Raw genomic sequence first — 72,089 nt, 5'->3', positions numbered from 1 at the left:
TAATGAGTGAAAATTCGCATTTTAAAGAGAAATTTGGGAGATTGATATCAGCACTCAAAAATGATAAGCGCGCGGTTTTTTGATGAGCGCGCGACAATTTGATGATCGTGCGGTTTCGTTTGTCGTTTTCGGATTCAGATAGACACCGTTCAGGATAAATGCACCCCCCTTCTCGCGAACTTGCACTACGACTTTGCTCGACCCGTTTGCTAGGCAAACGCGCTCGGATTTCGATGAAATTTTGCGAGGAGCTAGATGGGACCCTAACTCGGAAGGATTAGGGCACGGTCAAAATGGGGTGTCTACACTTGATTGCGGGCCTGGGCATGTACCGAATGTCAAATTCGCTCAGCTCCACGGCCCATTTAACGAGTCGTCCTGAGGTGTCCGGCTTATGGAGAACTTGCCTGAGCGGCTGGTCAGTTAGGACCTTTATCGTGTGGGCTTGGAAATACGGTCTCAACTTTCTGGCTGCTATTACCAGCGTGTAAGCCAATTTCTCGACCCTCTGGTACCTTATTTCAGCGTCGTGCAGGACTTTGCTAACGTAGTAGATTGGTTTTTGTTGGCTGAGCTCTTCGCGAACTAGGACTGCGGCCAGAGCCAGGGGGCTTATAGATAGGTACAGGAGCAGCTCCTCTCTGGGCTCCGGCTTCGTCAATAACAGTGGAGAGGACAAATATTGCCTTAGTTCCTCGAAGGCTAGTTGGCATTCCTCTGTCCAGGGCGCGGTCTCGAGTCCTTTGACCGCGCTGAAAAAAGGTAGACACTTCTCTGCGGATTTTGAGATAAAGCGCCCCAGTGCAGCTATCATCCCTGTCAGGCGCTGCACTTCTCTGATGGTTTTTGGCGGAGTGAGCTCCACCACCGCTTTGATTTTCTCCAGATTGGCTTCTATCCCTCTCTGGCTAACCATAAACCCTAGGAATTTTCCCGAGCTGACGCCAAAGGTGCATTTGGTGGGATTGAGCTTCATCTTGTGCTCTCGCAGGACCTGGAATATCTCTTCCAGATCGGAGACATGATCTTGCGCACTTCGGCTTTTGACCAGCATGTCATCGACGTACACTTCCATGTTGCGGCCGATCTGATTCCGGAAGAGCTTGTTTATGAGCCTCTGATATGTGGCCCCGACATTTTTTAGACTGAAAGGCATGACGCGATAGCAGTAGGTTCCCTGGTTTGTTACAAAGGAGGTCTTCGGGATATCTTACTCGTACATTCTGATCTGATTATATCCGGAGAAGGCGTCCATGAAGCTCAGTAATTCGTGACCTGCAGTGGCGTCGATGAACTGATCGATCTTTGGGAGAGGGTAGCTGTCCTTGGGACAGGCTTTGTTCAGATCGGTGAAGTCGACGCAGGTCCTCTATTTCCCATTCGCCTTTTTTACCAGGACTACGTTTGCCAACCAGTCCGGGTATTGGATTTCTCGAACGAAGTCAGCTCTCAGGAGCCTCTCTACTTCTTCTTTGATCGCCTGCCGCCTCTCGAGGGCGAAGTGCCTTCTTTTCTGCTTTACTGGCCTGCTGGTCGGATCGACACCGAGCTTGTGCGTGCTGATCTCTGGGTTTATGCCGGGCATGTCCGCAGGGGCCCATGCAAAGACATCTGCGTTGCCCTGAAGGAATTGGGTGAGGCTGTGCCGGGTGTCGTCATCTAGAGAGGAGCCAATCTGGACGACCATTTCGCTATCACTCCCGCACAAGGGGATGGAGATGAGGTCTTCGACGGGCTGAGTTCCCTGAGCTTCGTCCCTGAGGTCTAGCAGCTCGATCGGCAACGACTCCGTCGCATTTTTGCCCTTGAGTGCCATTGCATAGCACTCCCTAGATTGTGGCTGATCTCCCCTGATCTTTCCAACGCCGTTTGGTGTAATGAACTTCATCTTCTGATGATAAGCAGACGCGACGGCGCGGATCAGGTTCTGGCCAGGTCGCCCTAAAATAGCGTTATAGACCGAAGTGGCCCTCACTACTAGGAAGTTGACCATGGCGAAAGCTTGGCAGGGAGACTCTCCGATGAGGACATGAAGTTCAATCTGTCCCTCTACTTTGACGACCTCTCCAGAGAAGCCGAACAGGTCTGAATTCGCCGGTCTTAAGCGGTCGTCACCTATCATCATTCTTTCGAAGGCGTGATAGTACAGAATGTCGGCCGAGCTCCCATTATCAACCAGGATCTTCTTTAACTCCTAGTTTGCGACGAGCATGGTTAGGACCAGGGCGTCGTCATGGGGTAATATCAGGCCGTCGAGGTCCGCATCCGAGAAAGAGATCTCATTCTCCGTCTTCATCTTCTTGCTGCATGCATGTACGACATTGACTCGTCGGGCGTACGCTTTTCGAGCGGCGGACGAGGTGCCTCCTGCTGCCGGACCACCCATGATTGTGCCAATGACCCCCCTTGGCTGGGAGTGGTGTGCCTCTGGCTGTGGACTAGGCGGCGGAGGAGATTGTCCTCGGGCTGGGGGCGGTTGAGACAGCCGAGGGCTCCGGCCCTGTTGACCTTTCTCCTTGGGCTCACTTCTCTGGGTGTCACTTCGGACATATTTTTTCAAATAGCCCCGGCTGATCAACTGCTCGATCTCCTCCTTCAGCTGTCAGCAGTCGTCCGTGTCGTGGCCGTGATCCCTGTGGAACCGGCAGTACTTCGACTTGTCTCTCCTGTTTCCCTTGGAGATCATAGGGGTTGGCCATTTTATGAACTCTTCTCCGCTGATAGCTGCCAGTATATGTCTTCGGGAGGTGTTGAGAGGGGTGAAGTTTTCCTCCCTCTTCTGGGGGGATTTCTCTCTCTTGACGGCCTTGTCATCCCTGCGCTGCTTAGGAGCGTTCCTGTCCTGGTTCTTGTCGTCGGAGGTTCTCCTCCGATTCGAGTCCAGGGCAGCTAAGGTCTCTTCTACTGATATGTATTCCTCCGCCCCAGCCATTAGATCGGCTAGGGAGTGCGGATTCCGGCGGGCTACTGCCCGGCGGAACTCATTAGATCTACCACCTGCAAGGAGCGCGTTCGTGGCGACCGAGGGGTCTAAATTTGGCACTTGGAGTGCCTCCCTGTTGAAGCGGCTGACGAAGGCTTTGAGAGGTTCATTATCCTCCTGCCGCAAGGCCATCAAGGATGCTATTGTTTTCCTTGGCCTGCGGCTGCTCATGAAGTGGTGGACCAGGTCTTCCCCGAAATCATCGAAGTTGCTGATGGAGTTCAGCCTGATCCTTGAGTACCAGTCCCTTGCTGCACCGGTCAGGGTCGTCGGGAATGCCCTGCAAAGGAAACCATCTGACGCCCCGTGGAGGAGCATCATTGTCCGGAACGTCTCCAGGTGGTCCACGGGGTCAGTGGTCCCATCGTACTGCGGGATAGTTGGCATTTTAAACCCCCTGGGTGCTGAGGTACCCATGACGTCGTCGGTGAACGGTGTTCTGCTTGAGAATGTCCTGTGAACGGGTTGGCTCTGATCCCTAGCCAGCTCTTCAATTCTGTGGCCCATCTCTTCTATTCTTTGCAGCATCGGATCAGCTCTACGGTTTGGGGACCTGTTTCTTTTCACAGATTGGCTCGCCACCGAGCCGGAGTGGCTTTCCGGACTCCTACGACGGGACCGGAATTTTGCCTGTGGTGCGCGCTCTTCATGGGCACGGTGCCTTTGCGCAGAGCGAGACCGCGACCTCCGACGATGGTGCGGCTCTGTATGTGCGTGCCTGGCTGGTGGGCGACGGACTTGCCTGGTGGAGTGGTGAGTTCGGTCCTCACCATGGCGCGATGACTCTCCCCTGTGGATATCTGGCCTCTCTTGGACAGGTTGTGGAGCTTCTGGAGGGGGTTGAGGTGGCACCTGGAGTAGTTGCTGGTACTGTCCGACGAGAGCCGTCATTTGCTGAAAGAGAGCTTGAACTTGCTCTGGAGTGGGCGTGGGGTTCAGGTGCTCCGAGTGAGCAAGGCTCTGCTCGGCCGTAGCGGAGGCTGCCACCACCAGCGAGGCAATTCGTCCGCTCCGGGTCCTGCGGGGCAGCACGTCTTGGGTACTCCGTGCAGTAGGGATGCGCGCGCTCTTGCGCCCTGCCATTTTCGTTTGCGAGGGATCTGAACAGCCTTTAGTTCTGGGGTCCCACGGATGGCGCCAATCTATTAGGTTCGAAATCGGTTAACAGATATGACAGTGACGTAAGAGCCGAGCTGGAAGGTCCGAGGAGCTGAAGTGAAGGAAATAGAGTCCGGATGAACTGTGTTCTGCACAGAAGCAAACAAGGTCAGAATGACCGACCTGGAGTGTACTCCGGACAGGCCCTTCGACACTCAAGTCAGTATGAGCCGGAGTGAAGAGGGAGTTTTTAGAGTGGTGGGTGAGAATTCATTACCCCGATTTATGAGTTTTGAAGGCCTTTTTATAGGGAAGAGTTGGGGTGGTTGGGGAGTTAATGCTCACCGACAGGTGTCGGCCAGCTATTGGCTCAGGCTCACCTACTTTGTGGTAATTACCAAATTACCCCTGCTGGCGTGGGGTCTGCGGTGGGCCCCGTCGAGACACGTGTCGGCAGCTAATAGGCTGGTCTGCGGTGGGCCCTCCTCTAGCCACGTGTCGGCAGCTAACAGGCTGCTGTGTTTTTACACCCCATCACAACCCTAACCCAACCTGCCTCTAAATCCCTCAACCCTAACCCAACTCTTCTAACTTGAAATTTGGTTGGGTTCAGGTTCGCATGGGGCCAAACAGAAAAATACAATAACCCAAAGAAAATCATGATAAAATTAGAGGATAGAGGTCAGGATCGGGCCGGGTCGGGTTGCCCAGGCCTCAACCCTAACCCTACCAGAAATTAAATCAGGTTGGCTTTTTCCAACCTAACCAGAGATATGCCAACCCAAACAGGGCCAAAATTGGGTTGTATTCGTCAGGTTCAGGTTTAGCCCGACCCAAGTTGCACCCTTACTAATAGCCCCCTCCTTATTACGTACAGTAGGTAGAAGAATGCTTGAGTACGGCTCCACCTCATTGAAATAGAACGTGGCACCTCACTTTGTGTCCTGCTCATATTTTCAAAATAAAAGAGATTTTGAAAATGTTTTTTGAAAATAAAAAGTTAATTTAGAAAAACATGTGTTTCCAAAGAGAAGAGAAAAAAAAGGCTTGTGGGAATACTAAAAGTTTATTCCCATATTGTAAAGTGAGAAAAGTGAGGATGGCTTAATTAGTATCCTTCCACTTTTCTTTCTTATTTAAAAAAAATTCAAATGGTGGGACCATGGGACGGAGTAATGTACCATCTGCGAACGCGTGACATGTGTTGTAGGAAACTTTTTGGCACACTTCGCACTTTGTATGCTTTTTGGCACACTTCAAATTGGATTTGAGCTGCTGATCATGATCTTGATTGATCAATGTGATCGGGTGGTGATCGATTCCGGTGTTATCTGTACCACATGATCGCACTCAAGTGTGCTCCAAACGGCTCTTGCATGATTAGGTGTGATATGGAGCATAGGATCATGTGGTAACTATCGGTTCTAGATAGGGTGCGGGCTAGACCACCGTATGGTGACCAGTCACGTACCAACAATCAAATGCTGATTGAGTTCAATCCGAGCCATAGATTGGCAATTGGTCATGATCTAACGGTCAAATAGCCCTTATGGGAGAGGACACAGGTTTTACTAAAGCCAATAGTCACTCTAGAGCTGATCATGAACCTTAGAATCGTGATCTGGGGTGATCTAATAGTTAGATGAGCCACCCATATTGAGCAGGTGTATGGAAAGAGTGTTTTTCAAGGATAAAAGACACCTATCAGAAACACCCCATTTATGAAAGAATGCAAGATTCCATTGTGTATACCATTCTCTTAGGCTCTTTTTGGATGCAAAGTAAAAGGGATCCTCAAGGATTCACTAAGTAAAAAAATGCGCACTTTTTGGATTACTTGGTGTATCTGTTTGCCAAAGTAACACCCAAATCATTCGAGATCACCAAACAACAAAAAGGTAGTGTAATAATTACATGTCTGGCGATGTGGCGTTACTTCCCTTTCCATATGAAATATCTCAAAAAAGACAATTTTTAATAGGTAATTCTCCTCTCTCTCTCTCTCTCTCATAGCTAACTTCCATCCAAACATAATAAAGCTTATGGTTTTCCCAAGGTTTACATGACATCCAAAATCTTGATCCCTTCCATAGAATTTACTTTCCTAAAGAATGCTCAAGCATCCAAACAGAGCCAGAGATTTTCATAGCCTTCTTCTCCCTCACATTTTTCTAAACTCTCTCTTTATTCCATTTTTTGTTGTTGTTTTCTCTCGGGTAATCAATTTTCTATGGAAACAGAACGTGTATAACATAGACTTGCTGTTAACCCAATGTTTTCCATGGGTTCAACTAATCATCATTACCCTGTTGTTTTGATGCTAGCAAACTCAAATTGATTAGTCTTTATGGACTAATGTGTTGCTTTGTAGCCTTAGACAGGAAGCTCAAATGTCAAACCAAAGTTAGCACATCTAGCACAATACAACTCAACACATGGCTTGCGGATCAACATGCACAATGAACCAAACGAGCTTGTACATACATTGGCGACATCATCCTTGGAAGATGTTCAAGTCAAGTGCTCATGTTAAAGATCCCACAAGCATGCCTTGCGAAGTGCCAAAAGAAGCTTGGAGATGAACTGTCATTGGTGACCTTCTCTTGCAACATTGACGATGTTCAAAGAATGGAGGAAGTCACAAGACCCAAAGCAAATTGAAGAGTTCACTCACAAGTTGAAGATGTCCAAGAATGTGCTAAGGAGCCAAGACAATCCAAGAAGACTCAAGGTTCTACATTTTATAGATTGTATTGGAGTCCTCTTGTCAAAATGTATTTGCACTTTCAAATGGTTTTTAAATGGTTTTCCAAACAAACTTGACATCTTTGGAAAACCACTAACAACCCAAAAATGTGTTTAAAATCTTGGACAAAAGCCCAAAGACCATAGCCCAAAGCTTAAAGTTAAAATATGTAAAAACAAGTTTTTCAAGACAGGGCCGGTCGACTGGGGTCTCCCTGGCGACCGCCGGATGGAAGCTGGAAGTCCAGCATCTACCCGATAAAAGTGGGCCGGTCGACTGAGGCGGATCGGCTCTTGGAAAATTCGGATCCATCCAGAAAGGTCTCGGCGGTCGACTGCCATAGGTTCGGCCGACCGCGGATAGGATTTGGACAAAAAATAAAAATATCCAGAAAGCCTTCAGCGGGTGACCACGACACTTCGGTCGACCACGATGGTTTCAAAATTCAAAATAAAAAAGGAGCCCCCGATAAGGGCGGGCGACCGCGACACCTCGGTCGACCGCCCCCGTCTGGCAAAGTAGCCGTTAGGGTTTGCGCGAATTGCTTTTTCTTGGGCCATTATTTACGGTTTTACCCCCAAACGGTAATGTCTTTGCTTGGGCTATATATACCCTATCATTGACCTTCTAAATAACCTTTTGCAAGACCATTTCACATCCTTGAGAGCTTAAACTTTGAAATCTAACGTTGTTTTAAAAATCCTCTTCAATGCTTTGATTTGTGCATTTACATTCAATAAGAAGATCTCCATAGGGCTTTATTAGCATAATCTTTTGGAGAGTTTGTGAGCTACCATCTTTGTATTAAGCCTAATCAAGAGGCTAAAAGAGTTCTTCTTTTATTGTTCTTCATTGTAATCGTGGGTCTACGACTCGGGCCGTTAACAAAGGTGAATCCGGTGCAAAGAGGGTTTGTCCCCTCAGAGGCGGTGTGCGAAGAGGGTTTGTTCCCTCAAAAGCAAAGAAGGTAATCATAAGGCTTGTGACTCTGCATTTGTTGAGGTCCAACATATTGAAGGAAAATTTCAAGAAAAGACCAAGTACTTGGGTAGTGGAGTAGGTCCGTTTGTGACTGAACCAATATAAACCTTTGTGTGATCTCCTTGCTATTCTTCTTACCTCATTTGAGTGATTGGTAATATCTAAACTCTATTTCTATTGTCTTGCTTAATTAACAAGGGTTAGATCTAAATTGCTTAAATTGGTAAATTGATTTTAATATTCCATTTAATTAAGAAAAATTTTAATTACCCAATTCACCCTATCTTGGTTTGCCTATTGGGATTTCATTTGGTATCAGAGCGAAGGCTCTTAAAGAGATTTTTGATTCAAAAACCTACAAGAGAAAGATCCATTGGCAACCTAATGGCATCTAGGCTTCCAAGATTTTATGGAACCGACTTTGGATCTTGGTCGATCCAAATGAGGGCTTATCTAAAGGGTCTAGATAATGACTTGTTAAAAGTAACTGAAAATGGATTCACACTATGTAAATCTAAGAGAGTAAATGAATATTTAAAAAAATTATTTTTCTTAAACTCTAAAGCTATGAGTGCCATATGTTGAGCTTTACCGTCATATTTGTTTGATAGTATTTCTACTTGCCAAAATGCTAATGAAATATGGTCTCAAGTTGAAAATAATTTTGATTCAACATGTCTTACTGCTTTGGAGAATATAAATGATAGTATATCTTATGAAACTCCAAATATTAATGAACTTGTTGATAAATGTGAAAAATTAAATGATGCCTTAAATGTTGAACTTTCAAAAAATGAAAAACTCAAACACAACCTCTATCTCTAATGAACTATTAGAATCGAAAAAAGATTATCAAGATTTATTAGATGAAGAAAAGGAGTTAATTGAAAATAATAAAAAATTGAAAAAGGAAATAAAGGAATTGAAATTAAAGAAGAAGAACTTAAGATAAACTCATCTCATGAATTAAATATTCTAAAAGAAGAAATCAATGAGATGAAGATTAAAAATGAAGAACTTGTCCCTCATAACTCCATATTGCCAAACTAGGCGATAATTATGGGCAATCAGTCAAATTGGGGAAATTCACTCGACCTCATGGTGAATTCCCAAAAGGATATGTGCAATCCAATTACACTCCTAGAGTCATCCAAGAGGAAAACACCAAAGACGGCCAATTTATTTTTTGAACTTCCAAAGGCGGCGAATTTTCAACTTTACGCCCTGACATGGCAAAAGGACATGTGTCAGACGAAATATAGACCATTTTCCCCTTAGTTGCAGGTTCCTAGTGGCACACATCACATCTAACTTTTCCTGCCGATTGCGTCTCTTTTTCAACTTGCATTAAATATACCTTGACACGGCCAAAGAATATAAATCGTTTCATGTGAAACATACACTCAGCGTCGACTATAACGTCAACGTTGTGAATGTAAGTGTAAAGACAGCAATAATCTTTGCCGTTGAGGCGGGAATCGACGGGTACAAAGTAAGGTGTGTCTGGAACAATGATGGGTGCGATCAGAATGTATATCGGTGCGAGTGCACGCCATTAATATTTTTTGATCCCGAGGCCCACGCCTTTGAACTTGAGAAATGAAAGACTTAATCTACGACGTTGAACGATTAATCTACGGGTAGGAACTAGGGTTCAAGTGGGGTTCAGATATTTTTCCGAAAGGTTCATTTCTCAACGTCCCCATAGCCAGTATCTTCTCCCTTCTGGTCTTTTAAGATTTTTGTTGTTTTTATAGGGAATTGCTAGCCACCTTCGCCAAAGACTACTTCACGCCCATCCTTTACAATTGCATGTGATCATGTGATGATAGCCATTTATGTTGACTTTTTGGCAGATTTGTCTTATTCATAGACGTGGTGCAAACTACGAAGGATGGGGAAGTACATTTCTGCAAAGGTGGCTAGCAATAATATTCATGCGGGTAAGGTACTAATTTTTGAAGAAAAAATATGGGTAAAAGGTTTCAAATTAGAAAAACTACGGGAAAAAAAACAAAAGAAGGCACCTATATAGAAAAATTACGGAAAAAACTATGAAAAAATGAATGAAAATATGAAAACTACGGGAAAAAGGCCCAAAATAAAATGTTGTTTCACTCTTCTACGGGCATTTTCGTCTTCTGCATCTTCAGCCACCGCCTGGTTTACAATCTTCGTACAACTGTTAACTTCGACATTAACGTCGATGTTAACTTAGCCATTAATGTCGAAGTTAACAGTTGTTCGACATTAAATGGTAAGGCTTATTCCTCGTACAACTGTTAATGTCGAAGTTAGCGTCGAAGTTAATGTCGAAGTTAATAGTTGTACGAGGATTGTAAACCGGGCTGTGGCTGAAGATGTAGAAGACGAAGAAAAAGCAAGAGAGAAGATGCAGAAGAAGAAAGAACAACAAGGGAGAGGCAGAAAAAAGAGGTTTCTCAAGAAGATGGAGGGAGAAGCTAGTGGCTACGGCGGCGTTGAGAAATGAACATTTCGAAACTATATCAAACCACAGTTATTTCGAAACGAACCCTATCGTTCAATGGCGTAGATTAAAACTTTCCTTTCCCAACTTCGAAGGTGTGGGCCTCGATAGGGGTGTCAATGGATCCAGACGGTCCGATGGATAGTCCGAATCCGAACGTTAATGAACGGGATCTAAACATATGAATAGGATCCATGAGCATATTTCGGATCATCAAATCTGGGATCCGAAAAAATTTTGATTGTGCATGGGCACGCCACAGATGCGCATTGGATAGTCACGATCCGAAATGGTTTACAAAAATACCCACCAAATGTTGTTAATGCTAACTGTTCTATGAAGGGTAGTTTGGTCAAAACCTCTCTTATCACTTAATGAATCGGATGGGAATGTGATTTCACTCGTTTCATTCGTTTCATTTCATATTTTCACGAAGGAAAAGAGAGAGGGGTTTTGTTGTTTATGCATCATATTCTTTGATAATAGTTAAACATTATATTTGTGTATGTAATTTTGATTAGTGTTATTGTTTACAAGCATTATTATACACATAGATTAAAAATAGATAAAATTTTAATTTAGTTGAAGAAAATGCATAGAGACACACTAATAGTGGACTGCCATTCTATCACTTTTTTTAAAAATTAATTGTTTACTTAGCTTAGGGGGACATAATAGAACACTCCGATGGACGGTCCGAATTAAAATGGATCGTGATCATGTCGTGGAAAGTAGGATCCGAAGAACAACCCGACTCTGACCCGACCGATAAGGAATTTGAATGGATTGTGACTGTGACATAGGTGGATCCGACCCAAAGTGGATCCGTTGACACCCCTAGGCTTCGAGAACACAAAATATTAATCGAATTTCTTTAATGCACTCGCACCCATGTATTTTTCGATCGCATCCAGCTGCATTCCAGTCGCACCTTACCTTGGAGCCGTCGACCTCTGCCTCTACGGCAAAGATTATTCCTGATTTTAAGTAGGTTTTTTCAAATCACATGAAATGATTTCTATTTTGCGGATTTCGAGGTATATTTAATGCAGGTAAAAAAGGAGACGTAATCAGTAGGAAAAAGGTTGATTGTGGTGTGTACCACTTGCAGAACAATGAGGGCAAAATGGTCTATATTTTGTCTGACACATGTCCTTTTGCCGTGTCAGGGCGTAAAGTTGAAAACTCGCCGCCTTTGGAAGTTCATAAAATAAATTGGCCGTCTTTGGTGTTTTCCTCGTCATCCAATGAAGCAATAAAATCTGATCAACATGTACTTTCAAATGTCTTGAATCTCCAATCTCCAATATCCCATCGCGGTGCATCCTATGCTCTAGGCCGATTCCCACCATTGATCTTTTGCTGGTTTGGGTTCCGCATAACCAAGCAATGGAAAAGGATATTTTCAAAAAAAAAAAAAACAAATTCTTTCCAAAGTTTTTCTGAAATTCCTGCAATCCAAACAGGGCCGAAAATTATCTTAAAATAATCTAATTTGCTAATAAGTAGACATTTTGGTGGTATCTAGGCTCCTAGGAACCATTGGATAATAGATCCATGATATCACCAAGCTAACCTATAGTTGAAGAGAGTATGATCCTGTGTATAACTCTAAACTATACACCTTTACTCCAACTTTCCCATCCAAGATGGCATTACAAAATAAAACTGCAATTAAAATGAATGAAGTGAAGATACCAACCCAAGTGCCAAAGAACACCAACAGTGTCGCCTTCCTCATGGCATGAAGTTTCTATTACGAACTCCGGATATTCTCGCATGGATCCAACAAGGAGCTAAGGAAATCAATATTATCCTACAAATTTCATACCACATCTTACAAGTAAAACCTCAAATCTCTTCACGAAACAAAAAATTAACGAAAATATAGAACAACAGTTGCCTGAATACTTCCTGCCCTAGAAACACATTACAGAAGAAGGTGAAATTGTAAGAACATTTAACAAATTAGAAACACCAGCCATTAGGTGGGCGAATCCTCCTAGATTTTGGCTTCTCATCGCCGAGAAAAGCTCGAGAACTGTGTTGATTATTGCTCTTTCGTCTTCTTCCACTAGCACAGTAAGATGAGAGGTACCGGTGCCATAGAGAACAAGAGATTGGCAATGTCTAATAGGGAGATTGCATTTTGTGGAGTGTAAATTTGGAAGATATTTAGAGATACGAATGAATAAGATAATTGCTTGAGGGTCCTAGAATCCGATATGGGTATTAATTGTTGGAATCTTTAGATTAAGAAAAGACTTCTATCCATTCCAAAGTATTTGAAATCTGAATTAAGTATGGCTTGTGGAGATAACACACTTCTAAACCTTCCCTAAACAGAATAAATGCTGAGTTAAAAATGTAGACAAACATGGAAGAAAATAAGCAAGGCATCTCTTGCTCTATTCACAAGGGAAGCATCTTCAACTGACATTTTAACTATACTATTACAAACTAGATCTGTTCTTCTTCAATTATCCTCACTATCTTGGCCTTTGATACTATACAAACACAAATGAAAATCAAAGATACCTCCCTTGGGAATGATGCATGGGAGTTTGCTTTCCTTCGTTTAGACATATTCTGTATTAGTATTTCCCTCTTTCCTCTCCAACTTGAAGTTTTTAAGCACTTGAATGCCTTTCCAAACCCATTCATGTCTTACAAACAAACTTCATGATGGAATTGGCCAACATTCCGTCCATCAGAGTTTGCCAAAAGACATCACAATGTAGCAATCAAGCCATCTTTGAAGAAAAAGATAGTCTCCATTCTCTAAAGCTCAAACTAAAGCCCATTTGCAAAAAATCTCTTCGAAAAGCTTATGCACCGTTTGATTTCCAATTACCTTTAACTCAGAATGGCTTATGCTCTTCTAGGAATAGACCCTTTTCAACAGTTACATATGCTAGCAAAAACTCCGAATCGGGCGAGGAAGATCACAAGGCGCTCGAAACGGTCCTCAAACTTTACACTGCAATTAAGGATAGGAATCTACAAGAAGTATCTGATCTTATAGGAGAAGAATGTAGAATTGTTTGTAATTTCTTCCCCTTTTTACTCCCTTTGGAGGGAAAGAAGGTATATCTAATTTTAACCATAGTCACAAATATTTGTCTCTGGAATTTTGTGACTATGATTTCAAGGAAGAATTGAGTTTATCGTGCATACACCAGATCAGTAGTGTATAAAACATGTCCCAATTGAACTCCCTTTAGCTAAAAGATGTTGTTTTCTTGTAGCAAGTATTGGCATTCTTCGCTTCTCTGATGGGAATCATGGGCAAGCGTGTAGAGTTTGTAATTCAACCCACGCCAGACGGTGGCATGAACGTTGGTGTTCATTGGCGCTTCGGTTTGTCTTCTTTGATTTTATTATATTATCTTATATTCATTTGTATTATATTCATTGAAAATGGAATATTTCCATTTTATTTTAATATTGAATTAATCTTTTTCATTCATTTTTTTATGAATATTAATAATATTCATTATCAATCAGTTGTTTCGTTTGTAGAGTAGTAGTATTTACTTTGTCTTAACATTGTGTTGTAGAAATCGATAATACCGCCGTGCCCTTCGGGAAGGGCTACAGCATCTATACATGTCATATCTATGATGGGAGAATGATTATTCGGTGAGAAACATTCAATTCCTCCTTAGATTTTGATAATAGTTATGATCATATTTTTAAACTTTCCCAACCGTCAATCCAACGATGCACTGATCAGATGATCATAACCGTTTGATCCCTTGATTCCCCTATGTCTAAAGTTAGCACTGAAATCTGTCCAATGGCTTGAAAAATCTGTTCTATGCAATCTAAAAATAAAAATTAAAAAATAAAAATAAAAAAATATATATATATATATATATGAGAATAGAGTTCCTGAGGGTGCCCTCATATAGCTTATATGAGGTAGTTCTCACAAAACATAAGGGGCCCACATTGTTAGGATGATCCGAAGCATTCATTTGAAAGGTCCCACATAGATAGGGTGTGTACAAAAAATCAGCTCCATTGGATCATCCTAACCCCTCCAAAAGTGGGGGCAAAAATGGATAGACACGTTTTGTCCACAAATCTGCCCATTTTTCCCCCCACTTTTGGAGGGGTTAGGATGATCCAATGGAACTGATTTTTTGTACACAACCTATCTATGATGGGGCCTTTCAAATGAATGCTTCGGATCATCCTAATAATGTGGGCCCCTTATGTTTTGTGAGAGCCACCTCATATAAGCTTATATGAGGGCACCCTCAGGAACTCTACTCTCTCTCTCTCTCTCTCTCTCTCTCTCTCTCTCTCTCTCTCTCTCTATATATATATATATATATATATATATATATATATATATATATATATATATATATATATATATATATATATATTTATGCAATGTTGAAAAACTCGGACTCGGACAAGGCAAAGCCTAGTTAACTCAGGTGAGTCACTGATCAACATTGCCAACGTTTTATTACTTAGGTAAGCCAAAAATAAACCACCAATTCTTGAATTTCAAAAAGAGAAGGATGAAATGGTTCAATCCTCTTATCTCTCGAACCAAAAGACACATGAATCGATTCGCAAGAGAACTCGGTCAATATAAAACCTAGTCAACTCGGGCAAGTTAATGATTGACTCAGGAAGTTTAAAACGCCAGTTGAATGGACAATTCGGAGCATCTAATGCGTGTGATGTTTAGGCTATTGGCCATCGGTTGCGTAGTGCAATTGATGGGCTCTTAACGTAAGCTAGAGATGGTACGTACACTGAAATTTGGCATATAATACTTCAATAATACCATTACTACTTTTAGGGGAATGATAAATGGGCCCTTTTTCATCACTTGGACACCCAGCTGGAGTGTACGTGGCAATCATGTCACTTCATTCCTTCAAATGTTGATTGCCATGTACAATGTACAATGCAACTGGGTGTCCTAAGTGATGAAAAGGGGCGCATTTATCATTTCCCTACTTTAATTGAATGAGATTGGCTGTATATCCGCACTACCATGTTTTAATAATTGCACAAACTCTGCTTGTCAATAAATTTTTAATTGGCTTCTGATAGCTTTGTGGGATTTTGAGGATCCATTGGTGTTGAAAACTGATTATTGGACACAAAATTAAGGGAAGTGATATTTACGCCCCTTTTGATTACTAGGGACACCCAGCGCCGGTGTATCAATTACTAAAGGGGGGCTAATGTACTTGATGTCAGAAGAATCTAGGGGGTTTGATTGCAACGTACACTGGCGCTTAGTGTCCCTAGTGATCAAAAGGGGCATAAATATCACTTCCTAAAATTAAATGCTCTATGTATTTAGAGTCTAAAAATAAAAGTTTGGACACAAAATTGAAAAGGAATAGGGCCTTAATTTTGAGCAATCAGTTTGGACTCAAAATCCAAAATGAACAAGCCAGGCAATAAGAGAATCACAAATTTTACGAAAAAATCACCATTAGGTGAATCCAATTTAGAATTCTCATTAGGATTTTAATGAATTCTCAGTAGGACTTTAATGAATTCTCAGTAGGACTTTTAATGAACATTTACATGAAAAAACAGGGACGTGCATACCATCATAGAACCACTCGTCCACATGAAGCACATCCCACCGGTAATCTCTCTCTCTCTCTCTCTCTCTCAATGGTGTTCTTATTTTGCAGATATTGATAGGGGTTGTGACGCCAATCTTACTAGCAATTTCTTCCCTCAATATTTTCAAAAGCGGGTGGATGAGATCATTCAAGTACTGTTTCCTTACTGTATTCTTTATCATTACCTTATTCAGCTCATGGAGGCAATATCGAAAGCACATGAAATCTAATGTACATATATGAAAAAAAATCTATAAACCATGTGAATTTTTTATTTTTAAATCAATGTATCGAATAGTAAATTCTTAGTAGCCTTGTACTTGATAATCTAGGTCTCCACATTGCTTCCCGGGTATCTTTCTTTAATATTAAGAAAAATGCATTGAAGTCGGCCATCATTAGTGACTTTGAACTGCTTAAGAATTGAGTTAAGAGACTAGCTACTTTCAAGTGCTTAAGAATTGAGTTGAGAGACTAGCTACGGGTGCAAATCAGGCCCAGTAGGGGGTTTGAGTCTCAACCCTAACCAAACTCGTGATAGCATTACCTCAACCCTAAACCAACCCAACCCAACCCAACCCGAGCCTCGGGTGGAGCAGGGGTGAACCCTAACCCAACCTACCTCTAAATCCATCAACCCGAGCCTCGTCATAGCTTAAGCTGTTGGAGAAGGCGTTATTTAATCTTTTATACTATAACTCTCCTCCTCACATGTGGCCCCTATTTTGGGTTTGGCCATTGCATGTGGAGTATCGCTATCCAGTAGGTTTGAACTTAGGACCTGGTTCAGATACCATGTCAAATTACCAGTTACTTCATAAGCTTAAGTTGTTGGAGAAGGCGTTATTTAATCTTTTATACTTTAACAAAGTGGGCTCATGGCAAAACTATAGAAACATATAAAAATGGATATTTGGTACGGTGCCGAGTCCCTTTAGGTCTTTAGGTTTGGGTTGCAATAAAATTACGATAAAATTAATGGGACAAAGTTGGATTCGGGTCAAGTTGGGTTGCCAAGGCCTCAACCCCAACCCAACCCTAAATTAAACTAGGTTGGCTTTTTTTCCTGATATCAAAAGACCAACCCAACCCAACCTGAGCCAAAATTGGGTTGAACCCAACCCAAATTGGACCTTTAACTATAAGAGACTGGTTTTGTGGTGACCACAGCGAGCTTTGGTGGAAATCATCACCTAATTCCATGCACTCATCTTTGTGGATCGAACGTCTCAGAAAAATTCGATCCGTCGTCCAATTGTTCCTCTATGAATACATGCGAGTATGAGTGCATGGAATTAGTTGTTGATTATTTTATGGGAATTACTAGCATCCATCGCAGAAGGCATTTCGCGGATTGTTTGTTGCATCTGACAGCAGCCACCTCGTGAATGAAGACAAGATCTGCTGAAAAGTGAGCCTCCATGGCTTGCATCTGTGAAATGCCTTCTGCGATGGATGCTAGCAAATCCCTTTTAATTTATAAAAAATGGTGCATAGAAAACAAAATCATTCGCAAGAGAGATTTAGTAATTTAATTATATGATTTATGATAAAACGACCACATAATTTCCGATATTTAGGGTACAAAATTGAGGCGAAACAGTCCTCTACATCTCTATATAGAAAGCTTAAGATGGGTAGAAATGGAAGCATGCACCTCAAGGCTCTGCAAACACAAAAAATACAAAAAAAAAAAATTAAAATATTATCAACATCTCCGAAATAATTAAACAGGAAAGAGAAGATATTGGCACTACAATGTTTTAATAATTGCAAAACTCAGCTTACTTTTCATCTTTAATTAGCTTCGGCTATAGCTCTTTGGGAACTGTAATAACCTATGACAGTTTTTAAACAATAAAAGACAAAAATGAGTTTATGCAAATATCAAAATATGGGCTACTTATGTTGGCAGTACCATGTTTTGATATTTGCACAAACTCAGGATGTCTTTTCTTTTTTAATCGGTTTGTGAGAGCTTTTTGGGCAAATGTAATAACCATTGACATCTCTTTAAATCGTTAAAAGACAAGATGAGTTAGTGCAATTATCAAAAAATGGTTGTGCTGTATCATTGCCCTATTTGCACAATTTTATTTTATTTTGAGAAGTAAAGTGGAGCTTAGCTTGTTCGATGATCCAGACCATTTATTAATAGGTTGCACTGCAAAAATAATCTTTAAAAATGATGAAGATCTTACCCATACTTTGCAAAACTCCGTTTTAAACTCCAATTTTTATTTTTTTTGAAAAAACATATTTTATTGGGTTGCGGTTTAATACTTTCTTTGAAACTTTTACAGTAAGAAAATTTTTTTTAAGAAAAATCATTTTAAACATATTAAACAAGTTTTTTGCAAACTTTCCAACTTTATCTTACTATATTTTGTAAATTACAAAATTTTAAACACATTATTTTGTGTTTCCGATTTGTTGACTATGTTTTTTTAAACCAATGCCGTATTAAACTTGAATTTTTCGCGTCCTATTTTTTGTCGAATCACGTTTGCTAACTATGATCTTACCCTGGCATTCGGGCGGCGAAGCTAGAAGACATTTCTTAGGCAATGCCATGGCGAGCTTGGGATCGATCCCGAAAGAGGGGAGTAGGAAGGAGTTTCTGTAGCTACAGAGACAATGCAAGTCGGCCGTACGCATGGCGTTACAACAACCGTTGGATGGGGGTGAGGGAGATGGGCCCCGGATTGCTGGAAGGCATTCGGCAAGCTGGGTGGAGTCCATGTTACATATGGTCATGGCCTCAGCCCCATGCATGGCAATGAGGACCACCATGACTAGAACAAGTTCAATTGTAGTCTTTGCCATTTTTCTCTCGATAGTTACCTTTGCATGGAATTTGATTCAACTTATAGGAGAATTTGGGTATTTTATTTTATTTTTGGGCTTTTTTTTCACGTGAACGCTGAAAAGGTCACTGTGCTCTTTAAAGGTCACGAGATAGTTTTTAGAGAATGACAAAACTGCACTCGCTTCGAGTCTTGGAAAACGGGTTCATAAGACATCATCCGTGACTGCTCGTAGTTTGATCTGTCGTTATGACGAAAATACCCTTTCTCATGTTTTAGGTTCTTATTGGGCGGCTGTATATTCTAACAAGTATTTGAGATCAGAAGGTAGGGGTGTTACTGTAATTTCGCTCAATGGTGGTGGTCTTGCATGTTGAGAATCGAAAATCATTGGAAATGAAAGAAACAAAAGTGGGCTCTTGGGAATCTCCATCCAGAGTGAACTTTTGTTTCTTCTGCAACTTCAAGAAGCACCTTTAGATAGGACAAGCAATTGAAGGTGGGCCCTACCAGGGTGGGCCCATGATACAAATATCAAACCCATCCAGAATTCGATGAACAATTATCCATTTGAATCTCTGGCATGCCCGCTGGATATAGGGTCAATCAGATGAACAGTTTGGACCAAAATTAACTTAACGTTCCCAAACATTGTTAACATGCTCTTAATGTTTACAATGGATCAACCTTAAAGCCTAAAATTAAATACATTAGATACTGGATTTGTGGAGGAATGCATCAATAGTCGAGACAACCTTGGTGTTTTGATAGATTGGGTAGTAGAGGATGATCCTTCTATTTTTCAGTACAGTGGATTTAGGTTGTGATAGGGTTGTGTTCTGTATGCTGATTGTAATATCTTTTCTCAGTCAATAAACCGGTAGGGGTCCCCGCCAAACCCCAGCTTACCTATCAAAAAAATAGATTTAGGTTGCCAATAAGTAAATGAACCTACCAGTATTGCTAGTGCGGACGACAAAGATGAGGATGTCGATCCTGATGATGTCCGCAGAGTGCCATAGTTATTTGTATTAATGATGTGGAGCTGGTATTATTCGGCTTATCGGCTTATGATAGCCCTAGGATATGACTCGTATATGTTTGAGATATGAGATGTGATCTGTCAGAAATTTCAATAATTTGAATTTTATTTGTAATATTTACAGTTAGCCTTTAGCATTTTATATGATTATTCTTCTTCGTTTCATAGTTGTGTTGCAATGAATTTGATGTTTTATGTGATAAAATGTGTTTTTTTAATTTGTTAAATTTGTTTAGTATAATAATTTCTTATATATTTTTAAGGAAATGCTATCAACACTCCACCGTTTTAATAAGATGCACGAAATCATCTTATCATTTAGTATTTAAAGGGCTGTCAGAGGGATATTACATTTCTCAAAAAGCTCTTTCATGCTCTTTAAATACTAAACGACAACATACTTGCGCAAGTTATTATAACGGCGGAGTGCTGATATCATTTCCCTATTTTTAATGAATTTTAATTTTTAACTACTTAGAAAACTTGTTCAGTCATAGCAAATTTTTTCGAAATGAAACATCGAAATGGCTGAAATAGAAAAATATCCCATCTCATTGACCAATATGAAACAACAAAAAAAGGGTATCTACAAAAAAGTAAGGAAGCCTTACTTTTGTAATAACAAGAAATAATCACCAGATTATTATTTATTATTTTTTGGCTTAAAGTCTTGGGTATGCTCCCGTACAGGTGTGGCTCTTTGGCTTAAAGTCTTGGGTATTCTCCCTAGAGACGAGAGTTCGAACCCCACCCCCCCCCCCCCCCCCGCGAGCTTACCTAATGCGTGGTTTACTGGTGATTGCGCGCATCTGGAGGGAATTAGTCCCTCCCTACAAAGTGGGGTGAGGACACCCTACGTCATCCAAAAAAAAAATAATAATCACCAGACCCGTCAGTCTTTCTATGACATTCGACCAATCATTTTGGGAGGTAATTAAGCTAGACCTTCTGAACTTCCTAAATGAATTCCATGAGAGAAGAAGACATGGAAAGAAAAATAAGATAACCTTCTTCACCCTAATCCCCATGAAGAAAGGTTTTTTTTTTTTTGTTTTGTTGTGATGGGCAAGCTGGGGTTAGGCAGGACCCCGACTAGATATATTAAAGAGAAATGAAAAGATATAAATGAGGCTAAATAACAACCCGCCGACATGCTGGAGGGAACAACACCAAAGGACAGAAATCCAACCGAACCCAAAACAGAAAAGGGAAAAAACAAAATGAACCCCAAAACAGAAACCAAAACCATGCAAGAGCAAGTGACCTCCACAACCCAAGAGGAGCACAACAACTCAAAAAGATTTCAATCCAATTAGCTTGATTCACAGTGCGTACAAGATAATGGCCAAGGTGCTTGCCAGTAGAATTAAAGTGGTTATGCATGAGGTTATATCACCATGTAAAGAAACTTTTCAGAGGGGTAAACAAATACTTGATAGCATCCTAATTGAGTAAATGTTTAAACTTAAGAAGAAGTGAAGAAAATATGGGGCTTATGTGCTGGATTGATATGGCAAAGACGTATGACCACATAGACTGAAATTTTCTTGACATTCATTGGGTTTTGAAAGCAAATGGACGAGCTGGGTGAATTCTTACATTTCTTCATATTATTTCTCAGTATTCATTATTAGAGCGCTGATTAATTTTTTAAAAGCTCAAAAGGACTTTCACAAGGAGATCCTATATCGCCATATCTGTTTATCATGGTGAGCGAGGGTCTTAGTCGGTTGTTGAAAAAAATCCAAAGCTAGCATGAATACCTCTATTTCTCATCTACTATTCACATATAGTACCTTAGTGCTTATGAATACGGGTGTTGAGGAATCCAGTAATTTAAAGGGGTTTTATCAATGGTCTGAACTGGTCTTGAGGTTAAAAATAAATTTTGGAAAAAGTTTGACGAGTATAAAAGCTCCAAAGGATGAGATCCAACTGTTGGAAAAATGTAATGAGCTGCAGATATCAACAACTCCCTATCACCTACCTCTAGACTCCCCTTTGGATGCAATAGTTACCTTAGCTTGTAGATTAGTGGTATCGGTAGTGAATATGGAGGAGAGAAACATATTTAATGTTTGATCTACCTAGGATTTACCTGCTAGAATAGTGATAAGAGAGAGAGGGAAGAGGGATAAAGAGAGAAAAAGAAAAATTCTACTTGACAAACTCTTCCTTTTTTGAGGACGATGACAAGGAAGGTATAAGTAGGGAACATGTCACGTCACCCGCAAGCAATAATTAGCTTTAATCTTGTGTATTAGTATCTAGGGATTGTGACGCTAAATTGACTACCAAACACCAAAAAGTTTAACAAAAAATCATTTTTCTACCTGGGACATCCTTGAGAGGAGGATGGGTTTAATTGTTGGGACATTAGTCTTAGGAGAAACATAAAATGAATTGAAATTGAAGGATTTTCAAACTCTTTAGGAACACTTTGCAACATTTATTTCTAGCCAATTTCCTGATAAAAGAATTTGCATGCCGGATGTTCAAGGTACCATCACAGTCCGCTCATTCTTCTTCGATGTTCTTAATAGAGAATGAAGATCTCGTATTGAAAAACATTTAGAAAGGAACCCTTGTACGGCCTAGGTAATGACTTCCATGTAAATGGATTTGTGGGAAAAGATAAACACACGTACACAAGCGGAGGAGCCTTAGGCTTGCAAACAGTTTGTGTATTGTGCAAAAGATAGGAAGAAAGCATTGATCATCTATTCCTTCATTGTGCCTTTGCTTATACAGGATTTTACGTGGTTTTGGGATGATTTGGGTTTTTTATTCCTCTTTAAAATAAATTAGTTTAGCTGACCCCAACTGGTTTGGGACAAAAGCTTAGTTGAGTTGAGTTTAAAATAAATTAGTTCTCAATTGAGAAAGAAGTCCTCTTTGTGAGACTGAGAAAGCATTGTGAAAATTAGTGCCTTGCTAGTGGCTGGGGAGATCATCTTGGAGATTTGAAGATCAGAATAGCTGAATCGAACATGGAATGGACAAATTAGTCTGTCACCGCTCACAATGCAATTTCTCCATGTAGCATCTTCTGTTGAAACCATGAATGAGGAAATATATGCACTAAATCTTATGAAATAAGAAACTGCAAAAACCAATGGTAAATTTCTTGGATGAATATGTTAACAAAATTCAACACAAAACAGGTAGAAGTAGTACGACACAGTTCATGCAGTAGCCAACTAGTACATTCAATTGCCAAACATATGGATTGGACGACAAAATATTTTCCGAAACACATGTTGAAGTGGCCAACCTCTCACATTGTTCGTTCTTTTGCAGTTCCTAGAGTGTGGGATTTGCCGAAAAAATATATAAATGCACTTGTAACTGTATGATCTATGACAAAATTCCATATCTTAAATCAACTCCAGAGATGGAATGTGTTAGGCAAGGCCCTTTAAACCTGTCTTATACCAAGCTGGGTCCCACCCAGTTCCATACCTAGGTGGGTCCCCACTTTGGACCATAACATACCACCACACTTCTACATCCTTCATCCTTGGCCGCCCACTCTGGGACGGCTTTCACTCTAGCCTTTTTTTCAGGTAGCCCTTTCCATAGGTCGCCCTGTGGCAACTTCACTCTAACGGCTTTTGCTCTGGCTTTTTATCAGGTAGCCCTTTCCAGATAGTCCTCTCCACAGGTCGTCTCTTCCGTGACTCGAACATGGGACATGATGGCTGCCCTGATACCAAATGTTAGGTACCTTACCAATACACCAAAAGCTCCAGAGCTGATGGAGTTCGTTAGGCAAGGCCCTTTAAACCTTTCCCATACTAGGGCTGGGTCCCACCCAGTTACATACCTTGGTGGGCCCCCACTTAGGACCATAACACCATCACATTGGCCACACAATTGATGCACGGATATCTCACTAAAAGACCATAAAAAGAGAAATTGGAACCAGCACAACAGGTAATGGTGCGCTAATTGGATGGTTCAGATCCCAGTGTCGTTTGGAGGACATGACGTATATACTATGTGGTCCGGATCACAGTACACTTGATCATAGTATGGTGAAGATGGCGCAGTGGATAGAAAAATAACGCATGCATAGATATAGAATCTGTCATCTTATTAAACAAGTCACTATACAAAACATATTAACATCATACAGATTATGTTATATAATATCCTTTTTTTTAAAGAATATATTATCTCATATCCTATTCAAAGTCCATGTTATGGAAGGATCGCAAAGAGGCTTGCTAATCTTTCATTTTACAAAGGAAAACACTTCGCGCGCATGTAATGTAGGGTGGGTGAAAATATCATCTCCCTTTGTTCAATTCCCCAGCTCTTTTTTGGAATTTGTGGGGATACGTGGTCACTTGTCTTTTGCGCATTTGTCACAACAATATGATTTCGTCTTTTATCTTCCAAACAAAATCCCGTTCTGCTAGCAGCCCTCTTTAACAAACCAGTCATAGAATTTGCCCTCCCCACATGTTTTTAGGGGTGCAACTTGGGTCGGGCTCAACCCGAACACAAGGGGTTCAACCTGATTTCAGTTTGGATTGGGTTGTCATTTCCTTGGGTCGGGTTGGGTTGGGTTGCGTTATGGTTGAGGCCTTGGACATCTGAACCTGATATCCATCCTCTAATTTTATCGTGATTTTAAAATTTTCCCCTAGACTAACCTGAGCCCAACACGACCCGACCCAATTTGGAAAAAAACAGCTTACACAGGTCAATTTAGGGTTGAGAGATTTAAAGGCAGGATGGTTTAGGGTTGACTATCCTTGACCCGAGGCTCAAGTCCGGTCGGGTCAGGTTAGGGTTGAGGGAATGCTATCTTGGGTTGGGCTAGGGTTGGGCTCAAGCCGACCCAACCCCGCCCTAGTTGCACCCCTACATGTTTTCCACATCTAGAATCCCCTCCATAAGAGTTTGGATGTACCCCTCCATTACCATGAAACAGATTTGTTTGCAGTCATTGCAAGGACATTAATTCAGTTTATATATTTCCTATTTACATCTTCCTTTAGATCATAAAAAGACAGTGAGGGAAATTTAAACAAGTAATGCTGCTCAAAGACTTGGACCCAGGACCATGGTATCAATTAACATCCTGTTCCTCCCCACAAGTCCAGAGTACATTTCGTTCTGCTCAGGAGTACCCAAAGTTGTATAAACATCATAAACGTAATCAATCAAAGCACATCAAATAAAACAATTTTTTCATTAAGTATCTTCTACACAGTTAGACCCAAGTAGATGCCATCTGCGCCATCTCTGCAAGCAACACCATATAAATACTGTCATTCTTTCAGCTTAGATTCCAAAAGAAGGGTTCTGTTTTTGACAATTCATCACAAAACATCAAAGTTCACACCTTAAATATTCAAGCATTCAAAACAACAATACTTTAGCAAAGTGTACGAACCCTGATGAAAAGTAATCAAGCATAAGAAACAAATGAGATAGCAAAGTTTTCCAGAGCAACTAGTATCCACTTGGTGCCGAAGAGCAAAAGAAGAAAGAAAAGGTTCAAAGGATATTCAAATTGCTGGCTGGATTGAAACCTGAATTTGAATCCATTAGAACGCAAATTCTAGGGAATCAAACTCTTCCATCGCTGAATGGAGTTCAATACTGAAGTTTTCACAAATTATATTGACAAAAATGTATGCTTAAAAGTAGGTACTTTAAAATAAGGCATTGCGTGGGTAGCAGGCTCATTCTGATGTGAACTTAAGAGATTTATGAGAGTTTGGGTGTTTTAGGAAACTTCTCATCCCAACGGAATCAAAATCCATTGATAAGATAAGGCACGTCGAGAAGTTTATATATGTGATGGAAGGCCATCATGGTAAGACATCCAGTTTGGGTTCATGGTGTATTAACATAGGCGAAGACATCATCATCCATCTCACTTCTATATGGTTAGATGGTAGCATCCCCCGCTTCGTTTCAAATAGATCCAGGCTACAATGTGCAGATATAACACAGATCGAGCTTTTCGGGTTATTGCATCCTGTGTAGATCCAGTTCTTTCCCATTCGGGCCCCAAATCCATGAGGGATCCCATTTCGCACACTTGACATTATGTCTCAGCCTTGTCATCGACGGAGTTAATGATTCCAGTAGCACGTTGTCTAGAGCTCTAGAGATTACCACATTTCTTCATGTTAGTGTTAGGCCTTCCCTAGAAATATAGTGGGTGTAACACTTTTTTTGTGTCCTATATGTGCCTAGTGTGTTGTTTAGGAGCATTGTTTTTATTTTTATCTTGTTTATTTTAATTTTATTGTATTTGTGCAACCTTGTAATTATGTGTTAAAATGTGATAAGTGTCATCTGTCCAAATCTCATTAAGGGAGAGCAACTAGGTACCCATCTCTCATGTTCTCTTGTCATGTATCCAACTCATTAAAGAAGCACCCATGTAGTTTTGTAACTACCAACCCTTCTCTTTCTATTGCCATGTCTTCAACTCTCATTAAAGGAGAGCCCCCACATAGTTACGGTCATCTCACATCTCTTATTGCCGTTTGCCCAAGTCTCATTAAACGAGAGACCCAAGTAGTTATGTAATTACCATCTCTCTTAAAAAAGGGTTCATTGTACTTTTTTCTCCTAGAATGAATGGATGAATACAAAATTGAAGTTTTTGCTCTTGAGTGGATGCGATTTCCATTGCTCTTAGACAATCTAGCCATTGATGTGATGCCCTGATTAGTTAGTGTTGTGATGTGATGCCCTGACTTCTATCCTTTCTTTTCGCAATTCCTAATTTTCTTCTTCAAATCATTATTCCTCGTCTATTTCAAGCAAGTAATATCTATCATCTCCAATCTATTCATTCCTTCTTATTGTTTAAATTCCTGCCCTTTTGATCAAGTGGACTGTTTACTTAACACCATCATTTTTATTCGATTGATCATAGTCATTGATCTAATAGTAAGATCTCCATGAAATTTTACATTTTTTCTTAGACTATAGTCGACCACAAATAGTCAAATTTTAGTAAAGACGACGGTCAGATTTTGATCTATAATCATTTTCATATCATAAAATTGGAAATCTCTTGGAGATTTAGAAAGACCACCCAGATATGAGTTTATGTTATCTGCATACTAAAATTTCAAAGAGATCCAATGATCAGATCTTTAGTGATCCTTTAGACCATTTCTAAAAATAACTATTTTTCTAAAAAGTTTCAAAGTGGTTTTGTTGCAACACGATCGAAGGACTAATACTTCACTCTGATACAAAAGCTCTGATAGCAAACAAGCTATGATTTGGCTAACACTTTGAATTTATTGCCGACACACATGTCGTGTCATGTCCGACACGACACCCGTGTCCACATGTGTCGACAGTCCTTTAGACACTTTTAAGTGTACTGCAAGAAGTGTTGGTAACTTTATATGTATTTATGTGCATGAGTGTGACACTATTTCTAGATTTTTAGGGGTTGCCAAGTTAGATACCTCATATCCGTGTTGGAACTCGGTGCATGAATCCAAATCCACAAATCATGATTATATGTACTTTCTATTTTAGGTGTGTCGTTTCTAAATTTTGGGAGTTTGGCGTGTCCGACACTCCGTGCCCATGTCGACACGAGACACTCATGCCCGTGTCCACAAATCATAGCAAACAAGTGTAGGATAGATATATATGGAAGGGAAGTCAGAGGTGAAAATGATGGGTGAAAATTAGGGTCTTGGATCCTAAAATACGTGATTATATTGGAAAGGGATGCAGCCGTATACCGTGGATGTGTAGACATATGCCGAGAAGCTGCAAATGTATGTCGAGAACCTGCAAGTGTATGTCGGGAAGGTGCAGGCAAGGGTGTCGGGCAAGATTAAGGGACACAAGGTTTAGGCTGAGATGGGAAAGATAAAAAAAAAAGAAAATTTTGGATTTTGAAGTTTTAGGAACGGGAAAAAATATTTTTGGTTCCCGGGATGGATAAAACAAGAAGAAAAAATAGGTTTTGCAATTTTAGGTAAGGGGAAAACTATTTTCGGTTCCCAAGGCAGATTGTGTGGAAGAAACCAAGAAATGAAAAGAAATATAGATGGCAAGGGAAACAAGATACTTATCTCAAGGTATCCTACCAAGAGTTTTTCTTTGGTTCATCACCAAAGAAGCTTTGGCATCACATTAAAAATGAAGATTATGCTAGAATCACACTAGCAATCCAGAGGCTTCGCACCTTATGAAAGATCAAGGTATCACACCTTGAGGATGAAGGCTTCACAACAACAATTTTGCAAAGTAGTAAAGAAAAATTCTTTTCATTCATTCATTCCATCATGGCATCCATCATTCCTTCATTACTATTAAGAGAAAAGTTTCCTGAGGTTTAAAATATATATAAAAAAGAAGAGAACTAAAAAGTTCTAAAACCCAAAAAATAAAAACTTGACACCTTTTAGACTAAAATACCCTCTAATGACTTGAAAAAAACTTGCTCTCCACTTATAATTCCCGTAATATATGTATGAGGCTTATTTAAAACACATAAAACTCAATAAACCTAAATGATTTTGAAGAGAAAAGACTATGCTACCCCTACTTAAGGGTCATAAAAAAACACCTAAAATTAAAATTTGTACCTTAGGATGGTTCACATCAGGTTTCTTGAAATTCCCGCATTGGATTTCATCTAACTCACTACTAGAATCCAATCCCTCACCCCTCCTACCCTGTGAGTGTTCCTTCCCCTAGAAATGTATTAGCATTAGTTTTGGTATTAAAGAAAAACCTAGGTTTGACATTGTTGAAGAGTGTAAAGGGTAGTTTTGGTATTACCACCATATACATGAGAGAGCTCCATAGTGGAGACTCTCCATCCTCTTCTTCTTCCTCTTTAACCTTACCCCCATTTCTAAGATGGTATCAGGGCCAAGATCCTAGGGAAGGAAGAAAAGAAGAAGAGTCCCATTCTCGCAATCCATCTCTCTCTCTCTCTCTCTCTCTCTCTCTCTCTCTCTCTCTCTCTCTCTCGCAATCCATCTCTCTCACACACATTTCTGTTTCTGTTTTTTGCGCAAACACTAGCCGTGCGTCTTCCATCCCTAAAATCTCTCTCTTCCACGCCACTCTCTCTCTCTCTCTCTGTCAAATCTCCCATTCCCAAAAATCTGTCTGATTTCTCTATCTTTTTCCCCCTTTTTTTATCTCTTTCTCGCATCTTTTTCTTTTTTCTCTGTTTGGCATGGAACAAGGGAGAGAGATTCTCTCAAGTGAGATCTCTCACACTCTCTCTCACTTTATCTACGCATTTGGCAAACCCTTTTTTGTGTTTTCGATTTTCAGAAATCTCTCTCTCTCTCTCTCTCTCTCTCTCTCTCTCTCTCTCTCTCTCTCTCTCCCTCTCTCTCTCCCTCTCTCTCTCTCTCCGCATCCAAACCCTATTTTCTCTTTCGAAAATCTCTCTTTTTCTCTGTCGAAAATCTCTCTTCCATTTTCTTAGATCTCCCTCTCTCTTTGATCCCACCTCCCTTGCGCATTGAGCAAAACCCAAACCTCCATCATTTACTGTTTGCCATAAGAGTAGTTAAAGATAAAATGACTGCTCTTCAAAGTAAACTTTTTACTTCTAGGTTTTTTGAGTCCTTAGTTTCTTATATTTTTATTTGTAATAAGTAATAAATTACACATCAATGCAAGTAAATCGAAAGGTAAAACCATCGCACATCCTCATCATGTGTGATGATGAGCGGAGCATTTAATAAGGATGGTGCTGATATAGATGAGGACAAAGATTGTTGTATTTGACGGATTATGTTGTGAATTTTTTTTGTTGATGTATGCAATTTGGAGAATGTAATCATGTACTAAAGCAGTACTGTAAACTTATTCATCACTATACTCTGCATTATTTGGTTGGTAACATGGAATGGTGGTTAGATACTCTATCTTGTTAGTGCATTACTACTGCATTGATGGTTGGATGATGATTTTTATGTTAAATGAAGCATATATTTTTATAAAAAATTTAGTCATTTTTTTAGTTCTGGTATTTTTCATAATATTCTCTATTTTTTTTAATTTTATTAATTGAAAATTTAGAAAATTTGTGCTTCAAAAAGAAAGATGCCTCGACTGACAACTTCACGTCTAAAAAGACTAATCAGCACATCCAAGCAGACTTGGTTGTACCTTGGGTGAATTATTGTCTTAGCATGGGCTTTTAAACACTCATTCACCACTTCTTCCCTTTGGAAACCTCCCTACGTTAAGGAGTCTGAAACCCCTATGATTGGGGGTTCTTCAGGCAGCCATGACCGATCCCCACGCATAAGTTTCCTTAGAAACCCTGAGAAGTTGTAATAGGGGATTTCAGCCACGAGGAAACCCAAATTGCAGGGTTTTTTTTTAACACATACACACCGAAATGTGTGTGTGTGCGCGCGCATGTACATATAGAGAAATGTATGTGTGTATAGACGAAGAAATGTATGTGTGTCCTTCTAGGCACCTGCCATTTGGGGTTTTTGAGGCAGTCATGACCCATCCTCACATATAAGTTACCTAGAAATACATCATAAATTGTAACAGGGGATTTGAGCAATGATAAAAACCAAATTGCAAGGGTTTTTTCGGCACATACACACCGAAACGTGTGTGTGTGTGTGTGTGTGTACATATAGAGAAATCTATGCGCGTATATTTTTGTCGCATACACATTGAAACGTATGTGTGCGTATGCGTGTAACTATAAAGCCTCTTGATTTGTTACAAGGGATGTATACCGTGTATTCATTCGACTTGAAAAGTGCTACCGATAGGCCCATCTCTGACTCCCACCCCACTATCAAGGTGATTCGGAAGATAAGTCCTCAAATAAGGGAAGGGTAGGGAATCAGCTTCCGGCTCTGGCCGGTCAAAGAAGTCAAAACAAGAAGCAAATCATTTTCTTTCATGATTTTGTGTAAGTGATCACAGAGCGCTGGCCTTGTATGGATCAGAATTGAGAGGTCTGCCCGGTGACACTAGTACCCGCTAACCAATCCTCAACAACTGTCCGCATCAGCATATGTCCGATTGTCCATTTGTTTATATGCTCGCTCATGATGACCCAACTGAAAAAACAACGCTGGTAGAGCCCAGCCCATCTTAAAGTCCTGGGGTCCTCGTCCTCATCAAGGTTAGTCAAGGGTTTCCAAACCTTACCCTGAACGCAGATCCAAAGGTAACTGAGGGAAGAGGTTTGTAGGAAGAGGAGTGGTCAAGGAAGGAAGGAAGTGGGATTATCAGCTATTCTGATATTCTAATTCGATAGAGATGAAATTGTAGCAATGGAAGCAGACTTTTTTTTTATTTTATTTCCTTCGACCCCAAATCACGGGGAAGCGAACTTTCTAAAAAAAGAGATCTCCTCGAGTTGGATGGGATCTCTCCCCTTGTCTGGCAAGCATGCACACACACATAGAAATGTAAGTGTGTGTGGTATATTATAAATGTGTGTAGGCGCCGCGCGACACACACACACACACAAAGGTAAAGAATATAAAGAGAAAAAAATCATGGAAACCAAAAACGATCAAGCCGCCGCTACATTTTACTTTCAAAAATAAAATTGTGGAGGATACTACTCGTCCAAATTTTGGACTTGAATGCAAGTTCGATTTTTCCAATGAGGACTTGATGGGGACCATCAAGCATGGTTTTAAATTTCCACCGAAACCGACACTAAAAGACCAAAATGTTTTCACTTCCCTCCCCATCAATACCAACACCAAAACTGAAATGCATACCGAAACCTAAATCGTAAATGTATTAGTGGTATACTATATTAGTACATGTTACGTATTTATATCTGTATGAAGTGCATGTGAAATATAATATAGGTATTGTGTATATATATTTATATAAGAGTAAAGGGTTTCTGCGCTCGAGCACAGATAAGCTTATCTGCACTCGAGTGCAAAAACAGGGGTGGGACCACATTGTTGGGGGGATCCAAAGCATTCATTTGGAAGGCCCTTTCAGGGATATGGTGTCCGCCAAAAATCAGCTCCATTGAATCATCTTAGGGTGTCCATTTGTGGGGTGAAAAAAATGGGCAGATTAGTGGACAAACAGTATCTGTCCATTTTCACCCCCACAAATGGACACCCCATGATGATCCAACGAAGCTGATTTTTGGTACACAGCCCATCCATGATGGGGCCTTTCAAATGAATGCTTAGGATCACCCCAACAATGTGGCCCTACCCTTGTTTCATGCACTCGAGTGCAGATATGCTATATGCGCTTGAGCGCAGGAACCCTTTTCTCTATAAATTACATATCAAATATGGTATATAATGAATTACCAGACATGCATGAAAGCACATCACTAGGAGTTCGATGTTGTTAAATCATTATGAACTGTCATCTTGCTTATATAGGGTGAAGAATATTGGGTATAATTTTTCAATTTTTGGGTATGATTTTCTAATTTTTGGGTATTATGATTTTGGGCATAGATTTAGAAGAATCTTGTATATGATTTCCAATTTTGTGGTTATGGCTTCTTTTTTTTCTTTTCTTTTTTCTTTTTCTTTTTTGAATAGTATTTTGGTTATGTTTTTGTTTCTTGATCTTTGAAAATCAAGATGCATAGCATTTTCTTATAAAGCCAGATTTCTTTTCTGCTTGTCTATCGTGCTAAATCATCTAGCGTCTTGATTAAAGGTGAGGAACTTTCTTGTTTCTTTTCTCACTAGTTTGGGTTCTGTGATCAGTAAGCATTTGTGTAGGTTTTGACACCAGTTGAATCTATACGACTTTTTAACAATACAATGCTTGACACAATGCTTGAGATGGGGTTCTAATGTGTTGGGTGGTGGTTGATCAATGACAACAATGCAATAAGCCGAGAGCTCAAAATCAACTGGTCAAGAGCTCTTAGACTGTGGGCAGTCAAAGGTGCAAGCGTGATCCAAAAGAGAAGCCCATTGGCAATGATTGCAAGGCATTTTCAGAGGACGAGTGTGATTTGCATTTAGGGCCTGTTTGGATAGCCTTGTAAAATGAAGGCATACTTTCAATATGGGGAGGTTAAGTCAATGGAGAAGTCATTGCTTCAATCTGGAATAGGGGAAGAGATGTATCAATTTGGTACTATTCATAAATGCTGGGTTGCACCAAATGAGAGAATTTAAAATTCTAGAAAATTGATGGATGTGAACAAAACTATAGAAAAATAAAATCCAGAAAAATAAAAACCCATTAAAAATTTCCAAGAAAATATAATTTTCCATGATTTTCTTTTCCATAGATCCAAACATGCCCTCAAAGAATGTTGAGGCCGGTAATCAAGAAACAGAGAATTTTTTATGAATTGAATAAAGGCTTTAACCCTACTACCGAGTGGATTCTTGGAGTGATTCTATAAGTGGAGTCCTAGAACCCTAAGGAGGATTTATTAGGCATTTATTTCTTCGTCTGCCTATTTTAATTTTCTTTTTTTGAAGGATGTTAATTTTATTAGATCAAAGGAAGAGGGACTAATATGTGGTCTATAAAAGCAAAAATAGGAAGGTAAGATAAACTAAACTAAAACAGAAACAACAATCCCAGGGAAAGAAAAAAAAGACTCAATAATTGCTGTCCACCCCAGGTCATGCTAGCCTGTTCGGCTCACTATTAGCTGAGCTCCTTACGTGACAGAAGCCAGAAGGAAACCCGAGATCAATCTATCTGATCCTGGATCTCCTCAATCAAATCCGCAAACCTCCAAGGGCGGGGGCTTCTCCCATCCAACCATCTAATAACAGTCAGCGAGTCCCCTACCACAAAAGGCAGCTCAAATCCCCCCTGGCTGTATATCTATTACCTTGCAAGACTGCCCTCAACTCTGCTTCAATTTTTTAGAGTAATAAGTTCAGCTTCTTTTGAATCCCCGAGCCCGAAAATGCCCACATAGTTTGGCCAGTCTCATCCCCGAGCAGCCCGCCACTGCGAAACAGTACAGGATTACTGATGCTCGACCCGTCAAAGTTAAGTTTCACCGTGTCGCGGTCCGGGAGACACCATCTGGGAGGGGTTTCTCTCTCCATTCCCCGCTGGCACAGATCACCCTCCAAGTGCGCCATAAATTTAAGGAAGAGACAAATCTGAAGTTAGGTAGGATACTCGCCCAACAATATACTACCAAGATGATCTTCATGAACATGAATTGAGGGCCTTAATCACGCTTTTGAAGATAAGGCCATTTCTCTCCCATAAACCCTAATTTCTCTCCTTCATTTGATTATTTGATCCAAATCGGGCTCGAGAACACCCACATAGTTTGGCAGGTCTTGTTACTGAGCAGCCCACCAATGTTACTCAGTCCAAGATTACCGATGCTCGACCCATCAAAGTTTAGTTTCACCATCCCTTGCTCAGAGGAACACCATCTAGGAGAGGGTCTCTCCCTTCGTTTCTTGCTAGCGCAGATCTCGCTCTAGTTGTGCCATAAATATGAGGAAGAGCTAAATATGAAGCTAGGCAGGATACTAGCCCAATAAATGACTAAGGAGATGATCTTCATGAAGAAGAATTGAGGGTCTTTAACCACGCTTTTGAAGATACAGCCATTTCCCTCCGACCATTGGCACTAATTTTTCTCCTTCATTGAGTCATTGATCTTAATCAAGCCTGAGAACGCACACATAGTTTGGCCAGTCTCGTCCCTGAGCAGCCCACCAATGCCAACCGGTCCAGGATAATGATGCTTCCTCGTCAATGTTTAGTTTCACCATGCATTGCTCAGGAGGACACTATCTAGGTGAGGGTATCTCCCTCCATTCCTTATTGGCGCAGATCTCCCTCTACTTGCACCATAAATATGAGGAAGAGATAAAGCTGAAGCTAGGCAGGATACTCTCATAATAAATCAGTGACGAAATGATCTTCATGAACAAGAATTGATAGCCTTTAACCACGCTTTTGAAGAAAGAGCCATTTCTAACTTTTCTAATATTCTTAATGATATTCTAATTGTTGGAATGAGTAATTACAGTAAGGGTATAATCGTCCTTGTACATATTTTCCCTTTAATATAAATACATAAGTGATTGGGAGCTCTCCCAGCTCAAATTTTCTCCTCTCTCACTTCCTTTGCAACATGGTATCAGAGCCCTAAGGTTTCTGATCCCTAGGGACCACCATTGACCACCTCCCTCTCCTCTTCTCCTCCATCCTCTCTCTCTCTCTCTCTCTCTCTCTCTCTCTCCCACCCCCACCCCCACCCCTCCCTCTCTCTCTCTCTCTCTCTCTCTCTCTCTCTCTCTCTGTCGCAACCCCCTCCTTCTCCCGCGACCCCTACCCCAACCCCCTGCCACGACCCCATTTTCTGCACTCCTCCCAGCCGCGACCAATCTTATTCGTCAATTCGTCAGGAGAAAGATCAGTCTTACTCATCAAGATCCTCCCTGCGCTATGGATTCCACTTATGCTCGTTGGGAGCAGGAGGATACATTGATTCACACTTCTTTGGCAAAGTATGACGCCGTCTATTCCTGCAACAATGATGTTTCTTCCCATCTCGAAGCAGATCTGGGATCATACTGCTCTGTTCTATTCAGGGGTTGATAACCTCACCCGTATTTGTGCCACGTACTATGGGTGGATGCGTCTCCGCCGTGGTGATATGAGCCTTGCTGCACATTATGGCCAGTTCGTCTCTCTTTGCCAGCAGCTCGATGTTTTTATTCCTCTTACTTCCGATATTGCAGTTCTTCGACATCAGCGGGACCAGCTTCGTGTGGCCTACTATATTAACAGTCTGGGTCTTGATTTCGCCCATCTCCGTCATCAGATCATTGGCTCTGGCTCTATTCAGTCACTTACTGAGGTTTATTCCTATGCCCAGCAGTGTGCCGGCGAGACTACAAAGGTCATCCCTTCTGATAGGTCTGTTTTGGCTGCCTATGATGATGGTATTCGCTCTAGTCGTGGTGGCCATTTCTTCGGCCGAGGTCGAGGATGCGACAGTGGCCGTGGTCGTGTTGATAGTGGTCGTGGCCGTCCTTATTGTACTCATTATCAGCGGGAAGGCCACATTATTGACACAAGTTACACCTTCATCCCAGCTTTGTCAGTCTCGCTCGGCGCACCTGACTACCGCTAGTGTCGTCTGTTGCTTCATCCATTCCAGCTCCAGTCCCTACAGATGATACATTCACCTTCACACGTGCTGATTATGAGGAGCTACAACTTCTTCGCTTGAGTGCTCGCTCTCCCACTGCGGGCTTTGCACAGCCAGGGAGTTCACCCTTTACCCTACTCTCTAGCTCCGAGTCCTGGATTATTGACTTGGGAGCCTCGAATCACATGACTGGTAACCATTCTTAGCTTACCTCTTTTTGCTCGTTTCCTTCTGATTCTCAGTCCATTATTCTTGCAGATGGGTTTACTACACCCATCATTGGTGTTGGTACTATTTGTCCCTGTCCCACTCTTCCATTGTCTTCTGTCCCTAGATCACCTTTTAATCTACTTTCTATTAGTCAGATTATGCAATCACTGAATTGCTCTATCTCAGTTTATCCTTCTTATTGTTTGTTTCAGGCATAGTTGCAGGAAACTCCTTGGGCGGGTGGGAAACCCGTTTCCCATAAAACGCGTTTCTCGCGATTGGGAAACCAGTTTCCCCTAAAATGAGGGAAACACGTTTCAGAAACGTTTCCAAAATATGATACAAAATTGGAGAAATGTTTCTGAAACACATGGGAAACATATGGAAAACTTATGTAATAATGTGTAAATGCGTGATAAACGGATGCAACACTCGTAGAAAGTGCATATGAAATGTGTAGGAAACATGTGTGGAACTCACAAAAATCATTTGGGATAAAACACATCATTTCCTAAGACGTTTCTCTTACAATTTTTTATTGTTTCTCGTTTCTCATTTCCCCTATATTTGTTTTCATGCATTTTCCGTTTCCGTTTCACGTTTCGTTTCCCGAATTCGTTTCCCACCCTGGTAACTATGGTTTCAGGATCTCTCGACTAGGAAGACGATTGGAATTTTTTATTGTTTCTCGTTTCTCATTTCCCTTATATTTGTTTTCATGCATTTTCCGTTTCCGTTTCACGTTTCGTTTCCCGAATTCGTTTCCCACCCTGGTAACTATGGTTTCAGGATCTCTCGACTAGGAAGACGATTGGATCGAGTCGTGAGGTGAATGGGCTTTACCGTCTTGACTGTCGACCACCGCCTGCTGCCTTACATAGTTTTGTGGTGCTTTTCAGCGGCATTGTCGTCTTGTCCACCCTTCTCTTCAGCGGCTACAGCAGACGTCTCTTGTTCCTGGTCCTATTTCTTCATTTTAGTGCAAGTCCTGTGAACTCGGGAAGCACCATCGTATGTCTTTTCCTTCTCGAGTCGTTAGTAGAGTTTCTAGTCCTTTTCATTTAGTTCATTCTGACGTATGTGGACCCTCTAGGGTCGCTTCAAGTACTAGTTTCAAGTATTTTATTGTCTTTATCGATGATTATTCACGTATGACAGGGGTTTATTTACTTAAAAATCGCTCTGCGGTCTTCTCTGCATTTTGCTCTTTTCATGCTGAAATGAAGACTCAATATAATTGCAATCTTAAGTGTTTACGCACTGATAATGCTTAGGAGTATTCCGCTGGGACTCATGGATTTCAGGATTATCTGACGACTCATGGCATTCTCCACCAGTCTTCTTATGCTTACACCTCTCAACATAATGGTGTAGCAGAAAGAAAACTGTGTTACTTAATGGTGTAGCAGAAAGAAAACTGTGTTACTTAATGGTGTAGCAGAAAGAAAACCTTAATGTTTCATATGCGAGTTTCAAAGTCATATTGGAGCGATGCCATTTTGACTTCATGTTTTTTGGCTAATCGCCTTCCCTCTTTTGTTCTTCGTGGTCAGTCGCCCTTCGTGGTTTTCCATCCTCAGCAGGATCCATTTCCTCTTAGTCCTCGAGTCTTTAGCTGTGTGTTGCATTCATCATTTAGGCCAGGGATGGGATAAACTTGATCCTCGTTCTGAATGTTGTGTGTTCTTGGGCTACTCTCGTACTCAGAAAGGGTATCGTTGTTACAATCCTCGTCTCCGTTGCTAGTTTGTTTCGGAGGATGTTACATTCTTTGAGCTTGAGCCACTTTTCAGCCCAGTGTCCGGCTCCATCACCCAGGTCATGGAACCAGAGGTTTCAATTTCTCTTCCTGTCCTACCTGACTCAGTTCTGGTTCCATCTCCGTCAATTCCAGCACCTGTGACAGTCTCTCCCATGGACTCTCCTCCTGTTCAGTCTTCAAAACAACAGCTTCACCATTCCTCTAAAGTAGTATCATCGACGTCGGCACCTTGATGGTCCACCAGGTATCCTCTTTACCTAGTTCAGCTGAGTCTTCTGATTCCCTCACAACCATGGCACATCACATTGCGTCGTGCACTCGTTCTCATTCTACCGCACATCCCATTTCTCATTATGTTTCATATGACAATCTCACTCCTTTCAAAAGCTTTGTCTCTTCATCTTCTGTTGTGTTACCACAGTCTGTGGCAGAGGCTCCTGCTCACGCAGGATGGCGTGCTGCCATGGACTTAGAGATGGGTGCTCTTCATACGAACCATCTGGTGCTCGGCCGGTTGTTGTCGTTGGGTGTTCTCGATCAAGTGCTTACCTAATGGTACTATTGAGTGCCTGGTAGATAAAGGATATACTCAAACTTACAGAGTTAACTATACAGAGACATTCTACCAGTTGCCAAGATACCATCTGTTCGTGTACACCTCTCTCTCCCAGTTAATCAGGGTTGGATACCTCATCAATTAGATGTGAAGAATGCATTCCTTCATGGCGACCTCACTGAGGAGGTTTATATGGAGCAACCTCCAGGGTACGTTGCTCAAGACGAGATGTCTTCTGTTTGTCGCTTGAGGAAATCCCTGTATGGTTTGAAGCAATCTCCTCGAGCATGGTTTAGGAGGTTCAGTGAGGCGGTCATGTGTTTTGGCATAAAATAGTGTGATGTAGATCACGTATTCAGTCATCAGTCCTCATATGGTTGTATGTCGTTGATTGTATATGTTGATGACATCATCATCACAAGAAATAAGTCCAATAAGATGATACGAAAACCAAGAGTGGAAAGTGGAAAGCTGACGGGTAGAGTTCAATCATCCGATAGCTAGGGGATGATGAACAATGATGTTATGGCTGCTCACTTTACTACTATATGCCTTTAAGTCATAGGGGATTTAAACCGAAAGGCGCTTGAGAGGATAGGCCTCGCCGACTAAGAGCCCTGTCGTGGGGGCAGTGATTCAAAGGGTATACAAAAGTTGAAGACCTTACAGAAAGAATACTCCACCGATGATTTGGTACACCTCAGATACTTCCTTGGGATAAAGGTAGCATATTCTTCTCGAGGCCTATCTTTATCACAAAGGAAGTATGTTTTGGATATATTGGATTATACAAGAAACCATGGCGTGAAACCTACATCCGTTCCTATGGATCCTAATGTGAAACTTGCTCCAGGAGAGTTGTTGAAAGACCCTAGTAGACACAGAAGATTGGTTAGAAAGCTTATATACCTTACGGTTACTCGCCCAGACATATCGTATCTCGTAGGAGTAGTCAGCCAGTACATGAGTTCACCACGCACATCACATTGGGAGACAGTAGTTCAAATTCTTAAGTATTTGAAAGGCGCACCAAGAAAGGGTCTATTATTCAAGAGACATGGTCATATGAAAATTCAAGGGTTTTCTGATGCTGAATGGGCTAGATCTCCAACAGATAGGAGATCGACTGCTGGGTATTATACCTTCATAGGAGGTAACCTAGTGTCACGGAGAAGAAAGAAGCAGGATGTCATCGCTAAATCGAGTGCTGAAGCTGAATATAGAGCAATGGCACATACGACTAAAGAGATAATTTGGCAACGATCCCTTCTGTCAGAGATTGGTATCGTCTCATCTTCACCTTCACAGTTGTATTGTCATAACAAGGCAGTAATGCATATTGCAACGAACCCAGTTTTCCATGAACACACAAATCACATCGAGGTAGATTGTCATCTCATTCATCAGGGATCTGGAAGGGCGAAATATTCACCGTATTCACTCGTTCTGCATATCAGTTAGCCGATATGTTCACAAAGTCATTGGGAAAGGCTAGATTGAGTGATATTTGTAACAATCTAGGAATGTATGATATACATTCCAGCTTGAGGGGGAGTGTTGGAATGAGTAATTACACTAAGGGTATAATCGTCCTTGTAGATATTTTCCCTTTAATATAAATACATAAGTGAGGGGGAGATCTCCCAGCTCACATTATCTTCTCTCATTTCCTTTGCAACACTAATGAAAATTTTTTGGATTAGAATCTTCTTCAAGTTTCTACACTATGGTTCTTTCTTCCTTCCTAATCTTTTCTATCTTGTTTCTGATTTGTGCGAGTGTCAACGACTCAACATATATGACCTATACATCTTTCCTGATGTCGTAACTGTGTTTAGTAATTATTTCAGAACCTAACTTCATTTCCCACTTTTAATCCTCTAAATATTGCTTAAAGTTGTCTACCGTCACCTCTGATTCACTTCTGCTGAGACAGATGATTACTGGATTTCTGATTGCATAACTGAATGATAGCAGTTCTGATTCCATATTTATGACTCCATACTTATGATGTAGGACTGGCTCCTAGCATTGCAGAAGTGTGGATTATTTGTTCCAAAACAACAAAAAGAAGAAAAAAAAAACTACTATTGATGAAGAAATAGCTCATCTTAGTTTCGTGGTTAAGCTCTTCCATTGAGTTCAAAATATTCTTCAGATCTTTCTCCTTTTTATACCATAAATTCTAGTCTACGTTTTCTTTCAATTGATCTTTTTTTTGCTTTCCACATCCATATTCACACATTCTTTCTTTAATTCTGAGACCTCCTTTATAAATACCCTACACCATGCCCTTCTCTATACCTCCTTGGATAACCAATGTTGGTAGCCTACCAGTCCTCAACTAAAAATAATAAGAATTTCAAATTGTGGAGTGGCACCCTGGATCGGTCAAGGTACAAATATTGTTCATCTTGTAGTGAGCAACTAGTGTGGATCAAGATCCAAAAACTGCAATACCATAAGAACTGCAATACCTTATCCATCTAACTCTCTCATTTTAAGTCCAAAACAAGTGAAATACGTCTCTATCTGCTCATCTAGAAGTTTTCTTTCAAACGCAACAAATGGAACCAAAAAAGCCAAAGGGATGAGAGAGATATGATCTGTATGGATCTAGATCCAAAAACTGCAATACCATAAGTAACCATCCACAGGTCCACAATGTACGACTCCATGAGCTTCAGTGCCTCCAACCATACAGCCATGGTCCACTCACAAATTTAACTATGATAGTCCAAACAGCTGAGAGGTCCATAAACTATATAACAATTCAATTAATCAATTTTGTGTTGGATGATCCAATTTGTGCAAATCATCCAATTCGTGCAGCCAAATGGGTCCTAACAGAAATGCCCAACAGTTTATCCACAATTAGCAAATTTGGACAGGCCACCAACCAATATATAAGCAGCATTTCTGAATATTTGCAATTGCAACTATTTTGAGAGCCAATATAGCATCCACAAGGACACCACGGTGTGTCCCACACCAATCACTACTACTGTATAAGAGACACTAAGGCCCAATTGTAAATAGTCATGATCATCCATCTAGTGGGCCCCACGACGGGTGGGCCAACAGCCACAACTCCTAACCCTATAATCAAATGGGAAGCAGAGGTCAGTTAATCAGAAAAAAAAAAGGTCATTCACAAAAACATGGATGGCCACAGTGAAAAAAATGAAGTAGTCAGACAATCCTAACCCATCCCAGCAATGATATGCAAATTGGGATATTCAAAGAAAGAAAGGCCAACAAAGTAAAGTGATCAGAGTAAAGTATCTTAAAACCATAACTGGATTGATGCACAAGCATCCAACTGATTATGCAAGATTAGACTGCATGAGCAGTGAATTGATAAAGCAAGAGCATTTCTTGATAACATAACCAACTAGATAGTGAAAAAGCCTACCGTATTCATTATTAAACACAAAAAAAAAAAAAAACCCACAGATGAAGAACTGCGAATCAGACTAGGGGATAAACTAACCAGTCAACACCATCATGCCCTCTTGAAGAGATGCCGCATCAACATCCCAGAGATATCCAATGCAGAAAGTTTTTCACATCCAAAAACTTCTTGAAGCTTAGCATCGCAGATTATCACCATTGAATTCATTCGATCCTAAAAGATAAGCATACTAACAGTTAATATGAATTTTTTATAGACTTTAATAAAATATGTAACTTGCCTGTCTAACAAAAACAAATGAATGATTATAAACAACCAAATTAAAGAAGAAGTCAAAATATGGAAACTCGTTTGTAACACAATTTAGAATATACAGGTGAAAAAAAAGAAGGAATTTTGAGAGGGAGAAATATGCGCCCCCCCCCCCCCCCCCCCCCCGGGATAAAATGAATGCCGTCACATAACAAAACAACTTTATGCTGACCAATAGATGAAAATATCCATGTAGCGATTTCTAGCCACAATGCCAGTTGGATTCAATTATATACTGTATTGTAATTGCTCAATTATGAGAGACAAAACAGGTTGCAAAACATGAAAACTGAAACCTCCGACAAGACAATTTTTACCTATCTTGGTGATACAAATTAAAATTCTCTCACAATTAAAACCACTAAGGATATCATTGGCCATCTATTGCTCTAGATGGAAAGTAATTCTTCGTTAGAGTTAGATGAAGGGGTGCAATTCACAAACCTGATTAGGGGCATTCGTGATATTTCCCATGTAACCCTAACAACACACACATAGATGTATACATATATATAGTATATATTCATATATTATGTTTTACGAAAGGGAGAGCTATTCGACTCAATTCTCTTTCTCTCTACCTCCCCTCTTCTTCTCTTTTCTCTTTTTTATTTTGAATGGTCTTCTTCTCTTACCTTTTCTCTTCTTCTTCTTCTTCTTTTCTCTACAATAGAGGTTCAAATACTATGAACACGGCATCAAAGCTCCTTCAAAATTTTGACAACTTCACTGAACCAACTATGCCAGGGAAGGAAGCGAACCAGGGTGGCAACACTTCGATCGATTAGGACTTTTCGTATGAGCCTGGAGATCTTGAGCCCGAAAGATCTTCGCTACAATGAAAAACTAGCAAGGAAGGAATCACCCACCATATGTGAGGTTTCTCTCAGCCCGCTAAAAAAGCGATGGGCACACCTAAGGAAAGACTCTACCAGCAATCCGGGCATCGACCTCAACTCCTATGAGACGACAAGTGATAGGGAATTGCATTTGCCTCTCCTCGATCTCCTCATGTTCAACAAAGTTTTAGAAAAGGAAAGACACACTCATCGGCGCCTCTGGGATGAGGAAAAAAGGACCGTAATTAGGGACCTCGAGAATAGTCGGGAAAGCCTGATTATTGAGGCCGTTGTTCCCTTGGAAATGCTGGGACAGGAATTAGATCAACGAGCCAGGGAGCTCCCAGGGCCTAGTGAAGATTCTAAAGGTAAGGCTAAGCAGGGTGGTGATAGTTCAGAAGAGTCAGGAAGTCGTGGATCGTTCTCGGAAGAATTCGATGACTTGTCAACAGTGGGGGACGTTTTTGTGATTGAATACGATGAAGATTTGGGGGCCAACCAAATATATGTTTCTAGCAATGGCGGCAAGAGACAAGGAAGAGAAAGAGGTAAGAGCAAAAGAGGCTGAAAAAAAGATTTGGGGAGGGGGCTTAAGCATTAAGTTCTTCTTCCAATTCAGTCTTTTCATAACCTTCTGGCGTGAATTTAGGATTAAAGGGAGGAAGATTGTTGTGTTGAATGATTGGTAGTTTAAAGGAGTCCTTTTAAATCTCTCGGAAGAGGTTTGTTGATTGATTGGAAGGTTTCAGGATAAGTTTGAGAGTCTTTGGCTACCCTCTTCAGGAGTTGTTCTGCTCTGATTTAGTTCGTCTCGTTGAGTATTCCTGAGGAAGCACGTGAGTGGATGAAACGATGAAGATCTTCACTAAAGCTTCAATTTCTTAGGTCTGGTTATCTTAGGTACTACTCTGATCATGGAAGCTGTGGAGTAGCTGTATTGAAGTTGATTCCCCTTAGCTTGAGAGATTTCAATCTTTTGCTTTGGGTGATATCCTTCTTTTGTACATGTACTTGTCCTCGGGGGTTTTGGAGAGAAGAAGAATTCTTTTTGGTTGATTGGGAAGGAGGTTGGGAAATGGTTTTGGTTGGGGTAGCTGTGGGGTCTGTAGCTTTGTAATGTTGGTGGGAGTTAGCAGGTTGGATGAGCTACACTTTATCTCGATGTAATTATGAGTAGTTTTTACCTGTTTCTCTTGATGGTTCAGGAGTATGCTCTTGGCCATTATACTATGTAAATGCAAGCCGGACCCCCTCGTTCCCAATGTAATTTCCAGGGTATAAATGTACTCTGCCATCTTTCAAAAACAAAAAAAGCTGTAAGTTATGATTCGTGTTGAAACGGTGAAGCAAAAAAGGGGAGAAAATCAAAACTCAAAGTGGCTTTTCAGGTTTCATGGAGCCGCTCCCTCTCTTCCAAACCCTAGCTCCCCCCCCCCCCACCCACTCTTTCCTTCTCACCCCCCTCCCACTCCCCTTAAAACCCTTAGCCGACACCCCCTCTTCCCTCTACTATTGCTGCCACACCATTCCCCACCCCCCACAATGCCATCGCTTGTTGCCGCCCCCTTGCCCACCCCCCAAAAGACTATCCCTTATTGACACCCCCTTGCCCATGCCCCAAAGACCCCCTCCCTTACTGCCTCCCCTTCCAAACCCATCCTGAAACCCCGTAATCTTCATTACATCCCTTCTTTCCAAACCCTACATACCCATTGTTGAGTTTCTCCGTCGTGTCGATCGATTTTTTTATGGTCTTGAGTCTTTTCCCTCTCCTATTTGCCTTGTCGTTCGGGCTTCGGACAGCGGTTGCTGCTAATTTCTCATTCATCGATGGTTAGTTGCTTGTATGTTTTGAATCTCTCTTGTTCTGAGGTCGTGTGTTGTTGTGTTGGGCTGATTGTTTATCGCCCTAGCGAGTTTCTTCTTCGTCGATTTGGGTTGTTGTTTGCTTCACTCGCTTTGGTTATGTGGTTCACGTTTGCCTTGTCTCTGATGGCCCGTGTCTAATGTGTTGGAAGTCATGCTTGCCTTGGTGTGCTTTGGTTCGCTTCGTTGTTGGTGGCTTGTTGGTGTTGGTTGGTTTGATCTCTTCTTTGTGGTTTTGGTGTTCTCATGGCTACCACTTCTGGCACTAATTCGATGGAGCTTCCTATGGTTCAGAAGACATACATCAAATTGGATGGTTCTAATTACCCTCCGTGGAGTCAGGCAGTTGAGACGTTTATTCTGGCTCGAGGCAAAGTTGACTATCTTGAAAAGGATACTCCGCCTGTTGATGATAAGTCTTATAGCAAGTGGCGCTAAGAGGATGCACACATTCAGACACTTTTATGGAATAGTATGGAACCAAAGATTGATGGGTCGATGATGTTTCTATACTCGTCTAAAGATGTTTGGAAACTTGCAGAAACACTTTTTTCCTATGTAAACTGATGCAGGATCTTTATCAATCAGCACTACATTATGAATTTTTGGTTAGGGTTTTGTCTAAAGAAAGAGTTAAACGATGCTTAAGATTGGAATAAATAGGGTTTGGGTTTGATGGAGGACTTACATGGCTAGTCGAAGGGATTTAATTAGGTTAATTCGAAAAGATAAGGAACAAAGTGGATTTGTAGGAAAACTAAAAAAAGAAAAAAAGAGAGAAACCTAGGCAATCAGACCTAGGTTGTCCTAAGCACTCACACTTAGGGAGAAGGCAATCACGCCCTCAATGAAGAGCTCAGCGCTGAGAATTTCTGAAATTTATTCATTACTTCAAAATGATCATTACAATTATTTATATAGACTCCATAACTTGGTGACCAAGTAAACTTGGAGGCCAAGTAACTACAACTGTCTTGGACTCTTTATCTACTAGACTCAATAAAGCCGGCCTAATTCAACATAAAAAACCCACAAAAAAAAACCCACTGACCTAGCCCACATTTACCGGCCTTAAACCAAAAATGACCAGAATACCCCTCATACTAAACTCAGTACTAGCAACATGACTCAAAACCACTCTGACTCTTTAAGCAAGGTCTGATTGGAATCTTGCCAAATAACTATTGGCCTTCGAATTAGGCACGCCCCTTCTCTTGTAATATTTTTCAAATTTCCCTTGCATGGTGCTTGCATCATCTCTCCCCTGCTTGGGAAAACTCAACTCTAGCGAGTTGAAGAGTGGTATCTCTCATAAAGATCACGAGCCAATTGTTAAAATTCGTCATCAGAAATCCACGTGCAGTCCGACCACAGCCTATTCTTCCACTTCACCAAATACTTTTGGTACCCACCGCTTCGAGTCGAAACAATGTTGTTGTCCACAACATCCTCAATCTCATCACGAACATTAGAAGCTGGACGAAGGGGAGCAGTAGTGAGGTCACTAGAAGAAGCATCAATAAGTCCAGGGTAAAGAGTAAGATCTTCAATATTGAAGACATTACTAATACCCATGCTGTCCGGCAAGTCCGAAACATAGGCATTAGAGTTTATCTTCTTGAGAATCTTGGTAAGGACCAACACTTCGATACTGAAGCTTCTTATACTTGCTGGTCGGAAAGCGTTCGGGTCGTATACGCACCATAACTTGATCCCCAACTTCAAACTCAGCATGTCGACGGTGTAAGTATGCTTGGCTCTTGTATCTAGCATTGCTTGAAGCAATTTTGCGGCGCACATCAGCATGGATGGCTCGAATATGCTCGGTAAACGCGTCTGCTTCTGCACTAGGAAGGGCTGAAAGGGGTAGAGGGACCAAATCAACTGGTTTCCTTGGTTGCAAACCCAAAACAATCTCAAAGGGGCTACGATCAGTAGATCTGTTGACTGAGCTATTGTATTCAAACTCAGCCAACGGTAAAATCAAATCCCATGTAGTAATCTTGTCTTCCACGAAGCAACAAAGTAGATTTCCAAGACTTCTATTAACAATTTCGGTCTGCCCATCAGTTTGCGGATGAAAAGCAGTTGAAAATTTTAGCTGAGTATTTAATAAACGCCACAAAGTCCGCCAAAAGTAGCTAGTGAACTTCACATCTTTGTCTGACACAATAGTTTTCGGCAATCCATGGAGCCGCACCACTTCTGTAAAGAACAATTTTGCCACATGTACAGCATCTGTGGTCTTTGAGAAAGGAATAAAATATGCCATCTTTGAAAAACGATCCACAACCACTAGGATAGAATCGTATCCTCGAACGGTCTTTGGCAATCCCAGGACAAAGTCAATACTTAGGTCTTGCCAAGGCTCATGAGGAATCGAAAGTGGTGTATAAAGGCCCGTGTTCTTCTTCCTTCCCTTTGCCAATTGACATGTACGACATGGGGACACCAATTTAGCAATATCATGCTTGAGACTAGGCCAATAAAATCTTTCCTCAATCATGGCAATCTTCTTGTCTCGTCCGAAGTGACCTCTCCCATGCAGTTCCCATACAACTTGGTCACGAACAGAAGTAGAGGGTAAGCAAAGACGATGTGCCTTGAATAGATAGCCATCTTGTAGAGAAAAGTCAGTATGACCCCGCTGTCCAGCTAGCAAATCAGCATAGATAATGCAAAAATCCTTGCACGAAGCGTACTCATTCTTCAATTGCTCACATCCTACCACCTTTACAATCATTGTAGTAAGCACGTACACCACTCGGCTAAGCGTGTCTGCTGCTTTGTTCTCGACACCAGCCTTGTGCTTAATGACAAATGTATAAGCTTGAAGGAATTCAACCCATTTCCCATGCCTCGGGTTTAACTTCTTTTGACTGTTGATATGCTTCAAAGCTTCATGATCAGAATATAGCACAAACTCCTTAGAGATAAGATAATGCGGCCAATAACGTAAGGCTTGTAGTACCGCATAAAACTCCTTGTCATACGTAGAGTATTTTTGTTTGGCGTCATTAAGCTTCTCACTGAAGAATGCAATTGGATGGCCTTCCTGACTGAGTACACCACCAATACCACCGTGTGAAGGATCACAAGCCACTTCAAAAACTTTGGCAAAATCTGGTAATTGTGGTACCGGTGCCTCTGTCATTCTCTTCTTTACCTCTTCAAAAGCTTTGGAAGCTGCTCGTGCCCATGTGAACTGGCCCTTCTTCATGCAATCAGTTATTGGCGCCATAACAGTGCTAAAACTACGAATAAATCTCCGATTGAAAGTTGCTAACCCGTGGAAACTCCGTACCTCATGCAATGTGGTAGGTGTAGGCCAGTTGACAATGGCTTCAATTTTCTCAGGATCTGCTTCCACGCCTCTAAAAGACACGATAAAACCAAAAACACAACACGAGAACTCATAAAGGAACACTTCATATTAATATAGAGTTTCTCTTGCCGGAGAATGCTCATCACTTGTTGCAAATGGAAGAAATGTTTGGCCTTAGTATTGCTATAGATCAATATATCATCAAAGTACACAACCAAGAAATGACCAATAAAAGGCTGTAGTACCTGCGTCACCACTCGCATGAAGGTACTTGGTGCATCGCATAGGCCGAAAGGCATAACTAGCCACTCGTAGAGTCCATCCTTGGTCTTGAAAGCCGTCTTCCATTCATCTCCCCAGCGAATACGGATTTGGTGATAACCACTCTTGAGATCAAGCTTCGAAAAGATGGTAGCTCCAGCCATCATGTCCAGCATAGGAAAGCGGTACTTGATGGTGATCCTGTTGATAGCACGGCTGTCCACGCACATGCGCCAACTCCCATCCTTCTTTGGGGTCAATAACGCTGGCACAGCACACGGACTCAAGCTTTCTCTAAAAGTTTGGTTGCCTTCATTAAACCTTTTTGTGGCTGTCTCCCCAGCCTGGGAAGAAAATTTCTTCATGGTTGGCACTCTCAAGTACTCCTCCATGTCTAAGGCCACTTGGAAAGCATGCTCCACGTTGTATAGTGGTTGTTGGAGCATTTCTCTCCTTATATCAGATCTCATACCAGATTTGAATCTAGCCAAGGAATGACGAGGATCTTCAACAATTTGACTTCGGGTCTTGAGTTCGTCTAACTTTTGCATATATTCTGCCACGGTCATGCTTCCTTGCTTAAGATTGACAAGTTGCTCACATATTCGGTCCTGATAATTGGGTGGCATGTACTTTTCCCGTAGCTTTGCCTTCATCTCTTGCCAAGTACTGATGGGTGGCTGTCCTAACCTTCTTATGTCGCCTTCGACACCCATCCACCACACTTTTGCTAGACTTATGAGCTTCATCTTAGCAAAACGAACTCGCCTCTCATCTGACATATCATACCAATCAAAATATTTCTCAATCGCAGACAACCAACCAGCAAAGATTGTTGGATCGAGTCTCCCGTCAAAGTCTGGCACATCCACCTTCACCTTCTTTGTGATATCTGCCGCGATATCTTGAGGCTCGTAATAGTCTCTCTCAAGCAACTCCCTTGTCCAATCCACCAAGGGGGCTTGGAGCTCTTGTTGAGGTTTGTCAATCCTCACCCCTCGCCTTGGAGTGAGATTAATTGGCTGATCTACCTGCTGTCCACCTCGTTCAACAGTTCTGTCATCATTGGCTTCGCCTCCACTTGACTCTCCATCAAGGTTGGCTACAGAGTTACCCGTGGTTTGAGTAACCCTTGATTTTAGGACTCCCATACGAGTATTTAAGCCATCCATTTGCTCCACAAGCCTAAGCAACAACTCATCTCGTTGATGATCCGTCAATCTCCCTTTACAAGTTCTTCCAGTACAAGTAGACATAGTGCTGACCTGCTCTGATACCAAAATGATGCAGGATCTTTCTCAATCAGCACTATATTATGAATTTTAGGTTAGGGTTTTGTCTAAAGAAAGAGTTAAAAGGATGCTTAAGATTGGAATAAATAGGGTTTGGGTTTGATGGAGGATTTATATGGCTAGTAGAAGGGATTTAATTAGGTTAATTCGAAAAGATAAGGAACAAAGAGGATTTGAAGGAAAACTAAAAAAAGAACGAGAGAGAAACCTAGGCAATCACACCTAGGGTTGTCCTAAGCACTCACACTTAGGGAGAAGGCAATCACACCCTCAATGAAGAGATCAACGCTGAGAATTTCTGAAATTTATTCATTGCTTCAAAATGATCATTACAATTGTTTATATAGACTCCATAACTTGGAGGCCAAGTAAACTTAGTGACCAAGTAAACTTGGAGGCCAAGTAACTACAACTGTCTAGGACTCTTTATTTGCTAGACTCAATAAAGCCGGCCCAATTCAACATAAAAAGCCCACAAAAAAAAACCCACTGACCTAGCCCACAACCACCGGCCTTAAACCAAAAATGACTAGAATACCCCTAATACTAAACTCAACACATTTATCTCTATTCCAATTCGGAAACCGAAGGAGGCAGAAGTTTATCTCTCTCTCCAAAACCACTCTGATTCTTTAAGCAAGGTTTGATTGGGAATCTTGCCAAATAACTATATTGGCCTTCGAATTAGGCGCGCCCTTTCTCTTGTAATATTTTCCAAATTTCCCTTGCATGGTGCTTGCATCAAAACAACCTCACACGGATCTGTGACGTTTACTCGGAACTCCTCCATCTACAATGTGGTGATAAGCTTATTTCAGAACATTACTCGAAGTTTGTGACGTTATGTGAGCAGCTTGATATGTACATGCCTTTCACGACGAATGCTACCATGTTAGCCAAGCGCCAGAAAGATCTGTGGGTTATCCAGTTCTTGGACTCCTTAGCCCCTGAGTTTCTCTCCATTCGTCAGATTGTGGGACATGGCTCTCATCTCTCCCTCGACTAGGTTTTCTCTCGAGTGCAACTCTCTGTGCGGGTTGAAGTGTCGATTGATTCATCCATCAAGCGCTCTGCTCTTGCTGTGTAGTCTGGTTAAGGCTGTGGTGGTCGCGGCGGCCGAGGTCATGGGCGTCATGGTCGTGGCACTGATCGCAATTCAAGGAGCGTGGTTTTCATGGTCGTAGATCCTGATTTTGCACTCACTGTGGTTTGGAGGGTCATTCCGTCGACTTTTGTCATGATTTGCATCCGGAGTTGAGGCTGTCTCACCATGCTAATCTACGTCGCTTCCTGTAGTTGAGAGTTCCACTCCTCCATCCTCTACACCAATTGAGCCTACAGATTCCATGGTTGTCTCACGAGCCACGTATGAAGCCTTCTTGCATTCCCTAGGCAAAGGCAAGTAGCCCACAGCCAGTTTCATGTAGCAAGGTAGCACTCCGTCTTGTTTCCTTTCTAGATGGATCTTGGCTCATTGACTCTGGGGCTTCTAACCACATGACTAGTAAATCAAATTGACTTTCTTCCTTTCAGTCGTATTCATCTTCAGACCCTATGGTTACCTTGGCTGATGGAAATAGCTCTCCAGTTACTGGAGTTGGTGTCGCGTCCCCTCATCCAAGTCTTTCTTTATCTTCTGTACTTAATCTCCCTAAGTTTTCTTTGAATCTTCTTTCTGTTAGCCAACTTACTAAACATCTTCGTTGTTCTGTGACATTTTTAGCTTCTTACTGCGTGTTTCAGGATCTGCAGGCTTGGAGGAGGAGTGGTCCTGGGCATGAAGTTGATGGCATATATTACCTTGATCGTGCTCGTACTGATATCACGTTGCGAAGTTCAGTTGACAGTTTTCAGTGGCATTGCCGTCGGGGCCACCCCTCAATGGAGAAGGTTCATCTTATCACTGTTGTTTCTATTCATGTGAATCCATTTCAATGTAAGTCGTGTCAGTTAGGGTATGGGAATTTCTAAATCTTAGGAAAAGATTTAGAGATGGGTGCAAGAAAATATGTGGGAGATTTCTTGCAGTTGAGGGTGTTTTCTGAAGCAGGGTGAGGGTGGCCGACTGAGAATAACAAGGGAGAAAGGCAGAGGATATGGCAGATTGGGCGGATATGGAAGGTTTCCGTAAGCAATGGAATTAGAGTCTTGGGGTTCTCGAGTAAGCTGTTTTATTATCAAAACTCAGAGAGGGAAAAAAAGGGAAAATCAGTTGTGAAATAATGGGAATAAGGGCAGATGTTAATCGAGTAGAAAGATGGGGTTTCTGAGTGCTATCAGAAGGCTAAAGAAAGGGACTGGTTGCATTGATCAAGGGACTAGTTTGTAGGGTGACTTGGATGAACCGAACCAGGTATTTCTGGGCTGCACAAGAGCAGAACCTCACCTAGAATGGCAATTTGGTCTTGGGCTGAAACTCGAGCAGCAAACAGAAGGATCCGATCCAAGGTTGAAGATGATTGAGTTGGCTGGCGATCAATTCGGCAGACAGCTTTTTTATTGTTGCTTCACATATTTTAACCCCGAAAATGGATGGATTTTCAATGTGTGCGCTGGTGCTTGTTGTTGGTTATGTGAGGTAACTTGGATCCTTCGCTCTGATACCAGACTGATGTAGGCTAGGGAGAAAAAATAGAAGAAGAAGAGTTAATAATAATATGAGACTAAAATACCCCTAAAAATTAAAAACATGGAAATAAAAATCCTAAAAACTAAATATCATGGAAATAAATCCCTAACAATCCTAATGGGCAAATATGTCACTTATTGGGACCCAGACGCCTACGAACCGCATCATATGCACTGGGGGCTTCTAACTCGGCCTCTGAACACTAGCACTCCTCTCTTTTTATAACACCCAAATTGGGAGGAGTAGCATTAGATTCCAAAGAACTTTTCCTTTCTTCCGGCAAGGGTCCAACACTTCAATAAATCCGGTACCTAGGAAGGGAAGACCCAAGACCATGGTTTTAAATTTCAGCCGAAATACCGAAATTTCAGATTTCGGCCGGGCCCAAAATTTACACCAAAACCAAAATGGCCACAGAAATTTCATTTTCGGCTGAGGCCGAAACTGAAATTTCAATCCTGACCCAAGACATGCAAAATTTGGTGAGTATTTTGCTTCGCACGTACCTGGCTAGGCTGCAGTGGATGAATAAATGTTGAATTGTCTCTCCCACCCTCACACACATAAAACAATGATCTATACTTATCATATTGCGACTGCGCAGATGGTCCACAGTTAGAATTTTGTCTAGCATCATTGTCCATCCAAATGCACAAACCCTAGGAGGTGCAAGAATGCTCCACACACTGGCTAGGCGAGAAGGAGCAGAATTAGATACAATAATTTGGTAGAATGAGTTGACCCTACAATCCCCAAAAGAACACCAGATCCAAACCCTTTCATCCTCTCCAGTCCTATTGATGTAACACACTACCATCATCTCCAACAGTCTTGCCACCATATCCAATTCTCTTTCGAAGAAGTTTCTTCTGAAATTAATTCTCCACGCTATTTTATTCGCCTCTCTCTGAAAGCAATCTATTACCCAACTTTCCTAATCCATCACCACAACAAATAAGTCAGGAAATAAATCCTCCAACATGGCGTCTCCACACCACTTCTGATACCAAAAACTTTATTCCATCACCCTTATAGACCGGATACCTTATTCCTTCATTAAATATCTGCTTTGGTATCAAAATGTCTCTATATATCGTCACCCTACCATCCCTAACCTGTCGTCAGATGTCCACTGACCATGTAGTGACCCAAACTTTCCTTCCAGGATTCTTACCCATAAGTTCAATTTCTCTACCCAAACTGTCATAGCCAGCCGTCGTTCACCACTTTTAGTTTCCTAATGACCACTCCCCCGTCTTTGATTGGTTTAGTAGCTTCTTCCCAGCGGACTAAATGAAATCTTTTCTTCTCATCTGACCCTCCCCGAAGAAGTCTTCTCCTAATCTCCTCTATCCTCTTAATCACACTTACAGAGCATTTGAATACCAAGTATTAGTACACCGGAATGGTCACCAACACCACTTTTTTACCGCCCAAAGAGGCTAGGTTTCGCTTCCAAGTGTCTATCTATTATGGTGTGCCAATGCCTCTTCTTTGGTCGGCCAACTCCCACAGGCAGGCCAGTGTAGATCGGAAAGATATCCACGGTAACACCCAAGTAGGCCTGCCAACCCTTCAACCTCATCAAGATGGGTATTAATCCCCAATATTCTTGATTTACATTAGTTGGATCTCTGTCTCGTGACCACCTCATAGCAAGGGAGGATAGCCTTTAGCTTTAGCACCTTTTCCATCTTTGGTACACTAAATATCAACGTGTCATCTGCAAACTGAAGATGGGACACCACCTCCTGAGGTCCTATTTTGAATCCCTCAATTAGGCCCAAGACTTACCTATGCTTATCAATCTGCTTAATGTCTCGGAGATGATCACGAAATAAAAAGGGGGAGAGGGGATCCCCAGGCCTTAGGCCTCTAGATAATTTAAAGAACCTTTGGGCGAGCCTTAGGCCTCTAGAATCATTTCATTCACTTCTTTTTATTTTTTATTTTTCAAAAACACTGTTTTATACCATACTTATGAATAACACTTTGGTGGATGTAGGTATAATAGCTTCTAGAACTAACTTTTGAAAACCTACACAGGTAGTGGAGATCATGTATAGTTTACTCTCGGTGGGAAAGGATAACAAGATTTTGCCACCATAAATCTTCCAGCTCAGTACAGTTTAAACATGAGTTATTTTACTATAACCATGGTTTAAAATTTTGACCGAAATTTTGGATACCGGTGGGGACCGAAACCGAAAATTTCCGAAATTCAATTTTTCGCCATTTACCAAATTTCTCTCCGAAATTTCGGTTCAATGACATTATTTATTAAAAAAATAAAGTGTTACAAAATTTCGGTCCAAAATTTAGAAATTTGGGTCCAGAATTTGGAACCAAATTACCAAATTTTGGACCGAAATTTCGGTTTTTGGTGGGGTCCGAAACGGTTACCGAAACCGAAATTTTAAACCTTGACTATAACATGAGATATTAGAAGTGAATATATTTTTATTTTTATATTTTTGAAAAGCAATGATTTTTATTAAGCAACAAAAAAAACAACAGCAAAAGGTCCGATCTAGATGATCGGGCCTCATGAAAAACAGACATGATATTTCAACACAGCACAAACAGTAAAGTAGCTATGGCTAAAAGCATGCCAAGACACTTCTAAAAGGCCTTCTATTTAGACATTTGGTCTCTTAATGTCAAACTGAGGAAGGATACTCCTGTGTTGGCTAACCTATCTACCTCCCCAGTAGCATCTCTTTCCACATGGAAAAATGAACTCTAGAATCTCTTCAAACACGTTCGCTAGTTTCCATGGGTACCCCTGACCCTCTGTACACCATCTGATTAGAGAACAGCCTTCAACATACAGACTCTTCACTTAAGAATGGCATCAACAATATTACTCCGTGCACTAGAGCCAAAGCGTCTGCCTTGGTCGATCTCCTCTCACCCACCAGACCTGAAAATGTGAGCCTAGTCTCTCCATTCTCATCTCTTATGATTCCTCCTTCCTTGCACGTCCGAGGAACCCCTTACTTGCTTGATCAAAGTTCATCTTTATGCTACCCAATGGGGTTTGAGGACAACTAGGTACCATCTTAAGCTTGGAAACCACAATGTGTAGGTAGTAACCCCATTTCCTCTTAATAATTGAACCTTGTACCCCTTTAAAAAATTGCATCAACAGTGCCCCCCTCCATTGTTCTCCCAACATCTTCTTCAATATCACTGTGCTTGTAGACTTTCTTGTACAAGTCCACTCCTTCCTTCCCAACCAGATTGTCCAAATCATGGCTTGTAGGCACAATTTCAAGAGCGCCCTTCGTCTCTCCGACCAGGACAACACCCACCAAGATGCAATGTATGTTTCGATCGAATATATTTTGTTTATGGTAAAATATTATAATAGATTCTAGTGAATCACATGACACATATACTTGTGAAAATAAAATTTAACCCTCTGAACGATCAGAAAGGTGGCCGGGAGATGTAGGTATTCTTCTTTTACAGTACTAGCTTCGAAAAACATATATATAGGGATTTGGTATTGACATCATCACAGTTTGTCTTATTTGATTTGCTTTTACTTTTTTTTACATATAGGACAAACTGACATTAGTATGATACTTGTCCATACCACTGTATAAATATAAGCAATCTGATTAGTGGCATGGCATCCTATCACATCACAATAACAAAAAAAGGGAAATGACCCAGTGAGATTTAATCAAGCCCACCCCAAGCATAACAAATGGCACATGAATGAGTTACTAAAATCAAGCTCCACCTGACCATATTTCAATGATGCAGTTATGCACGTCCAGGACTATGAGAGATGCTAAGCAGATGTCAAAAAACTTAGAAAGCTACAAAAGTTATACAAATTTATTCAACCATTTACCAACCTCCAACTGGTTAACTTTTACGTAGTCCCACACACGCTTCACAGCCTCCGATGGAAGCATTTCCCTTTCTCCAGTACCAAAAAACTTGGCAAGTGCATCAGATATTATCACATGAGACGTACCAGGCTCACTACATTCACTTGGAGCTTCCACATTTGTGACCCCGACCTTTAACCTTTTACGATCTGAACCTGAATCTTCTGCAAGCATTACAAAACGTGAAATTTCATCCAAATTGTCCTAGGTAAAAATTATTGAATCCTTAATATTGGCCCCAGATACATACTTGAAGGTTCAAGTGGAATGATATGCTTTGCTAATAGCTTATTCATCTTGAACATGTCAGTACAGTCAGTCTCAAACAACAAACGAAGAGTATCATTGCAGATAATTTTTCTCTTGTTACTTGGATCTTGGAGATTGTTTTTCCGTATGTATGCCCATAGTTCCTTCACAATCTGTACTCAAAAGAAGGGTGATTCGGGATTTTGAACATAAAAAGAATAATTGCAGAATAAACCTTTGAAAGATGGCATGGTTGATTTAGGGAGTCAGAACCTGAGTCCTCGGCATGGTTGGCTCACCAACAACAGCTTGAAGAGCAGGTGAAACACCACAAACTTTGTTGAGACCCCCCGGGCCACCTCTTCTTTTAGCTCCAGTAGGAGTAGGAGCACTGCAATGAAGTGGTAAAAGTACAAAGTACAAACACATCAGGTCGAGGAGCATACTAGGCAATATTCTCCCATTAACACCATTTTTCTTCTATAGTTTAAAAGCTTTTGCGGAAAGCCACTGGGTAAGCCTATTGTTAAGGGGTTATCTACTCACTTGCACATGGCGCGCTACAATTTGATAATGCGAAGAAAATCTTATTAGGGAATAAGTTCAGTCTTCTATGGTAGGAAAAGACTCCACCCCGAAGTTTGAACCAAATGATGGAACCTTCCAGACATGATGTGGGTCACCCCCCATGTTTTGTTATAGGCCCCATTAATGATCCAGCAAGCTGGTGGAATCTCACCTCGCTCAGTGAACTGAATTGGGAATCTAATAGTACCCACCTTATTTGGATGAGTAAGATGTAACAAGTTTTGAACCTAGGTCTATTTTTTCCAGAAAACTTTACAATAGTACTAGCATAAGTTTGGCAAGCATGGATTAGCACAAATGTTGGCAGAAGAGATAAGGTATGTTTAATAAGAATCGGAATCAGGTAGCACAATAGGCTAGAGATATAGAGCAGAGACATAATCTACTACATTCCCAAGTGACAGCAACTCCTAACACTTAACAATCTTCCCCCTAGACTCATCCTAATACAGGAAAGTAAATTTTGAGCAATAGTTCTTCAACGCCCAAAGCAATCCTCTATCAACTTAGCAATTAAACATGAACCACAAATTTCCAGCAGTAATTCCTAAATATAATTCCCTAAAATTCAAAAATGAATCTCATATATTTCCCATAGAAATGATAAGACATGACAATATGAAAATCCCAGCATTAGATAAGAGAACTTATTCATATATTGAATAGCATCACATCATTGGATTTGGGGCATCAGAACATCAAATGCTAGGAATCACTATGAAAAGATGAATCTTTTATATTTCCAACCATCAAATTATCCAAAACACATTAAAAGAACAATATATATACACCTTAAACCCTAGATGGATCTCAACCCAGATCCAAATCCCAAGTTCATCAGCCAGGACTTTGCCACCACCCAAGAACAGGTCGTAATCTAAACCATTAGCAGTAATAGTAATTCAAGTGAATGTTTTGGAGTGATTTCTACTAACTGTTCTATGACACATTAACACATACTTCATATTTTGATTGAAAGATGAATATTGTAAGGCTGCTTGTTACCCTTATGCCAGTTGCATAAAAGATATCAAATATCAATTCTCAACGGAAAAATCAGTGAATGACAATATTATTTTTTTAATGATTCAGTGAATGACAATAATGATAACAGGACATCATGTAATTTTTTTCACTCCGTCTTATTTCATTTTTAATTATTTCATTTTTCATATTATTATCTATTTTCAAATTACGTTGCACTAATTTTCTTTAAACACTTTTTTTCCTGAAAGTATCGCTTAACTTAACACACTGAGGCGTACACTTTTGTTCTTAGGGTAACCCTTCGCTTGACTCTACTTTTAAATGTGTGAAACAACGTGAATAACATATAATATTATGCCCTAATACACTCTCAGCATCCATTAATCGTTGTGATTGATGGAAACCCACAACAGTACAATGATTTTTTTTTTGCTAGGTAAGCTGGGATCGAACCTCCGACCTCATGGTGGAAGGCCAAAGCCTTTACCATTGAACTAGAGGCTCAATCCCAAAATACAACAGTACAATGATAATTGAAACTGCAATGACATGCAATGACATCCTCAGCCATACCCTTTAGCGACAAAGAATGCACTTAGCTTACATATAACCCTATTGCTGGGAATCAAACTACCAACAAAATAGCATCAAAAGCCATAAATGCGTCCATATCAAGAAGCAATAAAATATTAACCCCTAGCTTTGCTTCACTAAATCACAGGAATCTCTTGTTTCATCCTCATCCATAACACCATGAAAATACAATTTCACGATGCCAACAACATACTCAAATTAGGAAACAATCACGAAACCAAAACCAAAAACACATTCAACAACAACCATCTCAAAAACACAACCAAAATCAAGAACCACATAATTCAACAATTCAAATTATCGGTGCACAATAGAAACAAAAATAAGAAAAAAGAGAAAAAAAACCCTAATCAAAATTTTTTTTTGGTAGGTAAGCTGGGATTGAATCCACAACCTCAAGGTTGAGATACAAAGCCTCAACCATTGAGCTATAGGCCCACATCCCTTTATCTCATCTAATTTTACCCAGTGTTTAAAAACGCGGATTTGACGCGGAACGCGGCCAGGAAAAATCCTTGTCGACTCGGCGCGGACGCGGCCAACAACGCGGTTGACGCGGTCATAACTTGGGAGAGTCGAAGGAGTTTAATGACTATGTAGGGCAAAACGCGGAATGCGGATGTGGTGCAATGCGGAACGCGGCCAAGGCAAAAAGGAGTCGACTCGGGGGAGTTCCTTGTCGAGTCAAGGAGTTTTTAAACACTGATTTTACCCATTTAAAAAAAAATCCTAGAACCTACAATTGTAAACTTCTAATAAGGCATAACGAATTCAGAACAACACAGAAACAAAAAAAACTCAAAATTCAAAAGATATATTCAGAAATAACAAAAAATAGAGAAAAATGAAACCCTAGAATCATCAATCATCAGCAATTTCCATTCAAATCTCCAACATATCGAAACCTAAAGAATAGAATAAGGAAAGAAAAAAGAAAAAGAATGAAAATGAAGACAAAGAATAAGACCAAGAGCATCATTATAAATTTTCGATAAACCATTTTGAATGAAGAACAAGAGCATGAACAAACAAATCCTAAATTTCAAAATATCTACTCAGAAAAAACAAACAAAAAAGAGAGAAAAATGAAACCCTAGTATCATCAATCATCATCAATTTTCATCCAATTCTCCAACATATCGAAACCTAAACAAGAGAATAAGGAAAGAACTAGAAAAATAATAAAACTGAGGACAAAGAATAAGAACAAGAGCATCATTATAAACTTTCGATAAACCATTTTGAATGCAGAACAAGAGCATGAACAAACAAACCCTAAATTTAAAATATTACTCAGAAAAAGCAAAACAAAAAAGAGAGAAAAATGAAACCCTAGATTCATCAATCATCGTCAATTTCCATCCAATTCTCCAACATATCAAAACCTAAACAAGAGAATAAGGAAAGAAACAGAATAAGAATGAAAATGAGCACAAAGAATAAGAACAAGAGCATCATTTTGAATGCAGAACAAGAGCAAGAAAAAACAAACCCTAAATTTCAAAAGATCTACTAAGAAAATATCGATAAAAAAAACAAAAAATAGAGAAAAATGAAACCCTAGAACCATCAATCATCATCTATTTCAATCCAACTCTCTCACATATCCAAACCTAAACAAGAGAATAAGGAAAGAACAAGAAAAATAATAAAATTAAGGGATAAGAACAAAGAAAAAAAAACCAAAACATTTACTCAGAAACAACAAAAAAAAAAAAAAGAGAAAAATAAAACCCTAGAATACAATTCAATTCTCCCAAATAAGGAAACATAAACAATGAAATCAAAGTGAAAGAATAAGAAAAAGAAGAGGAAAAACAATGAAATCAAAGTGAAAGAATAAGACAAAAAACCTTTCTTTAGTTAGGGTTTCAGTGGCCGGAGCGGTGGCCGGAGCAGCGGCCGGTGGGGCCGGAGCGGCCACAACAACATTGGGCTGCTGCTGAGGAGGAGGAGGAGGTGAAAACACAGGCTGTGAACGAAATCCAACTTCATGATGGTGATGAGGGTGAGGATGATGAATATGAGGAGTAAATTGGGGGTGGATGGATTGAAATTGGGGGTGATGTTGAAGGGCAAAATGGTCTTTTGGAGGGCGAATAAGGAGGTCGATCTGGTCTCGTATGAAAGAGGCCTTGTGAGAGAGGTCTAACCCTAGTTTTGCCTCCAGTTGCTGAACAACGCCGTTAAAGGAGATGACGGCGTTCGGTCCCGTCTGACGGAGCACCGATTCTAGGCCGTTTGCTATCTCTTGGTCAGATACCATTCTTCTCACAACATTTAACGGTTAAATTTAACAGAAATTAACCGTCTCTCTCTGCTCTCTCTCTCTCTCTCTCCAAACCCTTCGCTGTCTCTGTCTCTCTCTTCCTCCTCTCTTTCTCTCTCCACCTATTTCTATCTCTCTCTTGTTTTTTCGTCTATATTTAAATAGGGAATTGACGGAAAAACCCCTATAGGAATTGTAGATTTACTGAATTAGTATGACGATGATGCCCTTGCTTCGTTCAAAACAGACGTGGGTTCTTTAACGGGGTGGAGTGTAATTTTGGGATTTGGGAAGGGTATTTATAGCAAGGTCACTGCAATTGAGGCACGCGGAGATGGCGTAATTAGGTATTTAAATTACCATTTTACCCTTTATGTTTATGGAATTTTACACTTTATTTAATGGCTTTTAAGTGGGCTTTTTGGACATTAAATCTGTCTCTGTCTCTGTCTCTGTCTTCCTCAGTCTCCTGTTTTTTCGTCATATATCTAAATGGTGAATTGACGTAAATACCCCTGTAGAGATGTTAGAGTCACTGAACTAGGATGACGATGATGCCCTTGCCTCATTCGAAACGGTCAACCGGGCCGAGAGTAATTTTAGGGCTTGGAAAGGGTATTTATAAGAACTTCACTGCAATTTGTGGGCACGAATCGGTGGCGTAATGTTGATTTAAATTACTATTTTAACCCTTCTATTTTTGGAATGATATTTCGTGGCTTAGAGGTGGCTTTTTGGACATTGGATGGGTCTCTTCTCCATAGACATTATATTGGGGGTCGAGTTTTTATATGATGAAAGGCCTTAGAGTCCATTATTTTTTTAAAAGTACCGTACGGCCCACACAATAGGATGATCCAAACCGTCCATAAGATGGGACACAACCTAATTAGGTTGTGCCCCAAAAATCATTTCCATAGGTTGATCCTAACCATCCGATCTGTAGAGGGACTGCACATTAGAGGGTGGATCATAGATCGGATGGTTAGGATCATCCTATGGAAATGATTTTTGGGGCACATCTTATGGACGGTTTGGATCATCCTATTGTGTGGGGCACAACCTATTTAGGTTGTGTCCCATCTTATGTACGGTTTGGATCATCCTATTGTGTGGGCCATACGATACTTTTTGAAAAATAATGGACTCTAAGGCCTTTCATCATATAAAAACTCTAGGGACCCCAGTGTATAGAAAAAGAACAGTGGGGACACTTATTTGGATGATCTAAAGCATTCATTTGTTGGTCCCATCCGTTGATATAGACCATACCCTTAAAAAATTTCCACTAGAATGATTTTGACCCTCCGATATGATTGGAGTAAAATGGACGGCTCAGAATATTCAAAAAATGATGGTATAGACACCCCTATAAGTAGGGGTGCAAGTTTGGCCCTGTCCCGCCCTGAGCCCGAACAAGGTCAGGGCTGGATTTTCTAACCCTGAAGGCGGGTCAGGGTTCATTTTTTTAGACCCTGACTCAGGTCGGGCGGGTTTTGGGTTAATGCCTCTGGTATCCTGACCCGACCCGATCCTGAGTTTTCTATTATAGAATTGAACCATCTGTGCATGTTTCTTTTGCTAATGTTTTCTATTATCTTAGATTGATGTTTCTTTAGATTATTATTATTAATTGTCTCTGTTGCCCGTCATGTTGTTGAATTCATATTGTCTTATTTTGTTCCCTTTCTCAGTTTATTGATCATTTTGTTCCATATGATATGTTGTTGCTTTATTTTTGGCACTCTTAACAGGTATTTGCACTAGGGTCAATTAGGGCCGGCCCGGCCCTGCCCTGCCCAATCAAGGCCAATCAGGGCGGGCCAGGGCCAGCACAATACCTTATAGGGCGCGTAATGGGTTGAGGTTTTCCGGCCCTGACTTAGGGTCAGGGCGGGTAATGGGTTGAGGTTTTCCGTGAGTCAGGGTGGGTCAGGGCCGAGATAATGGGATCCAGGGTTGGGCTAGGGTTTTGAAAAACCCGACCCTCTTGCAGCCCTACCTGTAAGTGGCCAAGACCCGCCAATAACATCCATCGATCTACCACCGGCGAATACACAGAAATACCTAAGATCTTGCACAACAAGGTGGAGAAAAATATACACCAACAAACCACAACCACAAAGGTAAATCACAAGCAACGACAAGAAGACAAGAATATACGTGATTCACCACAATGGGCTATGAAATACAGATGTGACAATCCAAGAGGGGGGTGAATTGCTCAATTAGAAATTTTAGGCTTAATTAAGGGAGATTAAAAATTAATCCATTTAATTAAGCATTAATTAGTCTAACCCTTGTTCAAATAGGTATATAAATAAAATCTAGGGTTTAGACTTTCTAATCATGCACATTTAGCTAACCCTTGTTCAAATAGACATTATAATGCAATTTAGAGTATAAATATTTAACTTAAGTGCATTCAATAACCCTTGTTCAATTAAAGCATAAACATAAGTAAGGTTAGAAATTACCAATCACCACACGTCCGAGACAGAGAGAGAGAGAGAGAGAGAGAGAGAGAGAGAGAGAGAAAAGCAAGCATCCACAAGGCACAAGATTTATAGTGATTCGGTCATAACTTCACCTACTCCACTCTTCCAAGTTTACCTCATTGGGATCTCCACTAAAATAACGAAGTCGTACACCCAACTCCTTCATCTCCAAAGGGAACAAACCCTTGCTTTTCCATTCTCAAAGGCCAAAGCGAAGTCCCTTGCACGAAGCCTTGGCGAGGTGACACACCATCGCACATGATTCACCTTTCTTCACCGGCCGAATCGGAGACCCTTGTCTTCACGTTTCTTTACGGGCCGAAGAGGAGACCCTCACATGAAGAACAAATAAAAATAAAAGCTCTCTTGCCTCTTGATAGGCGGATTACAACATTGTAAGCTCACATTCACTCCAAGAAATAAACAAATAAAAGCCATATGGAGTGCCTCTCGATAACATGTAAAAATAGAAGATCAAAGAGGTTTTTAGCTTTTGAAATAAAATGTTGAAGCTCAAAGAGAAATGGGATTTGATCTTTCTCTAATGTTCAAAAGCTTATAGAGATAGGTTTTAATCATGTATATATAGTGTATTTGAAAATATGACCGTTTGGGGTAAAACTGTAAATAAATGGCTTGAAAAAGTCAAGTAGAAAATGCTCCAACGGTTAGTTTGCTCGACTGTGACGGTGGACCGGGCTACGGCGGTCGCCCGCCCCTATCGGGCGCTCTATTCTATTTTCAAATTTCTTACCGTCGTAGTCGACTGGCCAAATGGCGGTCGCCCGGCGAGGGCTAACTGTTTGCCAAAAAATTTGGCTCATAAAACCTATCCCGTCGACCTACCCACGGCGGCCGCCCGCCTTAGACCTAAATTGGATTGCTTATGTAGGAACAGAAGCGCATCCGCGGTCGTCCGGATCATCCCAGTCGACCGGCCCGATAAAATTCGAGATGGCCTTGATTTCCAGGTTCCATCCCGCGGTCGCCCAGCATAGCTTGGTCAACTGGCCCTGAGTGAAATTCTATTTTTAACTTTTAAATCCATGGGCTTTTGGGCTATGGTCTTTGGGCTTAAGTCCAAGGTTTTCAAATACATTTTTGGGTGTGTTGACGGTTTTCAAAGATGTAAAATGTTAAGTATAAAAACCATTTGAAAACCTTTTGAAAGTGCATTTAAACATAAAATCAATAGGACTCCAAATACATTCTAAAAACAAGAACCTTGAGTCTTCTTGGAATGTCTTGGCTCATTTGCACTTTCTTGGACTTCTTCAGCTTGGGTGAACATCTTGTCCTTGTCTTGGCTCTTGTGAGTTGTCCTCCAATCTTCAATGCATGTTGAGGTACTTGAGGTGTCACCATGGCATGTTCAACTCCAAGCTCCTTCTTGACACTTGCTTAGGAACTTGTGGGATCTTCATGTTGAGCTACTTTACTTGAGCATCTTCAAATGAGGATAACTCCAATGTAGGTGTAAGCTCTTGGTTCATTTGATCCTTGATCCACAAGTCATGTGTTGTGAAGAGTTGTGTAATGGCGATTATGACATGAAAATCCTATATACAACACAACACTTCAAAGCAATACATCAGTCCATAAATGCTAATCAATTTAGTTTGCTAGCATCAAAACAAGAAGGTAAGGTGAATGATTAACTCTTGGGAACCCTTGGGCTTACATTCTCCCCCTTTTTTATGATGGCAAACAAATTGATTAGGGAGGCAGGAGATATTAATCAAAAGATGAATAAGCATTAAACACTATAAACAATGAAGGAATGCTCCCCCTCACTATATGCACAAGTATAAAAGGATAATATTAAGCATATGGTGCATACAAAATATGAACTACCTAATCAATTTCTAAAAACTCTCCCCCTTTTGGCAACAGCAAAAAGGTAGGGATATGCAAGTGTGAGTGCAAGTGGGGTGTCAAGATAAAGAACAACTCATAAGAGTTATTCAAAGTGTATCTGATGTGTCAATGAAGCTCATATGATGCTTATCAAAATGAAAACAAAGTGAAATGCATGATAAGCAAAGTTTGTTTTTTTTAAAGATATGTAAGTTAAGCACAATTATGGGGGCAATACGCTATGTGAGCATATCACAATGGTCTATATAAATATGAAAAAGCAACAATTTAGCTCTCCCATCCTTTATTTGTCATTGGCCTTAGGTGAAACCTATGTGATAGGGAATGACCAGGCAAAATGGTTTAAAAGGTGAGTGATTTAAACACTTGGGCTTCATTTGCAACTTGCAAGAAGACGAGTCTCTACCTGAGCAAGAATATGCTCAGATTGATGACATAATCATTTAGGTTCACAAGTTGCATTATGTAGGGGATCTCTTGATAATAAGCAGACAAATCTCTTCCAGAGCATTGATATGCTCTGAACTATAATATAACATTTTTGAGATGACTTGTTTCTTACTCATAGAGATTTACACATATCAAAGTGAAAGCCCCTCCTGACTGAGTGCATCTAATTTAAATTTAATAGATCAAGGCACATAGAACCCATGATTTAATTAATCACCTTTAACCATTCGGATTGTTCCATTCATAAACCAATCACACTTTGAATATGAATGGATGATTATTAGACATAGGATATAAGTTTAAGACAGATGGTCTAATAAACACATGGATAAGAGAGTGAAATCAATAAGGTACATATGCATGGCAACCAAAGATCATGTATATATAGATAAAACTATAATGCTCCATATACATGATCAAAATGGAAGATTAATACCACATTTCTTTTATCACTTCAAGAAATGATAAAAGTGGTATTTGGAAATTTCTCGAAAGAAGTAAAACTGAACTTCTTTTCTTCTATCCGGCACTCTTCTACTAATGAATGTTTAGAAGAGCTTAGATTAATGCTTGACCTTTTCTTCCATGTAAGGGAGCATCTTTTAACAAATCTTTCTGGATTGAGAGATTGGGTACTTGTTTTAAATCTTCTCCTTCAACATAGGGTCATCCTTGAAAAGACAAGGATGACCATGAAGTACACATGCCAGCCTTTAGACAGAGTCTTCAATTTCTTTAGTCTCTGTTCATCCTTCACAGTGGAAGAATATAGAGATAGATAGAGAAAAATTGAGTACATCTACCATCTTATTACATCTGGCACGATGGAAGGAGACAAGTACCATAAATAACCTACGAAGGACATGATCTGAGTAGGGTCCTCCGAAGCTAAAATCTTGGAAGAGATGATGGGACATGACAAACTCAAAAATATTTAAATCATCCCTCTTCCAAGAAATTGTCATTTGCCTTAGATAATTCTTATAATGCAAGGCCTGACAATACACAATGGCTATAGATAAGAATGTAAAAGCACAGTCATTGGATCTTATCATGATTAAAAATGTTCTTATCTTTAAGAGCACATAATAAGAGATTACTTCATAGGAGATAGGATGATCATCTCAATCACTATTTTATGAAGAAGAGTTCTAGAGATTTTTCAAACTCTAAAAAAAGATACTTATCATTGACAGAGATAGAAACATAGAAGTCTATCCAAGATAAGTATAAGGCCTGAGATGATATGGTACTGAGGCACATGCAAACAGATCTTGTCAAAAGATGAGAGATGATCTCAAATTTAAAGAATAGGACAAGACCCAACTACAACACACATGGAGCAATGTGGCTCCACATGAGTGTACTTATCATATGTGATGCACGTCACACATCATATGATAAGGTGGATGGACAGACATTGAGCATGTATAGCTCTCCTTTTGTAAGTGACTCATACAATGTATGAATCCAAAGGGCTGTCCAACCACATAGACACAAAGGGATTTAAAGGTGAATAATTTTCAAACCACTCTTGGGCCACTAAAGCATGATTGTTATAGGTAGTCATATGATACCAAAAGAGGTGACAACCTAGCAAACCATGCTCCCCCTAAATATGTGCAAATAATATATATGTATATATAACACACAAGGCACATATGGCTTATTATGGTTAAGATGCTGGCTTAAAGCCAAAGTAATTAGATGTTTTAATTAAAGATGAGTGTACACTCTCCATCTTACTAGGTAAGAGGACTAAGAGTACCAATTGAGTGATTTTTAAATTTAAGTTTACCATCTTTACCATGTACCTAATAGCATGCAAGGGAAAAACTATAGAATATATATATATATATTATCAATTAAGCACAATTCTATATGACTTAGACATTATAAGAGGGATCAATATAATCCCATGTCTAAGGGAGACATCCATGGCTCATTCAATGAGAGCATTCATGAATAATCTACCATGCTTGGACACACGAATCATGGTCTAAACATCTATGCCTATATCCATAAACCACCATATAAAAATAGGGCATTTAAGCATAAAGTGCAAAAGGCCCATGGAAAACCAAGATGTGTGGGAAACAAGTGTTCCCATCACAATGTGTTACATGATAACCATAACAATGAGAAACTGTTCAACAATGGTACTAGATTCCTATGACATTTTCAATTTTACTCAATTGAGTTTCATACATTGAATCTAGACTCATTTTTAATTCTCTACACAAACAAAGATATTCATGCAGGACTGTAGAGAATAATCCAAGGACTTCTAGAGAATGTCAAGTGATGAACACCTTGGAGATATGCATTCCAAAAAGAACTACTATGACTAGATAATTTTATCTTAGTCATGAGAGGATATTCATTTTAGGCATTTTTGGAATACATCAATTTAATCCATCAAGATTTCTTATGTATTTAATGATAATCATTAAGCACATAAGAATGGGTTTAAATGACAACTGATGGCGTCTAGATCCGGGTCTGCGATCGCGCGGTCGGTAGAGGGCCTCCGCGGGGTCTGCAATCACAAACAAAAGGGGGTCAGGGGGTCCGGGGTGGGTCCCGGATGACCACTTCGACTCCCAAGTCAGATCCTTCGACCAGTCAATATAAAGAACAGCTAGAAAGGGAGGGGGTTTTGACCAGGGTTACCAGGGCCGGTGCGCGAGGACATTTCTGGGTGCATAAATGAGTGAGTCGGAGGGGACTAGCAGGGAGGGCAGGATGGGATTCCTGGCCTCCTCTGTTGTTGCCTCGCCTCTTTTTCCGGTGTTGCGGGGTGGATGATGGGTGAATTCCCTGCTTTCCGGGGTCAAAAGAGAAAAAAAAGGTCCCCCCTCTTCTTCATTTCCCTCCCCTTTAAAGGGAGGTGTGCGGCCCTTTTCATCATTATGGAGGGAAAAACTTCCTTTGCAGGATTGGGCCGTCCCTCTGCCTCACCGGCGCGCGTGGCTTTGGCGGCCATTTCCTTCCCTAATTTGTGATGATGAGGCCTGGGTGGCGAGAAGAACTTCCTTTGCAGGATTGGGCCGTCCCTCTGCCTCGCCGGCGCGCGTGGCTTTGGCGGCCATTTCCTTCCCTAATTTGTGATGATGAGGCCTGGGTGGTGAGAGGGCGACATGTGTCATGAATGTGTGGTCTTTGCCGTTTTCCAACACCCTTCTTCATGATGGTTGGGCTCTGCTCGTGCATGGATGACACGTGGCGATATTTGGGAGCGTAGCCGTATTTGTGCCCCATCATAACTCCCCCTTACTCCTTTGGTCCATTGAATGGGCCAAGGGAGTAACGTTTTGTTCGAGCTAAGTCATGATGAGGATATTTACGAGGGCTCCGGGGTGCGTGGAGACGTGCCGTTTTATCCGGCGGCTGTCCTTGGGAAGCGGCGGCGTCGTTAGGAAGGCTGGGTTGTCTCGAGGCACCAGGATTTCTTTCCCGAGTTTAAAAGAGGGGAATTACCCTGGTGTCTTTTTGTGGCTCCTCGTCGCTCTTCTTCTTTCTTTTGCGGTAGGGGTTCTTTTCGTATATTCTCCAGCAACATGTCTGGCTCTTCTTCACGAGTTAGGGGCAAGGCCTGTTTCCTCCAGGAGTCGTCGAGCGACCCTGACTTGTCCTCCGATCCGGGGGAGGATCTCATGGCTCGTCGGAAGAAGGCTAAGAGGGGCCCGGGCGCTTCGTCGGGCTTCCCCCCCCCTTCGCCTTTCTTCCCTGCCTAGGAAGGACAGATTGTCCAGGTCCCACGTTGCCCGGGAGTGGTCGTTTTTCTCTCGAGCCTATCGTCAGGGAACGGAACTGCGTGGGCATGTTTTGAAGATGGGTCAGGAGATCGAGGACTTGAAGCGGGAGAACGAGGTTTTACAGAAGAAAGTTCATCTTCTCAACGAGCAGCTGTTGGAATATGAGGTGGACCCCCTGCTGGAGACCTCTTGGGAGGAGGAGGGGAACTCTTCTGGGGAGGAGTCGTTCTCCGATTAAGCTTTGGCTTTCTATGTTTTCCTGCGTGTCTATCCCCTTCTCTGGCGGGGATTTTTGAGGCCTGCGTGCCCTGTGCTGTTTTTTGGTTTCCCTTTATTTTTGTAGGCCTATGGGCCAGGAGGATGTTAATGGGTAGTTCATGTGTATTTGGGCCATATCTCTTAATGTTGTTCTTGGCTTGTGATGGAGAATCTCTGTGTTTGCAAGGATTTACGATGCTCCGACCCTTCCGGGCGCGAACCTGCGTGGGGTCGGATAGCGAGGCGTGTCGAATTCGCATGATTTGGCCCTTTACCCTCTACTTCCTTTATGAAGGTTAGGCTTTATGTAGATCTGGGGGCGACACGTGGCGTGCTCCGGTGATAGCGCCGTCTTTGCATGTTATCGTGATATGACCTTTAGTCCATTGATTGGCCTCGGGGAGCGGGCCCGTTGGCATAGTTAAAGGATAATGTGGTGAAGGCGTTTATGGGAGCATTGGGGTGCGAGCGGATATTCTGCTCCGTCCGGCGGCTCCTTCCCGAAGCGCCGCTTGGTTGTTCAGTAGGAAACGGACACGCGGGTAGTAAGTGCTTCGTTTTTTCACACCGGGGTTTCCTATAAGGGTTCTATAAGGGGTGAGCTTTCCTGAAGTCAGGAATATCGCCCTTTGTTTCTTCTCTGCCTTTTTGATTTCTTCCGGCCTTTCTTCAGGCTTGTCCGAGATGTCGTCGCCTTTCCAGGGTCCCTTTGCGGGCGGCGATCGTAGGTCTGATCGCGACGGGAGTCGTCCGAATAACCCCGAGGCAAATTCTGGCGGGCTGGGGCCTCAGCAAGGGGTTCCGGAGGGGGACGTGGATCATCCTCCTCCCCTGCACGAGAGGGAGTCTCATGAAGCGTTTATTCACCGCAACCGTTCCTTCTTTTCCTGCGTCCATCGTAGGGGAATGGAGGTTTTTAGCCGGATGAGGGACATGGATCGGGAGATTGCTGCTTTGCGCGCGGAGAACGATCTGCTGAGGAACCGGGTGCGTTGGTTAAATGACCAGGCCCGTTTGGCTGGGAATCGGCGTTGGGGAAGCTCTTCGGACGGGGAACAGAGTGATAGGGAGATTTCTGATGCGGAAAACTCTTTCAGCGGCCAGTCCCTCTGAGCTGATTGCGGTTGGAGTTCGGAATTTTTGGAGGAAGCCTCTTGTCTTTGCGCTTTTTTTTTTTTTGTCTTAAGGATCTTGGGGGCTTCGGGCCTGCGTGCCTATTGTCCTTGCTCCCCTTTTTGTAGGCCTTCGGGCCAGGAGGAAGTGGTTTATGAATGGTGCCTTTCTTTTTCCTGTTTCTGATGTGTGTTTTCTCCTTACGTGTTTGCTTTTCTTTTGCATGCTTGCTTTCTCGCGCATTTCTGAGCCCTTGTAGCTGCGTTCGATATTTTCGGCCCGGTGGTATTTTGTATGGGGTATCTAGTCGTACCTCTATGACGGGTTCCGAGCTCTTTGCCATTGAATGTGGTTTTTTTTATTTATTTATTTATCTTGTGGAGGTGTATGTCGGGCCCTTGTGACGGGGTCCGAGCCCTTTCTTTATGAACGCAGTTTTGTCCATCTGGTGGAGGTGTATGGATGGCTTGCTGGGGAAGCTATGTCGTGGGTAGGGGTAGAGACGTCCTTTCTAGGGGTAGAGATGTCCTTCCGTATGGCGCTTCGACTTATGGCGGTTCCCTTGGGTTTCTCAACCGGCGCCACGTGTGCGCGTCCCATCGACTTAGAAAGGGCGGGAGATCGAACGACAGATGTCAAAACCCTAGCCCTTTTTAAAGCCTTTTTGGGGATTTCATTTTTTAACTTTATTCCTTCGTCTTCCTCGATTAGAACGGGTTATTCCTCCGCGGCGATTCTTCTACGTGTTGCTTGTCGTCCACGCTTCGTTCGGTGAGTTCTGTGTCTTTGTTTCATAGCTTACGATGTCTGTTGCAACTGTGCCTCAGAGCCCCTCTTCCGCGTTGGTGGAGGTGGTGGAGAGGGCTCCGGTGAGAAAGAGGAGGCGGTTGTCTGTAGAGGGTGGGAGCGGCGTCGCTGAAGATGTGCGGCAGCCCACGGAGTTGAGGGATAGTTCCGGGACCTCCGGGTCGTCGGTGGGGGCCGCTGCTTCGGAATCTCCGGCTCGAGTTTCTTATGCTCGTGGGGCGGAGATTGGGGACATTCGGCCTGGCGCCGTTATTCGTCCCGGCCGGGTGGCGTGTTTCAGGAATACTTTGGAAAAAGGGGCGGCGGAGAAAATTAGGAGGGAGTTCCATATCCCCGACGATTATGGGATTAGAGTCCCCTCCTTTGTAGAAGGGGTGTGTGGGGGTACCACGGAGGAAGAGGTAGC

General features: G+C 41.3%; 2 protein-coding genes across 3 annotated transcripts; one reads left to right on the top strand and one right to left on the bottom strand.

Moving 5' to 3' along the window:
• Window positions 1–12,905: 12,905 nt before the first annotated feature.
• On the top strand, window positions 12,906–16,219 carry LOC143862752 (uncharacterized). 2 transcript variants are annotated; one of them, XM_077373820.1, is made up of 5 exons: window positions 12,906–13,260; window positions 13,545–13,656; window positions 13,857–13,938; window positions 15,877–15,928; window positions 15,978–16,219. In XM_077373820.1, the coding sequence occupies exons 1-5, from the start codon at window positions 12,979–12,981 to the stop codon at window positions 16,149–16,151; spliced, it is 702 nt and encodes a 233-aa protein (XP_077229935.1). In that variant the 5' UTR covers window positions 12,906–12,978; the 3' UTR covers window positions 16,152–16,219. The 2 variants fall into 2 exon arrangements, with proteins under 2 accessions (XP_077229935.1, XP_077229934.1); XM_077373819.1 differs by having other exon boundaries at window positions 12,911–13,383.
• An 8,502-nt stretch (window positions 16,220–24,721) lies between these two features.
• Window positions 24,722–61,063, bottom strand: LOC143855523 (SWIB complex BAF60b domain-containing protein). The gene is made up of 6 exons (XM_077365672.1): window positions 60,506–61,063; window positions 56,757–56,874; window positions 56,485–56,656; window positions 56,199–56,398; window positions 41,884–42,018; window positions 24,722–25,013 (listed from the first exon to the last, which is right to left on the bottom strand). Exons 1-5 carry the CDS (start codon window positions 60,916–60,918, stop codon window positions 41,896–41,898), a joined length of 1,026 nt encoding a protein of 341 aa, XP_077221787.1. The 5' UTR covers window positions 60,919–61,063; the 3' UTR covers window positions 24,722–25,013; window positions 41,884–41,895.
• Between the last annotated feature and the right edge of the window lie 11,026 nt (window positions 61,064–72,089).

The sequence above is a fragment of the Tasmannia lanceolata genome, unplaced genomic scaffold (genome assembly GCF_043159265.1).
Source record: "Tasmannia lanceolata isolate RefF3 unplaced genomic scaffold, GAP_Taslan_0.1 ptg000003l, whole genome shotgun sequence".
Lineage (NCBI taxonomy): Eukaryota > Viridiplantae > Streptophyta > Magnoliopsida > Canellales > Winteraceae > Tasmannia > Tasmannia lanceolata.
The sequence above is the reverse complement of the archived record's forward strand: the minus strand, read 5'-3'. Positions and strand labels throughout refer to the sequence as shown.

Excerpts from the sequence above, each read along its gene's own strand:
- LOC143862752 (XM_077373819.1), top strand. The coding sequence starts at position 12,979 with ATGATGGAATTGGCCAACATTCCGTCCATCAGAGTTTGCCAAAAGACA. Across the intron at positions 13,384-13,544 it reads TCCCTTTGGAGGGAAAGAAG|CAAGTATTGGCATTCTTCGC; the intron begins GTATATCTAATT and ends GTTTTCTTGTAG. Across the intron at positions 15,929-15,977 it reads ACATGAAGCACATCCCACCG|ATATTGATAGGGGTTGTGAC; the intron begins GTAATCTCTCTC and ends CTTATTTTGCAG.
- LOC143855523 (XM_077365672.1), bottom strand. The coding sequence starts at position 60,918 with ATGGTATCTGACCAAGAGATAGCAAACGGCCTAGAATCGGTGCTCCGT. Across the intron at positions 56,657-56,756 it reads CAACCATGCCGAGGACTCAG|ATTGTGAAGGAACTATGGGC; the intron begins GTTCTGACTCCC and ends TTTTGAGTACAG. Across the intron at positions 56,399-56,484 it reads CATTCCACTTGAACCTTCAA|AAGATTCAGGTTCAGATCGT; the intron begins GTATGTATCTGG and ends TAATGCTTGCAG.